Source organism: Chiloscyllium punctatum, chromosome 51 (genome assembly GCF_047496795.1).
Source record: "Chiloscyllium punctatum isolate Juve2018m chromosome 51, sChiPun1.3, whole genome shotgun sequence".
In the NCBI taxonomy this organism is placed as follows: domain Eukaryota; kingdom Metazoa; phylum Chordata; class Chondrichthyes; order Orectolobiformes; family Hemiscylliidae; genus Chiloscyllium; species Chiloscyllium punctatum.
In genome coordinates this window covers 25,158,074-25,230,162 of record NC_092789.1, presented here as the reverse complement: position 1 = coordinate 25,230,162, position 72,089 = coordinate 25,158,074, and positions in this window count along the sequence as shown.

Genomic DNA, 72,089 nt, shown 5'->3' with positions numbered 1-72,089 from the left:
AAAGAATGTTGATAATTCAGATTATGTGATCAGACTGTGTGAATGATAAAACAACTCTGTTTCCATGTGCCAAACTGGCAAGATTAGACCGTCCCATTGCTGTGGGAGTGATGGGAAAGACGGCGGGAGAGAAAGTAAAAAAAAAAGCGAAATGGAAATGAAGGCATGAACTCACAATTTAAAGGTGTTGAACTAAACATTAGTCCAGAAGTTTATGAATATACCTCGTTTGAAGATGAGATGTTGCTTCCCCAGCTTGTGCTGTGATTCACTGGACTATGTTAGTGTACTGAAGACACATGGGCTTGCAAGCAGTGTGCTGTGTTAAAATGACTGGGCTACGGGAAGGTTGGGTTCATGCTTGTACATGGACGAGAGGTGTTCTTCAAATGGGGATTACACTAAATGTTGAGCAGGGCCTCAGTGCAGAGTAGATGTCACTTTCATGCACGAAACTAGAGAGTCTGAAAAAAAAGCTGCAATTCACAATGACAGGCGGCAAGATTCAGAGATAGAATGAATCCCACTTTCAATGTATGACTCAAAACACAGTTCCACCGAGAGATTCGTAAATCTGACAGTGTGAAGTGGGGAGAAAATGAAAGGCTCTTGGTCATATACAGTACCAGGCACTGGTTAATGCAGAAGGTATTCAATATTCTCTAGCATCGTCGGAGATTGACACAATGTATCAAACACAAGATGCTTTGCACAAACATCAATCAACAATCCTTGAAGTACTGCCTGAATTAATGTTTTCTTGTATAAAACCGTTCATCAAGAAGGAAACCACCACCAAACGATATTCAAACAGGTATTTCATTGAACGACATGAACCTACAACTCGCCTTCAACTTTATCATTCCCTCAAGGACCTGTCCAAGATCATCGCAATTCATTTATCTGCATCGTTCTCTAATCTGTAACTGTCAATATTCATGAGTGTGAGGGCAATCATTGGCCAGAGTTAAGGACTATAACACAGTTGGTCCAATTTACATTACTCTCAGTATGATAGAAACAGGACAATGTGTCATTTGAGCATAGCTCCTGTCTTATGTTGAACAATTATTGATGAAAATTGCTTTGAGAAACAGCAGAAGATTCGAAAAATAATGCAAGATTTTCGTCACTCATTCAATAACTGGAAATTTCATACGTAGCTTTTAATAGCGATGAAGTAAGATTTCTGTCAGATTTGTCAGAACAGTTTTCTGAAATAACCCAATGACAAATAGCAATGAAAGCTGATGGCGAGTCCGCAGGTTTCACAGATTATGAAACTTGTACATGGCTGTGGAGTGCAGTAAAAGAAAAATGCAGTAGAATGAGAAAATGTCGAAATGATGAAGTGTCTAAGCAGAGTCTGTGTTATGTACGTGGAAAAGGGATCCTCACGGAAACAGCTGCATCTGACAATGGTGTTGTTTGAAGATACATCTTCAGAGCATCAGCATAGGATCTCTGAGTTCAAGGACGATTCGACAAGGACACGTGTTGTGACTTTCATTCAGAGACAAATACATTCGTATTATCTTTACTGTCTTTGTAGATTCCAAGTCGGTATGCATATCTCTCCCAGTCCAGTTGGTGCTTGAACACTGCCGAAACTCCGCACGCCCGAGTACAAGACCCAATGCACAAAAATCGAAAGCACCCCTGGTACGTTTTCGCATTTTGACAATTTCTCAAAATGCTTGTGTTATTTCTGAAACTTCCTCTGTCTGGTACTTCGGGGTGGGTTCGCGTGGTGCAGTTGGAATCCTGCACCGAACTCTCCGCTCAGCACGCTTTACCGTTTGGAAGAAATGTTAAGTGAATCATTTCCTCCCCCATTGTGCAGAATTCTCACGATCAAACAATTCCAAGATATCATTATTCAACCCAATGTAAGCAAGATTGCAATAAATCACTCTATGGATTAGTTTCCCTCAAACCACAACCTCCTCAGCAATCAAAAGACTGAAGACCATACTGAGGGCGGTATTCAGGTGAAGGATTTCCAGTGATATCTGGATAACTGCTTTATCAGGACCTGTATATTGAACTGCATTACTTATGTTTAGGTATCTCTGGGCAGAATCCTGCTCTGACGTGAAATTTAACTTGATTTTAAAAAAAAGGTTTACCAGTTGAATTCCTGCTGCATCAGTTGCGAATATCACGTATTGTTCGAGCTGCATAAATCCAGCAAAAAATGCGAATATCTCATTATATTTCAGACGTCTGCCTTCAAGATGGTGGATGCGCATTGAGGGTGGCGAGGAGTTCCTCACCAAATAAATCATTGCATCTAATCTGTTCCTGTATCAATGGCGATAATATGATGAATAAAGTTCAATGCCTGGTCGATCCTATCTTTCTTGAATTATTTTGCCCTGTCTGACAGAAAATATTTTTGCTGATTGCCATGTAAGGAATAGTATCCTGCAGCACACAAGCTTAACCCATCATTTTGTTTCCTCGTATACACATTACAACCGAGTTTGCAGGACTGGTGTTATCTATAGGCCTTATCTTCTTGTCACTGGGATGTGAGAATGTTACTGCTCTTTGCCATAAGCCATACAAGTTCATATAGGATTAGCCTTGCTGCTGTTGGGGATTTGGGTAATACCTGCTCATTTATTTCAGGCCTTCTGAAGGTTTCTGTTTGACCTGCCACTGCCGTTCTTTATTAGTTCCTCTGTTCCTCCATGAGGTTTGTTTACGACACCTTAATACATCTTGCTTGTCGATTTTCTTTCCCAACGATGTTCTGCTAAGACACTCTTTCCATTCGCATATCATCATTTCAGTAGCTCTCAGTTGGTTCCTTTTGGAGTTAGTTTCATAATTAATGTAACCGGATATTTCACCATGTTCTTCAACTGTTCTCTGAACTTGGACTTTGCTGCAACATAAATTAATGTGTTTGTGCTGCAAGTTAAATTTCACAACATATACGCGACTTTCTCAAATATATATTCAGAATTATCATCGAGGAGTTCAGGAACGTTAAAAATGAACAAAATATACGGAAACCACCGCAGTATGAAGCTGCACGATATGGTGAGGAGAAAAATCACAGAATTCAGCCTGCTCTCCATCTCTGGATCATTCTGTCCCATGCTATGACCCTTCAGTCCCTTACGGACTCGACTACCAACTGATATATGCCTGGCTATTAGAGTATTGAGGAACAGAATTAAATCAACTGTTAACATTGGCATTAAAACCTTATCAACCATTCTAAATCCAATCCATTTTGGGTCAGTAAAATAGCTTCGTTTGTTAGAACAATACAGTGGAACTTTATTAATTATTCACTTGGGCTGAAATCGAAAGTAAATGGGAATGTTTTTTAAACGAAAAAATATACCGACTTTTGCAAGAACTACTGCTGCAGTTTTAATGGTGCAATATTTAAATTTAAACCTCTCGCAATAAATTGCAATAAATCAATCAAACGTAAAGGCGACAGTGAACCAGACTGAACGAGCTAATCGAGCTAGGAGGTAGTTAACTTTGCACACAGTAGTGAATTCCAGGAGAGGCAACGGGCAATAATAACTATTGATTCGGATTAGCGTGAGCTCAGTGATAATCGTCATTCGATCCGTCAATGCTATGGCCACCATGTAACGAGTCGTGCAGCTGGAGATTCCACACTTTCCTTGGGGTTGGATGACAATTGCCACGAGATTTGCTGGAAGAAAAAGTAGGCAGAAGGATCTCAATTTTGTTTATATTCGTGAGGATATAGTAAGCACTGAGATTTGGTTGGCGACATGGCCACCAGGTGTTTTCACTGTTTAAGCCATAACTAAGCAAAGTCACGTAATTGCTGCTGCATTAATTTTCTTTCTAAACATGGAAATTGTGATTTCAACGAACATACTGATAGGAAGGACTGAATATTTTTATGTCCAAATAATCATTGATTAACTACGGAAGCTGCTCGGCTCCTCAAGACTGAACTAAACCTCGGAAGAACATGCCAGGGCCCCCATCCCTGGAAACCCACAAGAGGTTTCCACCTCTATCCGGTAATCTCGCATTTCCCATGGAAAATTCACCGAGTGGGCACATCCCTGAACCCGAAGGCTCAGTGGTTAGCACTGCTGCCTCACAGCGCCAGGTCAGTTCACACCAGGAAATCTTGAGCGCAGCAAATGATCCAATCATCTGAGCAGTTCCTACATTGCAGACCTTTTTTCTTTTCCAACTTCCTCATTCAAGTCTGTTCTCTGTGTTTAGCACTGCACCAGGGACCCGGGTTTGATTCCAACTTCGGGCGATTGTCTGTGTGGAGTTTGCACATTCTCCCTGTGTCTGTGTGGGGTTCCTCCAGGTCCTCCAGTGTCCTCCTATAGTCCAAAGATGCGCAGGTTAAGGTGAATTGGCCATGGTCAATTTCCTATAGTGGTCACGTATGTGTGCCTTAGGTACATTAGTCAGGTGCATTAACAAATGCTTCAGGGAAAGACAACGGAATGAGGACATGCCACAACGCAAAGGACTAGCCACACTGCCATACATCAAACACATTTCTGAACTGACAACCAGACTACTGCGACCGCTCGGACACATAACAGCACACAAACCAACAGCCACTCTCAGACAACAATACACCAGGGCGATGGACCCGATACCCAGCATGATCAAAACCAAGGTAGTCAACAAAACCCCATGCAAGGACTGCACAAAACACTGCATAGGACAAACAGGAAGACAGCTAACGATCCGCATCCATGAACACCAACTAGCCATGAAACGGCATGACCAGCTATCCGCAGTAGCAACATACTCAGATGACAAGCAACGTGAATTCGACTGGGACAACACTCCTATTATAGGACAAGCCAAACAGAGAATAGCAAGGGAATTCCCAGAGGCATGGCACTCATCCACAAATTCAATCAATAAGCACATCGATCTGGACCCAATATACCGTTCACTGCAGTGGACAGCTGGATCTGACATCGGAAGCAGCAGATAGAAATCATTATAAATGCCGGCGGAGCGCTTCACAGGAGGCTCCCAAGCACTGAGGATGTCACCTAGACAGTGGACGAAACGTCTGCAACACAAATTCCCAGCTCAGTGAACAGAACCACAGCAACGAGCACCCGAGCTACAAATCTTCTCCCAAACTTTGTTCCTCCAATTTTGGTGAAATCTACAAAATTTCCAACACACCTCCTATGTACATATCCAAATAATTTACATAAATGACTAAAAGTAGTGAACCCAGCACCGATCCTTGTGGCACTCCACTGATCACAGTCCTCTAGTCTGAAAAACAACCCTCCACCACCACTCTCTGTCTTCTACCTTTGAGCCAGCTCTGTATCCAAATGGCTAGTTCTCCCTGTATTACATGAGATGTAACGTTGCTAACCAGTCTCCCATGGGAACCTTGTCGAACGCCTTATTTAAGATATTGATCGCATTCACCGCTCTGCCGTTATCAATCTCCTTTGTTACTTTTTCAAAGAAACTCACTCAAGTTCGTGAGACACGATTTCCCTCGCACAAAACCATGTTGACTATCCTTAATAATTCCTTGTTTATTCAGATATGTGTAAATCCTGTCCGTCAGGATTTGCTCCAACAACTTGCTCCCCACCAATGTCAGGCTATAATTCCCTGGCTTGTTCTTACCATCTTTTTTTAATAGTCGTACCATGTTATCCATCCTCCAGTCTTATGGCACCACACTTGTGCCTATCGATGATACAAGTATCTCAGTAAGTGGACCAGCAATCACTACCCCTTCTTGTAACAGAGTTCTAGGGACCTGACCAAGTCGTGGGGATTTATACACTTTTATGCGTTTTAAGACATGCAATAATTCCTCCTCTGTAATATGAACATTTTTCGAGATGCTGCCATCTTTTTCCCCACATTTTATATCTTCTATGTTCTTCTCTACAGTAAACCCTGATTCCAAATACTCGTTTATATATCTCTATCGTCTATAGCTCCACACGAAGACCACCTTACCGATCATTGAGGGGCCCGAGTCTGTCCCGAGTTATCATTTGTCGTTAATGTATTTGTGAAAACACTTTGGATTCTCTATAACATTATTTCCCAAAGCTATCTCATGTCCTAATTTTGCCTTCCTGATTTCCCTCTTAGGTATACTCCTACAGCCTTTATACTCTTCTAATGATTCAGTCAATATCTCCTGTCTGTAAATGATATATACTTCCTCCTTGTTCTTAACCAAACCCTCAAAATCTTCCGTCATTCAGCCTACCAGCCTTTTAGTTCACGCTGGACTCTCGTTACCTCATTTCTGAAGTCGTCCCATTTTTCAGCCGTTCCTTTACATGCAAACATCTGCTCCAATCAGCTTTTGTAAGTTCTTGCCTAATCCCGTGAAAATGAACCTTCCTGAAATTGAGAGCTTCAACTGTTAGATCTGGTTTATCCTTTTCCATCAATATTTTAAAACTCATAGGATATCGGTCGCTGGTCCCAAATTACTTCCCCACTGACTCCTTAGTCACCTGCCCTGCTTCATTACCCAAGAACAGGTCAATCTTTGAACTTCTCTACAAGGTCCATTCACATACTGAATCAGTAAATTTTCTTGTACACTTATAACAACTCTTGTCCATCTAAACACTTCACGCTATCACAGTCCCAGTCTATGTTTGGAAATTAAAAGTCCCTTATCATAACCCCCATATTATTGTTATGCATAACTGAAATATTTTTACAAAAGTGTTTTTCAATTTCCCATTGACTACTAAGGGTTCTATAAAACAATCGAAACAAGGTGATCATCCCTTTCGTATTTCCCCGCTCCACGCATATAATTCCCTGGATGTATTTCCGGGAATACCATCCCTCAGCACAGCAGAAATGCTATCCCTTATCAAAATCGCTACTCCACTGAACTGAGAGACTATTTAAAGCGAATTCAGAGAGTATTAACAATCAATCAAATTGTTGAGGGTCTGTGGGCCAGAACAGGAAAGGATGACCTGAAGGCCATTAGCAAACCAGAGGCGTTATCAGGACAATCCAAGAGAGCTCCGGGGTCACGATCATGATTTGCTTTCAGTTCCAGATATATTAACTGAATTTAAATTCCGTCAGCTTCCGAGTTCCACCATGCACTACTGGACAGAAGAAAGATCATTGGGACAAAACGAAAATTACATGTGTAAAACACTGCAGTGAAATTTTCAATTAAGAAAGGACTGCCATTAGCGGAAATCCACACGTTCTTTGGGAATGCGCCATTGTATCACTAACGGAGTACCCTTGCACATGCCCCATGTCAAGGTACTCAGGTGGTTGGGAAGATGGAAAGGAAGTAACATGGGAATACATGAGATATAGTTAGTAAGATCGCAGATGACACCAAATTTAGAGTTGTAGTGGATAGCCAAGAAGGTAACTTGAGAATAAAATATGATGTTAATCAAATGGGCCAATGGGCTTAGGTGTGGCAGATGTTTAAGTTAGTTAATGTGCATTTTGCGAAAGCATATCAGATAGGTTGTATTAGGTCCTTGGGGGGGGGGGGGAGGAGGAGGAGAGGTGCTGTGCAAAGAAACCAAGGAGTGCGGGTTCATAGTTTCTTGAAAGTAGAGTCCCAGGTAGATAGGATGAAGGCGTTTGGTATGCTTTCCTTTATTGGTAAGAGTATTGTGTACAGGAGTTTGTAGGTCGTTTTGCGGCTGCACAGGACACTGTCCAGGCCTTTTGCAGAATATTGGAAGGATGTCGTGAAACTTGAAAGAATTCAGAAAAACATACAAGGATGTTGCCGCCGCTGGAGGATTTGAAGTGTAGGAAGACGCTGAATCGGCTGGGGCTGCTTTTTTCCCTGGAGCGTCGGAGGCTGAGGAGTGACCTTGTAGAAGTGTGTGACATCATGAGGGATGTATCCATGGCGAGGGAGGAAACTCTCGTTCTGAGTATAGATGTTATCATGTGGAGGGATCTGCATTTATGCAACATTGTTGGGGGGATGGTTGATTACTGGGGCTTAGAAACGATATTGAGAATTCAGATGAAGTGATCAGACTGTGCAAAAGGTAGAATAACTGTGTTTCGATCTGTCAAACCGGCAAGCGTAGATCGCCCACTGGTGTTGGCGTGAGGGGAGAGAGGGTGATAGAGAAAGTTAAAAAGCAAAGCTGAAATAAAATGAAGGAATGAGTTCGCAATTTGAAGGTGTTGAACTCAATACAAGTGCAGAAGTTTGGGAACATACCTGGTTTGAACATGAGATGCTGCTAAACCAGCTTGCGCTGTGATTCACTGGGGTATGGTAGCTTATCGAACACTGACACATGGGCTTGCGAGCAGGATGCTTTGTTAAAATAACTAGGCTAAGGGAAGGTCAGGGTCATGCTTGTGCACGGACGGGAGGTATTCTGCAAATGGGGTGGAAAGTCAACGTTGAGCAGGGATTGAGGGAGGGAGTGAGGTTTGAGAAAGAGTTTGGTTTATGAGATGGCAGGCTGCAGGAGCCCTGAGCATCGCCCCTCAGCCTCAGCAAGCTGGGCCATCCACAGAGGACAATTCCGCCCCCTGGAGAAGCCAGAGCCAGCAACAGGAACAGAACGTCAAGTTGTAAAAGAGGCAAGAGATGGAGAGCAAGTCCCAGAGTCAGAATATTCTCCAGCTCCACTCACCCATCCTTTCACACTATCTCCACCACACACACACATACACACCCACCACTCTCCAACTCAAACTTAATGCCCAAACAACCCTACACCTTCACATTTGTGTGTGTGTGTGTGTGTGTGTGTCTATGACAGTCTGTCTCTTTGTGTACAATTGGTTTCAGTGAGTGTTATTTTGCGTTTGTTTTCAATATGTGTGAATGTGCCTGTGTCTGTGTCTGTGTGGAGTTTGTATCCTCATATGTGAGTGTATGCATCTGTGGCCAAAAAGATGAAGAAAGAAGCATGTGCTGTCGCACTGAGGGACTGACTCACAACCCTCCTGGAATAATCCTAACGGCAGTCCGGAGTGATTCAGTCCAAATGCAGACTCAGCCATCATTTGCTATGTCTGAATCCCTTCCTCCCTCAGACTCCTCTGATCTAAGAAAAATAACCTCAGGTTTTTTAAATCTCTCCACATAACTGAAACTCTCTAGGTCAGGCAACATCCTGTCCAGTGTTATTACATCCCTTCCTTAATGTGGATTCCAGAAGTGCACACAATATTCCAGCTGTGACCTGAACTGCTTTTTCCCTGTTCCATCATCACCTCCCTACTCTTAAACACTCAGTCATGTATATTCCTGCATTGTTTGCCTTGCCCAAAACCATCAGCTCACAATTGCCTGGATTGAATTCAATTTGCCACTGAGAGTCCATCTGACCTGCTAGTCTCTAACATCCAGTAATCTAAGGTGACCTATCACAATATTTCCCTCTACGTCATAGATTTACTGACTATCTCTCCTACATTCAAGTCCAAATCATTGGTGTCACCCACAAACAGCAGAGATCCTGGGATCCCACTGGACGTAGACTTCCAGTCACAAAGACACCTCTTAACTTCCTATCCAACTGTGAATTGAATTCTCCAAATTTCTTTGGATATTTGGTCTCTTACCTTTCCTATCAGTCTCCAATGTGGGACCTTATCGAGAGCCAGGCTGACGCCCTGTAGATAACATCAAAAAAAAATTACCGTTGTTTACTCATCTGGTCACCTGTAAAAAAAAACAATGGTGTTGATTTGACGTGTCGTCCTTTTAATAAAACCATACTTACTGTTCTAGGTTCATTCCTGTATCTCCGAATGAAAATTAATTGTGTTCCTCAGAATTGTTTCCAATACTTTCTCCAACGCCAAGGTTAGATTTTCATTTTCTGCAGCTCTCGCTCTCTCTGTGTGCATCTCTCTCGCACACTCCCTACTTTATTCTCTGTTTCTGTCTTCATCTGTCTATTAACACTTCACTATCTACTCCTCCTTCTGTCATTCTTTCTCTCCCTTTCAAACTGTACCTTACTCTCTCTCTTTTTCTCTTTCTATGTCTCTCTCTCTTGCTCGCTCTGTCTTTATGGTAGTACCTCTGACTGCCGTCAGTATTTCTTTCTCTCTCTTTCCAGCTATATCTCTGTTTTTCTGTGTACACCACTCTGTCTCTCCTGTAAACAACAAATGCCGGAGATCACAGTGGGTCAGACAGCATTCACGTAAAGAGAGGCAGCTCATGCTTTGAGTCAAGAAATGCTTGAAACGGGAGCTGGCTCTCTCTTTATGGATGCTGTCTGACTTGCTGTGAACTCCAGCACCTCTTATTTCCAGTATAACTTCTATCGTCTGCAGTAATTTGTTCAACCCTCTCTATCTGGCTCTCTTTCTCTCTGTCTTCTTGGTCACTTCTCTATCTCTGTCTCTGTGATTTTGATCGTTAACCTGACCTTTCCGTCGCAGTGTCTGTTTGTCTGGCTGTCTGTCTCTCTCCCTCTCTCTCTACATCTCTCTATCTATTTAAACCTCTCTCTTTCCATTTCACACACTGTCTCTCTTTGTGTCTTTCTATTTCTCTGTCACCCTCTCAAAATCTGTCATTCTCACTCACACTCTCCCTGTATGTCTGCCTCTGTCTCTGTGACTCAAAGTCTTTCTCTCTCTCCATGCCTTTCTCGCTCTTTTACTCTATCCACAGTTCTGTTTCTCTCTGTCTGTCTGTCTCACTTTTTCTCTATATTCACCTCTCTCCACCCAACTCTTTCTCTTTCTCCTTCTCCCTATCTACCTGCACCTTCTCTCTTTTCTTTCTCTCTCTCTGTGTCTGTCTGTCTCGCTCTCGTTCTCGGTGTCTCTTTATTTATCTACCCCTTCTCTCTGTCTCTGTTTCAGACTACCCTTACCTCAGCAGTCTTCACTTCCCACACCCCGTTTTCCTCCTTTCAATAGCACTCCACGCCAGGCAGGAACCATAGTTTTGATCCCCCAAAACCCCTGTCCCCGGCCTCTCTCGGCCTGAGGCATGGCCAACACATCAAACCGTTCCTCAAATCCATCATCCACTAGGCCAAGAGCTGGGATGGGGGAGATCCAGCAACACTGGAGAAGTTCCAGGGCAAAGCAGCCTACCCCAGGATCTGTGACCACGGTGTGTTAGATACACGATCCTTCCCTACATCCCCCGCCCTCAGGACTAGATATCTCGATGCAGTCCTGCTTCACATTTGGGAATGCCTGCCTGGGGAAATGGGCCATTTTTCTGGATCGTGTGGAACTGGACGTGGATATATCTCATGTGACTCAGTGCCCGACGGAGAGAGAGTCCAAGTCAGTCACTTGCCACACATCAGCTCCCTCCCCAGCAACTCCTGCCATTGCAGCTGGTTTCCATTAGCTAGTTACAGATTGTCCATTGCCCTGGAGCTGAGGGTTGGCATTTTGATGGTTTTGTCGTGTGTCCAATGCTCAGGTTAACTCAATCATTGCTTCGTCCCTGGTCTGAGATTATTCATGAGTCAGAAAGCAACTCCCAGCAGAATTGGAGCTGTATAGAGACCGCATCAGTTTCCATTTCTGACGACCATTCCCACAATCCCTGACAACAATGCAGCACTCCCACAGCATTGACCCTCTGACAGTGCAGCACGCCCACAGAACTGACCCTCTAACAGTGCGGGACTCCCACAGTATTGACCCTGAAACAGTGTGGCACTTCCACAACATTGACCCTGCATCAGTGCGCCACACCCTCAGCTCTAACTCTCCAACCGTGCGACATTCCCAGAGCAATGCCCCTTTCAACAGTGACCCATTCAACAGGACATTTCCCTCGGACAGCGCCCCTCCAACAGGACTAACTCTCAGACAGTGCCCCTTCCAACAGCACTGAACACCAGCAGGTGCGGTGCTCCTTCAGCACTGAACCTACATGAGTGCCAACTATCTCAGCACTTATCCTCTAATATTGCCCATTCCCTAAGCACTGACCGTCCGACAGTGGCTTCTCCCTCAGTACTGATCCTTCAACAGTGCTGCACTCCCTCAGCACTGACCCGCTGACAGTGACCACTCCCTCAGTACTGAGCCTCCGACAGTTCAACGCTCCCTCAGCACTGACCGTCCAACGGTGAGGAACTCCCTGAGCACTGACCCTCCGACAGTGCAGAGCCCTGTCTGCTCTGACCATTTGATAATGTCCACTCATGCACTGAACTTTCAACAGTGCAGCACTCCCTCAGCTCTCATCCTCCAACAGTGCGGCACGTCCCTCAGCACTGACCTTCCGACAGTACGGAGGTCTGTCAGCACTGACCGTCTGATAATATCGATTCCCTCAGCACTGACCATCTGTAGTGCTCTCTGACAGAGTGGCACTCCCTCAATTTCTGTTTCACAACCGTGTAAGTATTCGAGAAAATTTGGAGCAGGAGGTGCTGGTTCAGTTGAGAATCGTATGTTTGTAGGGGACACGGCTCATATACTGTCCAGGGATATGCAGAAAATCTACCTCCCGCACTCACTCTCGGATCTGAATAGAAAGACTCTTTGCTCCCTGTTCCTGAATATACGGGAATGCTCGAGCTGCTGGGGAAGACCATTTCATAATTGCTCTCTGCATGTCGAAGTGGTGCCACTCACAGTGTGTTGATCCGAGTCGTCATGATGGAGTCTTAAGTAACTGGGACAGACGAAGCTCCATCACTGACACTGTCATCTCAGAGAGACCAGAGTGCAGAGTGAATCACACTTTCATGCAGACAACTAGAGATTCTGAAATTAATGCTGCAAATCATACAGACAGTCAGCAAGATTAAGAGACAGAATGAATCCCACTTACAATGTATGATTTGAAACAAAGTTACACAGTCCCAGAGATTCGTGGATCTGACAGTGAGAGGTGGGGACAAAATGAAAGTTTCTTGGTCACATACAGTACCAGGCAGTGGAAAATGCAGAAGGAATTCAGTATTCTCTTGCAATGTCGGCAATTGACAAAATGCGCTATGCACAAAAATCAACCAACAATCGTTGAAGTCCTGTCTGAATTATCTTTTTTTGTAGAAAACCATTTAATCAAGTAGGAAACCGCCATTAAATGATTTTAAATCCGGCACTTTATTGAACAAAATGTACCTAGAACTCGTCTTCATCCTTATCATTTCATGAAAGACCTATCCAAGGTCATCACAATTCATGTGCAGGTGTTGTTTTCTCATGTGTTAAATGTCATCATTCAAGAGTGTGAGGGCAATCATTAGTCAGAGATAAGGACTGTAACACAGTTTTTTCAAATTTACATTTACTTTCAGTATTATAGAAACGGGAAAATGTGTCATTTGAGCACAATTTATTTCTTATCATTTTTTGAAATTAATTGATGATAATTGCTCAGAGAAAGAGCAGAAGATTCGAAAAACAATACGAGGTTTTATCGTTCGTTCCATGATTGGAAATTTCATGCATAGTTTTTTAATGACGATGAGGCAAGATTTCTGTCAGATTTCTCTGAACAGGATAAACGTTTTCAGAAATAACCCATTAACAAATAGCAATGAAAGCTGATGGGGAGTCCGCAGGTTACACAGATACTAAAACTTGTACACGGCTCTGGAGTGCAATAAAAATAAACAACAGAATGAGAAAATGTCGAAATGACGGAGTGTCTAAGCAGACTCTGTGTTATATTCGTGGAAAAGCGATCCTCAGGGAAACAGCTGCATCAGATAATAGTGTTGTTTGAAAATACATCTCCAGAGCATCAGCATGGGATCTCTGAGTTCACTGACGTTTCCACAAGGACACCTGTCGCTACTTTCATTCAGAAACAAATACATTCGTATTATCTTTACTCTCTTTGCAGATTCCAATTCGGTATGCCTATCTCTCCCAGTCTGTTTGGTGCTTGCGCACTGCAGAGAACATGCATGCCCTAGGTGAAGACTCAATGCATAAAAATCGAAAAATACTCCGGGAACGTTTTCGCGTTTTGACCATTTCTGTAGCAAATTGTGCAATTGCTGAAACTTCCTCTGTCTGCAACTCACCAGAAAGGGGTGCTTCGATGTGGATTCGGGTTGGGGAGTTGGAATCCTGCAACGAACTCTCCACTCACGCTTTACAGTTTTGAAGAAATGCTAAGTGAATCACTTCCTCATCCATTGTGAATAATTCTCACGATCAAACAATTCCCAGATATCATTATTCAACCTTATTTAAATTAGATTGCAGTGAATCACTCTTTGAATTTGCTTTCCCCAAACACCACCCCCCCCCCCCCCCCACAATTAATCAAAAGACGTGAAGACAATACTGAGGACCGTATTCAGGTGAAGGGTTTCCAGTGATAGATGGATAACTGCTTTATCAGGAGCTGAATGTTTAACTAGACTACGTCAATTTACTTATCTCTGGGCAGAATCCGGCTCTGATGCGAAAATTTAACTTGGGAGCAAAAAGGTTTAACAGTTAATTTCCGGCCGCATCATTTGAGAAACTCACATACAGTTTGAGCTGCACCAATCCGAGCACATCTGCCAGTATTTTATTATATTTCAGAATTCCGCATTCAAGATGGTGGATGCGCATTTTCAAGAGTGGGGATGAGTTCCTCACCACGGAAACCATTGCGTCTAATCTGTACCAGTATCAATGGCAATAATATGATGAATAAAATACAACGGCAAATTGATCCTTTGTTTGTTGAATCATTGAGCCCTGTCTGATAGATAATGATTTTGTTGATGCCATCTAAGGAAAAGAATCCTGCAGCATACAAGGTTAACCATGCATTTTGTTTCCTCCTACACACATTACAACCAAGCTTGCAGGACGGTTGTTTTCTTTCAGCCTTGTCCTCTTCTCTCTGGGATGTGAGAATTTTCCTGCTCTTTTGGCATTAGTCATACAAGTTCATATAGGACGTGCTTTGCTGATTTTGCGGATTTGTGTTCTGCCTGTTCATTTCTTTCTGTCTGAACTGGTGCCACTGCTCTTTATTAGTTCTTCTGTTCTTCCACGTGGATTGGTAACGACACTTCAATACATCTTGCTTCTCTAATTTATTTCCCAGCGATGCTCTGCCAGTCCACTCTTTTCATTCGCGTATCATCTTTTTAACAGCTCTGAGTTGTTTCCTTTTAAAGTTAGCTTCTTAATTATTATAAATGGATATTTCACCTTGCTCTTCAACTCTTCTCTGAACTTGGACTGTGTCGCAATGTAAATTAATGTGCTTGTGCTGCAATTTAAATTCCGCAACATATGTGCAACTTCCTCAAATATATATTCACAGTTGTCATCGAGGAGTTCCTTAACATTAAAAATGAACAAAATATACAGTAACCACAACAGTACAACACTGCACGAAATGTTGAGGATTAGAATAACAGAATTCCGTCAGTTCTCCATCTCTGGATCATTCTGTCCCTTGCTATGAACCTTCCGTCCTTTACGGACTCGACTAGCCACTAATATATGCCTGACTATCAGAGCATTGAGCAACAGAATTAAACCAAATCGTAACAATGGCGTTAAAACCTTATCAAACATTCTAAATCCAATCCATCTCGGGTCAGTAAAATAGCTTCGTCTGTTAGAACAATACAGAAGAACATTGGTAATAATTTGCTTCGGCTACAATCGGAAGTAAATGGGTGTTTCTTAAACTAAAAAGTATATTGATTGTTGCAAGAACTCGTGTTGCAGTTTTCCTGGTGCAATGTTTAATTTTAAGTCTCTCATAGCAAATTGCCATATATCGATCAAACGTGAAAGTGACAGTGAAGCAGATTGAACAGCCAATTGCTAATCAAGCCAGGAGGTAGTTAACTTTACACACAGCATTGAGTTTCAGGAGAGGCATCGGGAAATAATACCAATTGATTCGGAGAACCATGACCTCAGTGATAGTCGTCAGTAGATCCGCCATTGCCATGGCCACCATGTAATGAGTGGTGCAGTTGGAGATTCCACACTTTCCCTGGGATAAGATGACAATTGCAACGAGATTTGTTGCAAGAGGAAATAGGCAGAAGGTTCTCAATTTCGTTTATATTCGTGTGGAGATAGGAAGCACTGAGATTTGGTTAAAAACATGGAAATCGACCCTTTTCACAATTTAAACCATCACTAACCTAAGGCAGGTGATTGTAGATACATTAATTTTCTTTCATGCGTGGAACTCGGGATTTCGACAAATCTACTGATATGAAGGTCTGAATATTTTTCTGTCCAAATAATCATTGAATAACTACGGAAGCTGGTTTGATCATGAGGACTGAACTGACCCTCAGATATACATGCCATCCAGAGACCCCATCCCTGTAAACTCACGAGAATTTTCCATGCCTATCCGGTAATATCACATTTCATATGGCAAATTCACTGACCGTGCTCATCTCTGGACATTAAGCGTCAGTGGTTAGCACTGCTGCCTGACAGTGCAAGGTCAGATCACACCAGAACATATTGAGCACAGACAATGAACCAATTATCTGAGCAGTTCCTACCTTGCAGAACGTTTTTCTTTTCCAACTTCCTCAATCAAGTCTGTTCTCTGGGGTTAGCACATCACCAGAGACCTGGGTTTCATTCCAACCTCAGGCAACTCTTTGTGTGGAGTTTGCACATTCTCCCCATACTTGTATGGGTTTTCTCCGGGTGCTTCGGTTTCGTCCCTCAGTCCAAGGATGTGCTTAAATGTACCCAATAACTCTGCGTCCACCACCACAACTCTCAACGCCTTCCATTCATTCACAACTCTCTGTGTAAAGAACCCACCTCTGATATCTCCTTTATACTTTCCTGCTAATATCTTCAAACTATGACTCCTCGTACCAGTCAATCCTGCCCTAGGGAAACGTTTCTGGCGACTGACTCTATCTGTTACTGTCATTATTTTGTACACCTCTCTCTGGTCTCCTCTCTTCCTTCTTCTCTCCAGAGATAAAGGTCCGAGCCGATTCAAATTTTCTTCATAAGGCAAGCCCTCCAGTCCAGGCCACATACTGGTAAACACCCTTTGCACCCTCTCCAAAGCCTCTGTGTCTTTCCTACATTAGGCCGACCAAAGGTGGACAGAAAGTTTCAAGTGTGGACTCATCAGGGACGTGCAGAGTTGAAGTAAACCAACGCAGCTCTTAAACTCGATCCCCCGTTAATGAAAGCCAAAACATCATATGCTTTATTATCAACACTATCCACTTGGGTAGAAACTTTGAGGAGTCTTTGTCCGTGCACACCCAAATCCATCTGTTCTTCCACATGGCCAAGAATTCTATCGTTAATCATCTGTGTTAATTTCTATTTATTGATAGAGAGAGAATGAGATATTGTGTGTGAGAGAAAGAGAATGTCAGTGTGTGTGTGCGTGACAAAAAAGAGAGAGAATGTGAGATTGTGAATGAGAGAGAGAGAATGCGAGATCGTGTGAGAGAGAGGGGTGTGAAAGTGTGTGTGAGAGAAAGAATGTGTGTGTGCATGTGAGACAGAGAGAGAATGGGAGAGTGTGTGTCTGAGGGAGAGAGCGAGAGAGAGACTGTGTGTGAGAGAGAGTGAGAATGAGTGTGTCTGTGGGAGCGTGAGAGAGAGAGTGAATGTGTTTGTGTTTGAGATAGAGAGTGTGTGTGTGAGTGACAGAGTGTGTGAGAGGCAGAGAGTGCGTGTGTGGGAGGGAGAGTATGTGTGTGATAGAGAGAGTGCAATTGTGTGTCTGTGTGAGACGGAAAGAGAGAGTGCGAAATAGAGAGACAATTAGATAGTGTGTGCGAGAGAGAGACTGAGAGTGTGTGTGAGAGAATGTGCGACAGAGTGTGTGTGTTTATGTGTGTGAGAGAGGGAGTGTGTGTGTGAGTTAGAGGCAAAAAATGTGTGTGAGGCCGAGAGAGAGTGTGTGTGTATGATAGAGAGATTGAGATTGTATGTCCGTGTCAGACAGAGTGTGAGATAGATAATGACATAGTGTGTGTATAGATTAGATTAGATTAGATTACTTACAGCGTGGAAACAGGCCCTTCGGCCCAACAAGTCCACACCGCCCCGCCGAAGCGTAACCCAACCATACCCCTACATCTACATCTACATCTACATCTACCCCTTACCTAACACTACGGACAATTTAGCATGGCCAATTCACCTGACCTGCACATCTTTGGACTGTGGGAGGAAACCGGAGCACCCGGAGGAAACCCACGCAGACACAGGGAGAATGTGCAAACTCCACACAGTCAGTCGCCTGAGGCGGGAATTGAACCCGGGTCTCCGGCGCTGCGAGGCAGCAGTGCTAACCACTGTGCCACCGTGCCGCCCACCGTGTGTGTGTGTGTGTGTGTGTGTGTGTGTGTGTGTGTGTGTGTGTGTGTGTGTGTGTGTGTGTGTGTGTGTGTGTGACAGAGAGAGAGTGAGAGTGTGTAAGAGAGAATGTGAGACAGAGAGATTGTGTATGTGTGTGCGTGAGAGAGAATGCGTGAGTGTGTGCGTGAGAGAGAGAGACTGAGTGTGTGAGTGAGAGAGTGTCCATGAGAGGCAGAAAGTGTGTATGTGAAGAAGAGAGAGAGTGTGTGATCGAGAGAGAGTGAGAGTGTGTGTCCGTTTCAGACAGAGAGTGCGAAATAGAGAGAGAATAAGATTGTGTGTGAGAGAGAGAGACAGAGTGAGTGTGTGTGCGTGAGATTGTGAGACAGTGCATGTGTGTTTGTGTGTGTGTGTGAGATAGATAGAGTGTGCGTGTGAGTGAGAGTGTGTGGGAGAGGCAGAGAATGTGTGTGTGTGGGAGAGAGAGATTTGTGTGTTTAATAGAGATAGTGAAAGTGTGTATCCGTGTCAGAGAGATAGTGTGAGATAGATAGATAATGAGATAGTGTGTGAGAGAGAGAGAGTGTGAGAGTGTGTAAGAGAGAATGTGAGACGGAGAGATTGTGTCTGTGACAGAGAGAGAGAATGAGAGTGTGCGTGTTTGAGAGAGAGAGAATGTCAGAGAGGATGTGTGAGAGAGAGAGAATGTGAGTGCGCGAGAAAGAGAGAACCAGAGAGAATGAGCGAGTGTGTGTGTGTAAGAGAGAGAATGTGAGCGTGTGTATGAGTGTGTGTGTGAGAGAGAGTGATAGAGAGAGGGTGGGAGAGAGTGTGAGTGAGTGAGTGATGAGATGAGAATGAGAAAGAGTGAGAGAGAAAGAGTGAATGTGTGTGAGAGAAAAACATGCGTATGTGTGATCGAGAGTGTGAGAGTGCGTGTCTGTGTAAGACAGCGATAGAGTGAGATATTGTGCATGTGAGAGGGAAAGAAAATGTGAGAATGTGAGAGAGAGAGAAAGTGAGATTGTGAGAGAGAGAATGGGATATTGCGTGTGAGAGAGAGAATGTGAGAGTGTGTGTGTCAGAACGAACGTATGTATGTGAGAGAGAGCGAGAATGTTAGAGCGTGTGTGTGAGAGAGAGTGAGAGGGAGAGAGAGTGCACGTGTGTGAAAGAGTGAGAATAAGTGTGTCTGTGTGTGCGTGTGAGAGAGAGAGAGAATTGTGTGGGTCTGTATGATTGCAAGTGAGTGTGTGTGAGAGAGAGCATGTGTGTGAGAGACAGAGTATGTGTAAGGGAGAGAGTGTGTGTGACAGTGAGGGTGTATCTGTGTGAGACAGAAAGAGAGATTGTGAAATAGAGAGAGAATAAGATAGTGGATGTGAGAGAGAGAGAGTTTTTGAGAGAGAATGTGAGGCAGATTATGTGTGTGCGTTTGAGAGAGAGTGTATGTGAATCACAGAGAATTCGTGTGTGTGAGAGGGAGAGTGTGTTTAATAGAGAGAGTGAGAGTGTGTCCGTGTCAGATGGAGAAAGAGAGTGTGAGATAGATAGAGAATGAGATAGTGTGTGAGTGAGAGACAGAGAGAGTCTGAGAGTGCATGAGAGAGAATGTGAGACAGAGACTGTGTATGTGACCGAGAGAGAGAATGTCAGTGTGTGTGTGAGAGAGAAAGAGAATGGCAGAGAGAATGTGTGAGGGAGAGAGAGAATGTGAGTATGCGAGAAAGAAAGAGCCAGACAGAATAAGTGAGTGTGTGTGTGAGAGAGAGAAAGAGTGAGAGACAGAATGTGAGCGTGTGTGTGAGTGTGTGTGAGAGAGAGTGATAGAGAGAGGGAGAGAGATAGTGTGAGTCAGTGAGTGATTAGTGCGAGTGAGAGTGAGAGAGATTGAGAGAGAGAGAGTGTCTGTGTGAGAGAGAGTAAATGTGTGCATTTGCGATAGAGTGAGAGTGTGCGTCTATGTGAGACAGAGAGAGGGAGAGCGTATGTGAATGCGATAGAGAGAAAATGAGATATTGTGTGTGAGAGAGAGAAAGATAACGTGAGAGTGTGTGCGTGAGAAAGAGAGAGAGAATGTTAGATTGTATGTATGAGAGAGAATGTGTATGTGTCTGTGTGTGAGAGAGAGAATGGGAGAGTGTGTATGAGAGAGAGGGAGAGATAAAGTGTGTGTGATAGAGTTTGAGAATGAGTGTACGTGCGAGAGAGAATGTGAGAGTGTGTCAGAGGGGGAGAGTGTGCGTGAGAGGCAGACAGTGTGTGTAAGGGTGAGAGAGTGTGTATGTGTGACAAAGAGAGTGAGAGTGTGTGTCTGTGTGAGACAGAAAAAGAGAGAGTGAAATAGAGAGAGAATGAGATAGTGTGTGTGTGTGAGAGAGTGAGGGTGTGTGAGAGAGAGCGTGAGACAGAGTGTGTGTGTTTGTGTGAGAAAGAGTGTGTGAGTGAGAGTGTGTGTGAGAGACAGAGAGTGCGTGTGTGTGTGAGGGAGACTGTGTGTGATAGAGAGAGTGAGAGTGTGTGCCCGTGTCAGACAGAGATTCTGTGTAAGATAGAGAGAGAATGAGATAGTGTGTGTGAGAGGAAGAGAGTGTTAGAGTGTGTGTGAGAGAATGTGAGACAGAGAGATTGTGTATGTGTGTGAGAGAGAGAATGTCAGTGTGCGTGAGAGAAAGAGAGAGCAAGAGAATGAGTGAGTGTGTGTGTGAGAGAGAGTGTATGTGTGAGGGAGAGAATGCGACAGTGTGTGCGTGAAAGAGAGAAAATGAGAAAGTATGTGTGAGAAAGAGATGGCGAGAGAGAATGAGTGTGTGAAAGAGGGAAAGAGAGGGCGAAAATGTAATAGTGTGTGTGTTTGAGAGAGAGAACATGAGCGTGTGTTTGTGTGAGAGAGACAGAGACAGAGTGCGTGAGAGGAAGAGGGAGTGAGAGTGTGTGTGTGTGTTTGAGAGAGACAGTATGAGAGTGTGTGCATGAGAGAGAGAATGTGAGTGCGTGAGAGGGTGGGAGAGAGAATGTGATAATGTGTGTCTGAGAGAATGTGAGTGTGTGTGCGAGAGAGAGGGAGTGAGTGAGAGAGAGTGTATATATGTGTATGAGAGAGAGAGAATGAGAGTGAGTGGCTGTGTGGGACAGAGAGAGATAGAGTATGAGTAAGTGAGTGTGTGTGTGTGAGGGAGAGGGAGAGAGAACGTGTGTGTGTCAGAGAGAGAGGGAAAGTGAAAGAGTGAGAATGTGAGTGTGTGTGAGGGAGGGAGAGAGTGAGTGTGTGTGTGAGAGAGAGTGTGTTTGTGTGTGTGCATGTGTGTGATAGAGAATGTGTGTCAGAGATCGACAGAGAGAATGTGGGTGAATATGCGTGTGTATGTCAGAGATCGAGATAGAGATAGAGAATGTGCGAGTGTGTGTGAGTGAGAGGGTGAGATAATGTGAGTGTGTGTGAGAGAGAGAGATGGAGAGAGAATGTGAGCGTGTGTGAGAGATAGTGTGCGTGTCAGAGATCGAGAGACGAAAGGCTAATGAATGTATGCATGCATGTCAGAGATCGAGAGAGAAAATGTGCGAGTGTGTGTGAGAGAGGGAGCGAGAATGTGAGAGTGTGCGTGAGAGATAGAGAGAGAATATGAGAGTTTGTGTGTGTGAGAGAGAGAGAGAATGTGAGAGAGGGAGTGTGTGTGTACGTGTGCGTGTGAGAGTGTGTGTTTGAGAGAGAAAGAGAGAATGTGAGTGTGTGGGTACTTTTGCGTGAGAGAGGGAGAGGGAAACTGTGAGAGAGTGGGTGAGTGTGTGGGAGAGAGAGAATGTGACAGTGGGTGTGTATGCGTGTGAGAGGGGAGGGAGAGTCAGAGTGTGTGTGAGAGTGAGTGTGTGTGTGTGCGCGTAAGAGAGAGAGAATGTATGTGTGTGTGAGACATAGAGAGTGAGACAGTGTTTGTGTAAGTGTGTGTGTGAGAGTGTGTATGAGTGACAGCGTGTATGAGAGACTGAAAGTGTGTGCGTGAGAGAGAGAGTATGTGTCTGATAGAGAGAGTGAGCGTGTGTATCTGTGTAAGAGAGAGAATCTATGCTTGTGAGAAAGATCAAGAGTGAGAGAACAGATGTGTGGGTGAGAGAGAAAGAGTGTGGTGTATGTCAGAGATCGACAAAGAGATTGTGAGTGAATGAGCAAGTGTGAGTCAGAGTTCGAGAGACAGAAAATGCGAGTGTGTGTGACAGAGAGGGAGAGAGAGTGTGAGTCTGTCTGTGTGTGAGAGAGAGGGAGACAGGATGTGAGCGTGTGTGTGATTGAGAGTGTGCGTGTGTCAGAGATCGCGAGAGAGAATGTGAGAGAATGTGCGGGAGTGTGTCAGAGATCGAGAGAGAATGTGAGTGTGTGCGAGAGGGAGAGAGAATATGAGAGTTTGCGTGTGTGTGTGAGAGAGAGAGAATGTAAGAGTGTTTGTGTTTGAGAGAGAGAATGTGAGAGAGAGATTGTGAACGTGTATGTGTGCTTCAGAGAAAGTGTGTGCGTGTACATGTGCGTGACAGAGGGGGGGAGAGAGTGTGTGAGTGAGTGTGTGAGGGAGAGACTGTGAGAGTGGGTATCTACGTGTGTGAAATATAGGTGGGGAGAGTGTGTGCGAGTGAGAGTGAGCGTGTCTATATGCAAGAGAGAAAGAGAATGTATGCATGTGTCTGATGAGAGTGGGAGAGAGTTTGTATAAGTGTGTGCATGAGAGAGAGAGTGTGCATAAATGAGGGTGTGTGAGAGAGACAGTGTGTGTGTGAGAGAGTGTGTGTGTGCCTGATAGAGAGAGTGAGATTGTGTGTCTGTGTGAGATGGAGAGAGAGATAGTGTGAGCGAGTTAAAATGTGAGAGAGAGTGAGTGATTGAGTGAGAGAGGGAATGTGAGAGTGTGAGAGAGAGAGTGTGTGAGTGTGAGAGAGTGAGAGTGAGTGTTTCTGTCTGGGACAGAGAAAATGTATGTGTGTGATAGAGATAGACAGACAGTGTGTGTGTGAGAGAGAATGTGAAAGTGTGTGTGTATTTGTGTGAGAGAGTCATAGAGTCAAAGAGATGTGCAGCATGGAAACAGACTCTTCAGTCCAACCTGTCTATGTCAACGAAATATCCCAACCCAATCTAGTCCCACCTGCCAGCACGCGGCCCATATCACTACAAACTCTTCCTATTTTTATAACCATCCAAATGCCTCTTAAATGTGACAATTGTATCAGCCTCCACCACTTCTTCTGGCAGCTCATTCCATACACGTAACACCCTGTACGTGAAGAATGCCCCTTAGGTCTGTGTTATATCTTTCACCTCTCACTCTAAAATTATGCCCTCGAGGTCTGGACTCCCCGACCCCAGGGAAGAGACTTTGTTCATTTATCCTATCCATGCCCCTTATAATTTTGTATACTTGAAAAAGGTCACCACTCAGCCTCCGACGCTCCAGGGAAAACAGTCCCAGCCCGTTCAGCCTCTCCCTATACCTCAAATCCTCCAACCCTGGCAACATCCCTGTAAATCCTTTCTGAACCCTTTCAAGTTTTGCAACATCTTTCCAATAGGAAGAAGGGTAGAATTGCACGCAACATTCCAATAGTGGCCAAATCAAGGTCCTGTACAGCCGCAAAATGAACTACCATCTCCTGTACTCAATACTCTGACCAATAATGGAAAGCATACCAAACGTCTTCTCCACTATCCTTTCGACCTGCGACTTCACTTTCAAGGAGCTATGAACCTGCACTCCAAGGTATCTTTGTTAGATAGAAGATAGAAAAATACAGCGCAGTACAGGCCCTTTGGGCCTCGATGTTGCACCGATCCAAGCCCACCTAACCTACAGTAGCCTACTATCCTCCATATGCCAATCCAATGCCTGTTTAAATGCCCGTAAAGAGGGAGAGTCCACCACTGCTACTTGCAGGGGATTCCATGAACTCACGAATCGCTGAGGAAAGAATCTACCCCTAACATCTGTCCTATACCTACCACTCCTTAATTTAAAGCTATGCCCCCTCGTAATAGCTGACTCCATACATGGAAAAAGGTTCTCATGGTCAACCCTATCAAACCCCCTAATCATCTTGTACACCTCTATCAAGTCACCCCTAAATCTTCTTTTCTCCAAGGAAAACAGCCCCAAGTGCCTCAGCCTTTCCTCATAGGATCTTCCTACCATACCAGCATCGTTCTGGTAAACCTCCTCTGCACCCGTTCCAGTGCCTCCACATTCTTCCTAAAGTACGGCGACCAAAACTGCAGACAATACTCAAGATGCGGCCGCACCAGAGTCTTAGACAACTGCAACATGACGTCAGAACTCCGGAACTCAATTCCTCTTCCAATAAAAGCCATGAGACCATATGCCTTCTTCACAGCACTATTTATCTGGGTGGTAACTTTCAGAGATCTGTGCACATGGACACCAAGATCCCTCTGCTAATCCACACTACCAAGTATCCGACCATTAGCCCAGGACCCCATCTTCTTGTTAATCTTACCAAAGTGAATCACTTCACACTTACCCACATTGAACTCCATTTGCCACCTTTCTGCCCAGCTCTGCAGCTCATCTATATCCCGCTGTCACCTGACACATCCTTCCTCACTGTCAACAACTCCAAAGACTTTCTTATCATCCGCTAACTTGCTCATCCAACCTTCTAGCTGCTCCTCCGGGTCATTTATAAAAATGACAAACAGTAATGGTCCCAAAAGAGCTCCTTGCGGACCATCGCTAGGAACTGCACTCCAAGATGAACCTTTACCATCAACTACTACCCTCTATCTTTTTCCAGCCAACCAATTCCTAATCCAAACCTCCAACTCATCATCAATGCCAGACCTCCGTATTTCTTTGCAGTAGCCTACCATGGGGAACCTTATCAAACGCCTTTCTAAAATCCATATACACCACATCTACCGCTTTACCCTCGTCCACCTCCTTAGTCACCTTCTCAACGAATTCAATAAGGTTTGTGAGGCACGACCTGCCCTTCACAAAGCCATGCTGACTATACTTGATCACATTATTCCTGTCCAGATATTCATAAATCCCATCCCTTACAATTCTCTCTAAGATTTTGCCCACAACAGAAGTGAGACTCACGGGCCTATAGTTACTATGGTTATCCCCTACTCACCTTCTTGAACAAGGGAACCACATTTGCTATCCTCCAGTCTTCTGGCACTGTTCCTGTAGACAACGAGGACATAAAAATCAAGGCCAATGGCTCTGCAATCTCCTCCCTTGCTTCCCAGAGAATCCTAGGATAAATGCCATCAGGCCCAGGGGACTTATGCATTTTCACCCTTTCCAGAATTTCCATTACCTCTTCCCTACATACCTCAAAGCCATCCATTCTAATTAATTGTGACTCAATATTCACATCAGCAACAATGTCATGTTCCTGAGTGAAAACTGCCGAAAAATATTCATTCAGTGTCTCCCAAACCTCTTCAGCCTCCACACGCAACTTCCCACTATTATCCTTGACTGGACCTCTTCCTACCCTTATCATTCTTTTATTCCTGGCATACCTATAGAAAACCTTTGGATTTTCCCTAATCCTACCAGCCAAGGACTTTTCACGTCCCCTCCTTGCTGCTCTTAGCTCCCTCTTCAGATCCTTATAACTCTCAATCGCCCCAATTGAACCTTCACGCCTCAACTTTACATAGGCCGCCCTCCTCCCTTTAACAAGGGGTTCTAATTCCTTATTAAACAACGGCTCCCTCACACGACCCTTTCCTCCCTGCCTGACAGATACATATTTATCAAGGACACTCAATTGTTGCTCCTTGAACAAGCTGCACATATCGATTGCACCCTTCCCTTGAAGCCTACTTTTCCAACCACGCATCCTAAGTCGTGCCTCACCGCATCATAATTTCCCTGCCCCCAGCTATAACTCTTACTCTGCAGTGCACACTAATCCCTCTCCATCGCTAGAGTAAAAGTCACCGAAGTGTGGTCACTGTCCCCAAAGTGCTCACCTACCTCCAATTCTAACACCTGGCCTGGTTCGTTACCTAGAACCAAAGCCAGTTTGGCCTCACCTCTTGTTGGCCTGTCTACATATTGTGTGAGGAAATCCTCCTGCACACATTGGACAAACATCGACCCATCTAACGTTCTCGAGCTATATCTTTCCCAGTCAACATCTGGAAAGTGAAAGTTCCCCATAACAACCACCCTATTACTTTCACATTTCTCCTGAATCATCCTCGCAAGCCTTTCTTCGACGTCTCTAGTACTACTGGAGGCCTGTAGAAAACTGCTAACAGGGTGACCTCACCTTTCCTATTTGTAATCTCAGCCTGAACTACCTCAGATGGCGAGTCTTCTTCCATCGTCCTTTCCACTGCTGCAATACTATCTTTGACAAGCAATGCATACCTCCCCGTCTTTTACCCCCGCCTCTGACACTACTAAAACGTGTAAACCCTGGAACCTGCAACAACCAATCCTGTCCCTGTTCTACGCATGTCTCCAAAATAACCACAACATCGAAATCCCAGCTATTAACCCACGCCGCAAGTTCACCTAAGTTATTTCATATACTTCTCGCATTGAAGTATACACACTTCAAGCCACCTTCCTGTTTACCGGCACCCTCTTTCGAGATTGATGCCATGTTCCTAACCTCCCTACAATCAAGGTCCTGTACCCTAAAGCTACAGTCCAGGTTCCCATGCCACTGTAGAGTTAGCTTCATTCCCCCCCTCCCAACGAGCACTTGCAAACCTCCCGCCCCCAAGGATACTGGTGCCCCTCAGGTTCATTTGTAAGCAAATCTGTTTATAGAGGTCCCACCTTCCCCAGAAAGAATGTCAGTTATCCAGATACTGGAATCAATCCCTCCTGCATCATCCCTGAAGCCATGCATTTAACAGCTCTCTCTCCCTATTCCTCGACTCTCTGTCACGTGACACAGGGAACAAACCAGAGACAACAACTCTGTTTGTTCTAACTCTGAGCTTCCATCCAAGCTCCCTGAAATCCTGCCTAACATCCTCATCCCTCTTCCTACCTATGTCGTTGACGCCAATGTGGAGCGTGACTTCGGGCTGCTCCCTCTCCCCCTTAACGACCCGGAAAACACGATCAGAGACATTACTTACCCTTGCACATGGGAGGCAACATACCAAACGTGAGTCTCTCTCGCCCCTAAAAACCGCCTATCTGTGCCCTGAACTATCGAGTCCCCAATAACTATTGCTCTGCTCTTCTCCACCCTTCCCTTCTGAGCCACAGGGAAAGGCTCCGTGCCAGAGGCCTGAACCCCATTGCTTCCCCCTTGTAAGTCGTCCCCTCCCACAAGTATCCAAAACGGGATACTTGTTCTTGAGGGGAACGGCCGCAGGGGGTCCCTGCACTGGATGCTTCCTCCCAGTCCCCCTCACTGTCATCCATTTGTCTGCAATCTTTGGATTTACTACTTCCCTAAAGCTCTGATCTATGACCCCCTCTGCCTCTCGAATGATCCTAAGTTCATCCAACTCCAGCTCCAGTTCCCTAACACGGTCTTGGAGGAGCTGGAGACGGGTGCACTTCCTGCAAGTGTAATCAGCAGGGACGACCATTGCATCCCACACCTTAAACATGTTCAGCAACACGCCCTAATACCTTACCACCAAATGTATAAGTCCTGCTAAGATTTGCTTCCTAAAATGCAGCGCCTCACAATTATCTGAATTAAACTCCATCTGCCACTCCTCAGCCATTGACCCATCTGGTCCAGATCATGTTGGAATTTGACATAACCCTCTTCGCTGTCCACTACACCTCAAATTTTGGTGTCAACTGCAAACATACTAACTGTACCTCTTACGCTCACATGAAATAAAGGACACAGCACCGATCCAGTGGCACTCCACTGGTCACAGGCCTCCAGTCTGAAAAACAACCCTCTTCCACTTCCCTCTGTATTCTACCTTTGTGCCAGTTCTGTATCCAAATGGCGAGTTCTCCCTGTATTCCATCAGATTTAATCTTAATAAACAGTCTCCCATGGGGAATCGTGTCGAACGCCCGACTGAAGTCCATATAGATCACATCTACTGCTCTGCCGTCATCAATCCCCTTTGTTACTTCTTCAAAAAACTCAATCATGATTGTGAGACATGAGTTCCCATGCACAAAGGCACGATGACAACCCCGAATCACTCCTTGCGTTTCCAAAGCCAACGAATATGGGATGTGAACCCACACATACAGAACGCAATATATTAACAGGTCATTGCTTTAACCACTTAGGCACCTCGCCCTACCTTAGAATGCATATTATGATGGTCACTTCCACAAAATTCTCACACACTGAACCTTCACTACCTGGCGTGGCTCAGTTCCTAAACTCAGATTTCTTTCCTGGTTGAACAGTTTCCCTATTGTGTCAATAATCCCTCCTGAACGGTCCTTACAAATTCTGCCCATCCAAGTTCCTACCGTGTCAGGGAAGTTAAAATCACCCACCACAACAACCTTGATATTACCTCTTTCAAAGATCTGTCTGCATGTTCACTCTTCTCTCGCCTACTGGTCGTTGTGAGGTCTATAGTATGCACCCAACATTGTCATTTCACATTTTTTATTCCTGAGTTTTTAGCAATTCATCTTTCACTGCCCTTGCTTCTTTGAACATGCTCTTGAGTGTTTATATTCCACCTGGAATTGTTTCTTCACCAGGAACTAAATCCTTCTCCTCTCCATACCTGATAATGCACTGCAGAGGCATGCTGTTTCTCGATCTAAGGCCAAGCACTGATTTTACCAATTTCGTCCCGTGTGGGGCGGTTCGAGCCCTATGCAGGAAAGAGTAGACCTCAGGCTCCATTTTCAGCCGAGCACAGAATTTAACAATTACAACCAATGTGGGACTTTTAAAGATCCAGACAGGGAGATTTAGATGCAGGCCCCGTCTCATGCTCGTGTTTGTTGATCTTTAATGGAATCCATGGGACTGATAGCCCCCACATGTGTGGACGTACACAGGATGAAAGTTTCAGGTTCCATCTTGGCCTAGTACTGCCGAGAATAGCAATCTCTTTCCTAACCAGAGACAGTTAAAACCCAGCAATTGATGTTAATGAAAACACTGGTCTTCTGTTTTGAAATAAGCCAGGTGACTCAGACCAGTATGCCTCATCTGCTAGTTTTCCTGACTTTTCTTTCTGGAACTGACCAAGAGACACAATGGAAGGAAACATAAGCCTGCGCATCATCTTGGGGAGCTGACCTTGCAGAAAACGGTGAAACTGAGGACCTTCACACTCACAGCTAGATACATGTGCACACAGAACAGGAGAGTTCCAGGTTCCATTCTCAGGCCCTTTCCAAAACCGATCTCACACTCGATGATATGGGAATAAATCGAGACCAAAGCGCGGGGAGGTTTAGGCCTGAGGTTCAGATTCCGGGGCTAGTACTTACATTTGATCTCGCATTAGCCCAACTCCAATAATCAGGGATAGAGAATGCTGATTGATTCTTGGGCCGAAATGATGGACATCCCACTCGCAGAATGGCCCTGAGGCAGGTCTCGGATGCATCTCAGACCTCGTGCTATGTTAGTCAATTAGCCAATATCTCCACAATGCAGTGAAATATCTGCTCAGGATGCATCGGGGACACGGAGCGAGGATAGCCAATTCACCAGTTTCACTCCCAGTAGTCGATTTAAAGCAGGGGCATATAGTAGTAGGCTGCATTTTGGTCCGAGTGCGAGCGAGCCAATCAGAGTGAAGGAACAAACTTGCTGCTCAGTGCAAGGAAATCTCGGCTCTGCCTCTGCTTCAGATTTGCTTCACCAATTGAATGCACATTTGACTGAGGCTTCAATGTGGCCCAATTGATATTGTGGGCCATTACTGCGCCACGGCTGACTGCAGCCTCGCCAGCCTCCAACTCCCAGTTTCCATGATTATCCTCCAAGGCTCTTGAATGCCCGGTTCAAGGAACTCACTCACTCCTGGCAACACTATTGAGGATTGCGAGTCCACCAGCCACCTCTGCCAGCAGGTTGCCTCCTGGACGATGTCGTGAGTGAGCAGCAGTAGCTGAATGAGATAATAGACAATAGACAATAGACAATAGATCTAGCACCACCTCCACCAGAAGCTGCAGCTCACCATCACCGTCCTCCAGGGCTTGATTGGCAACTCGGCTGTGTCTTGTCGTCTGTGGGCTTCAGCAAGAATGGGGCCAATGGGCAGCACCAAAGGGTCATCTGGCCCATAATCGGCATGATACACCGGGAGGCCATACCAGTGGCTACATCTCCAGCCAGTTGATTGGGCTTACGTGTTGAAGGTTGAAGTCTGGGGCAGAGCACTTAGGGCCAAGAATTGGTTGATGTCAAACATGGTCCAAAAGCATCAGGCCTAGCTTTTAAAGGGAACAAGATTTCAGAATTTCATCGAGACCTCTCTGACAAACCTTCCCTTCCAATCCAGCAATACAAAGGAGAGTGAATCACTTCTGTTACCTACCTGAAACCTTCCAACAAAACCCCATCACTAAACTCATAAGACTGAGAGAATGCGAACGACCTGGTCCTCGGGAGGGAAGGAGGAAAAATGAGATAATGGAGGGGGGAGTTTGGAAAAATGGTAGATTTGAATTTAGGCGCTGGGTGTTGTGGTAGGGACAGGTTTGGGGTGCATCAGGCATGGCATTATAGTTGGGGCAGGGTTTTTGGTGATCTGGACAGGGTAGAGTGTATGGGAGCGGTTTTTGGGAACAGCTGGGGCGGAGTTTGGGGTGTGCTGAGCGGGACACTGTGTTTGGGCGCATGGTTTGGGGCGTGCTGGGCAGGGCACAGTGTTCTGGGCAGAGTTTGCGGTGTGCTGGGCATGACGCTGTGATCGGGTGCGTGGTTTGGGGAATTCCTTCTGGAGAATGGGAAACTGAAAACAACAAAATGTTGGAGACCAGAGTAGGTCAAGGTCTGTATCCATGGACAGCGAGGAAACTGAAGTTTTGAGATTAGATGTTGATGTGTGGCGAGAGCAGCATTTATGAAACAATTCTTGGGCGATGGTTAGACTGCTGTGGCTTAGAAAGGATGTTGACAATTCAGTTTAAGTGTTCATACTGTGTGAAGTTTAGAACAACTGTGTTTCTGTCTCCAAAACCGGCAAGAGTCGACCGTCCCATTGGTGCGGGCGTGAGGGAAGCGAGGGTGATAGAGAAGGTAAAAAGCAAAGCTGAAAGAAAATGAAGGAATGAGCTCACAATTTGGAAGTGCTGATCTCAGAATTAGTCCCGAAATTTGTGAACTTGCCTAGTTTGATGATGAGACGTTGTTTCCTTGCCCCGTGATTCGCTGGAGTATGGGAGAATACAGAGGACAGGGAAATGGGCTGGCAAACAGCATGCTGTGTTATAATGACTAAGCTACGGGAAGTTTGGGGTCATGCTTGTACACAGACTGGAGGTGTTCTGCAAATGGGGCTGGACACTCCGTGTTGAGCAGGGCTTCAGTGCAGAGTGGATCTCATTTTCACGCACACAACCAGAGATTCTGAAATAAGCGTTGCAATTCACACTGACAGACAGCAAATTTCAGAGAAAAATAGATCCCACTTTCAATATATGGCCCGAAACAATGTTCCACAGTCCCAGAGATTCGTGAATCTGATAGTGAGAGGTGGGGAGCAAATGCAAGGTTCTTGGTCATATACAGTTCAGGCACGGGAGAATGTGGAAGTAATTCAACATTCCCTAACATCGCAAGAGATTGGCCCACTGTATCAAACGCAGGTCGCTTTGAACAAACGTCAATCAACAATCATTGAAGTGGAGACTGAATTGCTTTTTTTTGTATAAATCTGTTCAATCAAGTAGGAAACTACCATCAAACGATATTAAAACTGGCATTTCATTGAACATGTTCCGACAGCTCGCCTCCACTTTTATCATTCCCTGACGGACCTGTCCAAGATCCTCACAATTCATTTGCATGCATCGTTTTCTAATATGTAAATGTCACCATTCAAGATAGTGAGGGCAATCATTGCCCAGTGTTAAGGACTGTAACACAGTTGGTCAAATTTACATTTAGTCTCAGTATTAAAGAAGAAGGACAATGTGTAATTTGAGCATAGTTTCTAGGTTTTTTGATATTTATTGATGAGAATTGCTTCGAGAAAGAGCAGAAGATTGCAGAAGTAATACAGAATTTTCTTCACTCGTGCCATGACTGGAAATTTCAAGCATTGCTTTTAAAAAGACGATGAAGCAAGATTTCTGTCAGATTTCTCAGAACAGGCTTAACGTTATCCGAATTAACCCAATAACAAATAGAAATGAAAGCTAATGGCGACTCCACAGGTTTAACAGATACTAAAGCTTGTACATGGCTCTGGAGTGAAATAAAGAAAATTTGACTTGATTTAAAAAAAGTTTGCCAGGTAAATTGCTGCTGCATCAGTTAAGAATCCCACGTTCGAGCTGCACCAATCTGATCTAAGCTTCGAGTGTTTCATTATATTTCAGACGTTGCCTTCAAGATGGTGGATATGCATTTTCTCGAGTGGGGATGAGTTCCTCACCACAGAAACCATTGCCTCTAATCTGCTCTTGTATCAATGGCTATAACATGATGAATAAAGTTCAAAGCCGAGTTGATCCTTTCTTTGTTGAATCATTTAGCCCTGCCTGACAGAAAATGATTTTGTTGATTGCCATGTAAGGAAAAGTATCATGCAGCACACAAGCTTAATCCATCATTTTGTTTCTTCGAATGCACAAGACAAGAGGGTTTTCAGAACGGGTGTTATCTCTCGGCCGAATCCTCTTATTTCTCGGATGTGCGAATTTTCCTGCTCTTTTGCCATTAGCCATGCAAGTTCATATAGGATTCGCCTTGCTGTTTTTGTGGATTTGGGTTACGCCTGCTCATTTCCTTCAGGCCTTCGGAAGGTTTCTGTTTGACCTGGTGCCGCTGTTCTTTATTAGTTCCTCTGTTCCTCCATGTGGATTGGTCATGACACCTTAATACATTTTGCTTCTCGTTCTTTTTTCCCAGCGATGTTCTGCCAATCCAATCTTTCCATTCGCATATCATCATTTCAGCAACTCTGATTTTCTTTTTTCTTTTGAAGTTAGTTTCATAATTAATGTGACCGGATATTTCACCATGTTCTTCAACTGTTCTCTGAACTTGGACTGTGTTGCAAAATAAATTAATGTGTTTGTGCTGCAAGTAAATTCCTCAACATATAGCCAACTTCCTTAAATATATATTCAGAATTGTCATCCAGGAGTTTATTAACATTAAAAATGGACAAAATATACGGAAACCACAACAGGATAAAACTGCTCGATATGGTGAGGAGTAAAATCACACAATTCCGTCTGCTCTCCATCTCTGGATCATTCTGTCCCTTGTTATGACCCTTCAGTCCCTTACGGACTTGACTAGCCACTAATATATGCCTGACTATCAGAGCATTGAGCAACAGAATTAAAGCAAATGGTAGCAAAGGCGTTAAAACCTTATCAACCATTCTAAATCCAATCCATCTCGGGTCAGTGAAATAGCTTCGTTTGTTAGAACAAATCAGAGGAACATTGTTTATTATTCGTTTAGGTTTAAATCGAAAGTAAATGGGTATGTTTTTCAAAGTAAAAAATATACAGATCGTTGCAAGAACTCCTGTTGCCGTTTTCCTGGTGCAATATTTAATTTTAAGCCTCTTGGAACAAATTGCCACAAATCGATCAAACGTGAAAGCGACAGTGAACCAGACCGAACAGTCCATTGCTAATCGAGCCAGGAGGTAGTTAACTTTACACACAGCAGTGAGTTTCAGGAGAGGCATCGGGAAATAATACCAATTGATTCGGAGAAGCATGACCTCAGTGATAATCGTCAGTAGATCCGCCATTGCCATGGCCACCATGTAACGAGTGGTGCATTTGGAGATTCCACACTTTCCCTGGGATAAGATGACAATTGCAACGAGATTTGCTGTAAGAGGAAATAGGCAGAAGGGTCTCAATTTTGTTTATATTCGTGTGGAGATAGTAAGCACTGAGATTTGGTTAAAAACATGGAAATTGGCCCTTTTCACAATTTAAACCATAACTAAGCCAAGGCAGGTAATTGCGGCTGCATTCATTTTCTTTCATACGTGAAACTCGGGATTTCGACGAATATAGTGAAATGAAAACCTGAATATTTTTATGTCCAAAGATTCATTGAATAGCGACGGAGGCTGCTGAGCTCATCAAGGCTGAACTGACCCTCAGAAGAACATGCCATCCTGAGCACCCTTGCCTGTACACTCACGAAAATTTAAATGCCTATTCGGTAATCTCACATTTTCCATGGAAATTTCACCGACCGTGCACATCCCTGGACACTAAGGCTCAGCGGTTAGCACTGCTGCCTCACAGTGCCAGGCCAGTTCACAATAGAAGATCTTGAGCACATACAATGATACAATTATCTGAGCACTTCCTACCTGCAGAACATTTTTCTTTTACAACTCATTCATTCAAGACTGTTCTCTGGGGTTAGCACATCACCAGAGACCTGGGTTTGATTCCAACCTCGGGCGACTGTCTGTGTGAAGTTTGCTCATCCTCCCCGTGGCTGTATGGATTACCGTCGGGTGCTCCGGTTTCCTCCCAAAGCCCAAAGATGTGCATATTAGAGTGATTTGGCCATGATCAATTGCCTATATTGATCACGTATGTGTGCCTTAGGTGCATTCGTTAGGACTGAATATCGGGTAATGGGATTGGGAATGGGTCTGGGTGAGTTAACCTTCGAGGGTTGGTAACCCTTTGATAAGCCGATGGCCCTTTATGCCACACTGTAGCGAATGTAAGGTGCTCGTTACCATGGTCAATCCTCCTAATCAGCACATCTCTGGACCATGGGAAGAGTTTAGGGCACGCAGAAGAAACACATGCTGACAAGGGGAGAATGTGCAAACTGCATACAGACAGTCAGACAAAGCTGGAATCAAACCCGGGTCCTTGGCGCTGTACTACCCCCAGAGAACACAGTTGAATGAGGAAGCTGGAAAAGGAAAATGGTCTTCCAAGTAGGAACTGCTCCAATGATTGGATCATCGTCGTGAGCTACGGATTTTGTGGTGTGACCTGAGCCCATCCACCTCGGACGAGTCGCTGTTGTCTGGAAACAGATACATAATGATTTAAGTTGGGAAAAAAATGCGTTCGATGGGACAGTCCACTTGTAATCAAAACAGATTTCTCCAAAAGCCACACACTATGACCGTGGACTTTTTCATTCATCTAGTACACCCATAGTGGACTATGAGATAGATTTGTTTTGGATGTAAGTTTGCTCACTGAGCTGGAGGATTTGTGATCTTCAAAGCAGCAGAACCTACAATCACGATGCATTGTTGGGTGTACTTCTCCTGTACATGTATAATTCCATTTCAGGAAGGTAATATGTATTGGTGAACATTGAACAGTCGTTACGATTATTCTGTACTTTGGGAACTTTGTGCAATGTTCAAGAGAGACCTTGAAGCTATGACCTGGTTTGAACAGGAAAGGTGGAGAAATTGTGGGAGTGCCACACTCTGCCTTCATGCCGCAGTAAACACTAAACCCACAAAAAGAATAAAAAACACCCAAAAGAGAAAATAGATTGATTTACTCCTAAGTGATTAGAGTTCCCTTTGAAATTGCCGGAAGATTAAGAGATTAGCAACTATGAGAAAAGCGAGGGAGATGGCTGTGGAACCATATGGAAACATCGAGGTAAGTGATGTGAAATTGATTAAGGCTCAGAAAATGTCAATACCCAGTTTATATCCTGTTATGTTCCCTCGACGTGTATTAAAATGTTAATCATCTGTGTTAATCTCTGCGCCTTGATATCAATTCTTTGCTTAAGCAGGGCATGAGAAATCCGATTCTATTTAAATTGAACACCAGAAAGAAGAATAATCAAGAAGAGAAAGTGCTGTCAATAAATCACTGCATTTAATTAGATTAAAAAGAAAATGACGTGTGAAACTGAATGCAATGACCCACTCAAGAGCAAAGCTAGGGCATAATTTCTGTCAGTAACAAAAAGCAACATGTGGTTGTCTATTATTCATCGCGCACAGTACAATCTAACATTGATAATCTCCAACAATACCTTGTATCAGGAGTTTCCCCTTTCCTGGTGCATAACAGGAGAGATCTGTCTCTGTCTCTCTTTCTCTCTCTCACACACACACACACAGATACATACACACACACACACTTACACACACACATTCGTGGACACACATCCCTGTGCGGAAGAAAGTATTAAACAAACAGGGATTTTCAGCAAAAAAAAAATAACATTGTACAGATAAAAACGAAATTTTGGTACCAGTAATAATATTATGGTTTCAGTATTAGAATAACCTGAAGATGCTGTCTGAAGTCACCGTGCATATCAAAAGCCAAAGCATATACAGAATTAAAAATGTTCAAACCTTATAAACACTTACCAGGAATACCAATTATGGTAAGGATCGCATAAAACATTTTTCTGACAGCTCGTACAGTACTATGCATTTTCTCTGTGAAAGTGTTGTGTTGTTTTGTACTGCAGACAATTTCCCAATTTCAACTCCGAAATGTTCCAGACCAGTGCCTTCATTTTATACTTTCAGGAGGATCCATTGGGACAATGAAATGTTTTTCTTCATTTGGTAAATTTTGAGTAAACAGATTAAAACATGCGTGACTTCCCTTGTTGACGAAAAACACAGGGTGTTGAGATGTAGTTAGAGCATGAAACACTCGAAATGGCCAGGTCTGATCAGTTTACAGTCGAGAGTGTGGTGCTGGAAAAGCACAACAGGTCAGGTAGCAACCCAAGAGCTGGATAATCAACAGTTCGGACAAAAGCTCTTCATCAGATTTGAGATGAAGGGCGTTTGCCCGAAACGTCTAATTTCCTGCTCCTCTATCCTGCCTGACACGCTGTGCTTTTCCAGCACCACACTCTTGCCTCTAATCTCCAGCATCTGCAGTCCTCACCTTTTCGTTATCAGTTTTAAAATGTATTCACACTTGGAAACTGCTAACCTACAATATGAGTTCGAGATTAATCTGTTGTACTGTTGTAGTACTGGACCTAACGAATCCAGTTAAACAGATCAGAAACGAAGGTAAACCCTTTAAGATAGTCGTCACCCAGCAAATGACTAGTCAGCCTGGACTGTCATTCGCAGCTCTCTGTGGATTTCACTCAGCTGAGCTCACTCGCCCACATTCTTCTTTTTCTCCTGGACGTTATCCCATAGTTGATTATTCAACTCGATTTTGAAGAAATTTATTATAGCTGCATTTTCTCTGTGTTATGTTTCTGGATTCAATTGGGACAGGATGTAAACGGATGGTTCCCCACGACCACCTTTGCTTTAGTCATGTGTAAATTTATCTCCATGCATTTTTCACATGTACACGAGTGGGAGCAATGCCTCTTTGTTTGAAATGGGTGGACTCTACATTGCAGTTGTCACATCTGTCAATTTTCTTGTTCATGAATTGAACCCCTTCTTCAATGGTCCACCTGGTTTACAAAAGCAGCTGCTTCGAAAATTGAACGAGGGAGCACTGGATGACAAAGTGGAACTATCATATAATGGACTAGACATTTTAAAAGTAATAAACATATATGTGTATTTTTTAATGATTAAAGTGTCTGCACAAATTGTTTGCAGTGACTGCAGGGCCTAGGCAGTGGGTGGTAAAATAAAAGCTTTTATTCTCATGATCCTTTGGAGTCTTCAACCATAGGCACGGTTTGTGGTAATTTCTGAAATGAGGGGCCAGGGCATATGAAATTCACTGCAACCTCAATGTCTTCATGTGTTTCAAATCTCCATCTCCAGTCATTCAGACTATAGCGATTCCAAAGTACTCCCTCCTAGTTTTTGAAAGTATGAACGTACAGAAAATGAGTTGTTCAGACCACAGCATCAAGGAAACCTGCGTTCCATCCATTTACACCGTCTACATGGCTAGCTGACACGGAAATGCTGCCACCATCATCAGAGAGCAATTGCACCGAAGTAATGACCTCCTCCAATCTCTTCAGTTCGGCAGAAGATACAGAGACCTGAACACAAGCTCTCTCTCTCTCTCTCTCTCTCTCCCTCTCTTACACACACACACACATGTGCACACACTCGCACACGCACACATGCACACATTCACACACACTCACACATACACACACACCAGCAGTTTCCGGAACGACGTTTTCCTGGCTTTATTACACTGATGAAAGCACTCCCGAGCCTTAAATAATGATGATTATGTTAGCGTTGTGCTGGCCGAATGTGTGTGAAATATATAATGTAACCTATGTGTATCTCTGTAGGTCTACTTGAGCTGTACATCCTCGCTTATTGTCATCTGTCTGTACTGCTCATAAATAAAAAAAAACTTTCACTTAACTTCTGTCGACGTGACAATCAATCAATTAATCAAGACAGCGCCTGTTGCTGGATCTGAACTGGAGGACTAACCATGAGTCATAAAGGTACAAAGATATATAATTTTATGGCATGGAAACGGACACTTCTGTGTCCAACTTGCTCCTTCCCAGGTATTCTTAATTCATTCAGCCCCTTTGCCAACAACAGAAACAGAGACCGCTGGAAAGGCAAAGTTGTACGGCACGGTGTCACAGTGGTTAGCACTGCTGCCTCACAGCACCAGGGACTCGAATTCAAAGCACGCCCCAGGCAACTGTTTGTGTGGAGTTTGCACACTTTGCCCGTGCCTGCGTGGGTGTCCTCCGAATGCTCCGGTCTCCTCCTATATTCAAAAGAAAAAAATGCAGTTTAGATGAATTGGCCATGCTCAATTGCCTGTAGTGTTAGGTGCATTAGTCAGGGTAAATGCAGGTGAATGGGTCTGGGTTGGTTGGTCTTCAGGGGGTCGGTGTTGACTTGTTGGCCCGAAGGGCTTGTTTCCACACTGTAAGTAAGCTAATCTAATCTCACCAGGTCTGTCAGCACCTGTGGTGATAAATCAGGGTTAATATGGCAGTCCGCTTGTCTCAGGTCTCTAGTCTGAAATAGAACCTCCTACCACCACCCTATCTGCCACTGTCAAAGCAATATATATCCAAAACGTTCGCCTTCCTGGATTCCATGTGATCAAACCTTGCTATCCGGTTTACCATTCAGAACCTTATCGAAAACTTTGCTGTAGTCCATTTGCACCATATGCCTTGCTCCACCTTTATTAATCTTGTTTGCTACTTCTTTACTAATTCAATTAAGTCATGAGACATGATTTCGCATGCACAACACCATGTGGACTGTTCCTAATTAGTCCATCCCTATACAACACATGTAAATCCTGTCCCAAAGGATTCCTTCCAACACCTTACCTACCACTGACATCAGGCTCACTAATCTCTGTTTTCCTGCTTTTTCCTTACCACCTTAATCCCGCTTTATTCGTTTTAAGATGTCCAGCACTTATTTCTCGGTAAAATGGACCATTTTCGAGACATGACTATACTTTTGTCCAAGTTATTTTGCTTTCATTTCCTTCTTAACAATAAATACTGATGTGGAACACTTTTTAATATCTCGCCTGTCTCTCAATGTTCCACACATATCACGTGGCCTTGTTGACCTTTTGGGGGATTGTGGTGTGGGGGAGGCGGCTCTTGTTTCCCTCGTCACTCCGTTGTCCTTAACGTATTTGAGGAATCTCTTTTGATTCGCCTTAACCATACCCCCATTATGCCTCCTGATTTTCCACCTGAATTCCTATGATTCCCATTATACTCCTTTTGGATTCACTCACACCCAACTGTCTATAATTGACAAAAGCCTCCTTCTTTTTATTGAACACAGCCTCAATTTCTCTCGTCTTCCAGCATTCCTTCCACCTACCAGCTTTGCCATTCACTGTGTCAAGAATGCACTGTCTATGACATATTACTTCTTATTTTCAAAGGCATCCCACTTTCAAACTAACCCATTCACCTGCGAATAACCTCTTCCAGTCACTTTTTGAAAGGCGGAAGTGATGAGAGGACAAGCAGCACTGACAGGTACAGAACCCTGGGGAGAGTCAGAACACCACCCTGCGGCCAAGAGGATTACCAGCACAAACACATTCAGTGGACAAGCCCAGCCCAGTCTCACAGAAACATTTTGCTTATGAATTCGATCTTTCTAGACCTGTATAAGAATGTTTGACCTTGACATTATTATAATCTTTCTCATATTTTTCTGGTCCTTTAAACCTTGATTTCTTGGTAGATCTGCTCCAATCATCGAGATATATGACATGGAAAAACACCCTTCATGCATGCCGACAAGATATCCTAAATGAATCTCCGTCCAATTGTCAGCATTTGGCACATATCCCTTAAGCTCTTCCTATTAATGTCCCCATCCAGATGCCTTTTAAGTGCAGTAATTGTACCAGCCTCCACCACTTCCTCTGGCAGCTCATTATATATACGCTCCACCCTCTGTCTCCACAAATGACTGGCCGCTCGACAGAATTCAGAATACTCCTCTCAATGAGCAGTCCAAAACCTAAGCAGCAGATCGCACATCACCACATAAACATAATTTTCGACCTCAAGACAATAAGACTTGGGGCAAGAAGACGATTCAGCCAAACAATTCTGCTCTGTCAAAAGAAACAAACAAAATCGTGACTTAGCTAATAATCCTCAGCTTCACTTTCGCACCTTTTTCCTGTGACTCTTGAATCACTTGCTGATTTAGGAGAAAGCTCTACGAAGGCATGTAATAGCCAAACTTCGACATCCACTGAAGTGAAGAATCTAGATCCACCCTCTAATAGAAGAAAATCATCCATATTTCTCAGCTAAATGTTAATCGTTCGCTACAGTTCGGCTGCTGCTGATGGCCCACAGCTACCTCATAGATGTTCAGTTTTGAGTTGCTGTATTCTTGCGACGTATGTCAAACTTTGCCAGTTGTACTGCCACATAACACAATAGAAGGCATCTTTATGATGTGTGGGAAATCACCTCTGTCACGCCTGTGCGCTGGACTCTCCTAGAAATACCATTGCGGACAGAACCATTTGTGACAAGTCGGGTGGCTCAGATTCAGTTCATTTAAGATGTTTCCATTTGATGATCCACTAATCACTTCCCGTACTCTAACTCTTCTGCCTTTTATCTCTCAGCCTGCTCAGTCAGCGATTTTCCTGTGGAGATTTTTTATGTGATGAACGTTGAAGTGTTACACCCAGAGCATGCTCTGTGCCCCTGTGATCTCAGTATATTCCTCAATTTGTTTTCATCATTGAAGAGGACTGGTGTACCACTGATCGCAACCAATCCTTCAGAGCCGCTGAGTCAAAATCCTGGAATTCCCTGCTTCATAGATGATTGTGGGCCTGCCTACACGACCCAGTCTGTAGAGGGTCAAGGAACAGCTCACCACTACCTCCACCCAACCTTGTCAAGAGGGGCAACGAGAGACGGGAGACTGGCTGTCACCAATCAAGTCCCATGAATGAACAAAAATGAGATTTGGGGAATACGTTGGAACTGTGCCTTCAGAGGAATGTCCTTTCTCTCTTCCCCCGCACCGGAGCCCACCCTATTGGAGGTTTTTTCCATCCTTCTGCCCTGTTGCTCCTTACGTCCATTTTGCACCATTCTCCTTTCAACCTAAAACTATGCCTATGCCCTCTAGTTCTGGACTCTCCTACCCCAGGGAAAAGAGTTTGTCTATTTATCCTATCCATGCCCCTCATTATTTTTTGAAACATCTATGACATTACCCCCCAGCCTCCGATGCCCGGGGGAATCCAGCCCCAGCCTATTCAACCTCCCCCTATAGCTCAAATCCTCCAACCTTTGCAACATCTGAACTCTTCCAAGTTTCACAACATCCGTCCGATAGGAAGGAGACCAGAGTTGCATGCAATATTCCAAAAGTGGCCACTTTGTTTCTCTACAGCCGCAAAATGACCTCCCGACTCCTGTACTGAATTCTCTGATCAATAAAGGAAAGCATAGTAAATGCAACCTTCACTATCCTAACTACCTGCAAACCCACTTTCAAGGAACTACGAACTTGCACTCCAGGGTCTCATTGTTCATCAATTCTCTCAAGCACCGTACTATTTAGTGTATAAGTCCCATTCAAAGATTTTTTCCCCAAAATCCAGCACCTCATATTTATCTAAATTAAACTCAATTTGCCACTCCTCAGCCCATTGATTCATATCATCAAGACCCCGTTGTAGTCTGAGGTAAGCATCTTCGCTGTCCACAAATCCTACAATTTTCGTGTCATCAACAAAAAATTACCAATATACCTTTTATGTTCATATCCAAGTCATTTATGCAAATGACGAAAAGGAGTGGACGCAGCACCGATCCTTGTGGCACTTCAATGGTCATAGACGTTCAGTCAGAGAAACAACCCTCCATCTCTTCTTCCTACGAGAAAGTTCTGTATCCAAATGGCTAGTTCTCCCTGTATTCCATGAGACGAAACCTTGCCAACCATTCTCCCATGGGGACCTTGTCGAACGCCTTATTGGTCACGTTCACCGCTCTGCCCTCATCGAATCTCTTTGTTACATTTTCAAAATAACCTCAATCAAGTCCGTGAGACATGATTTTCCTTGCTCAAAGCCATGTTGACTATCGTTAATCAGTCCTTGTCGATCCAAACATATGTAAATATAGCCGACATGATTCGCACCAACGACGTGCTCACCACCAATGACAGGGTTACTGGTCTATAATTCCCTGGCTTGCTCTTACCAAATTTCTTAAATAATAGTACCACGTAAGCCAACCTCCAGTCTTGTGGCACCTCACTTGTGACTATCGATGATACAGGTCTCTCAGTAAGAGGTCCAGCAATCACTTCACTAGCTTCCCAAAGATTCTGAGGCATTTGACCAGGTCGTGGGGATGTATACACTTTTATGCGTTATAAGACATGCAGCAATTCTTCCTCTGTAATGTGGACATTATTGAGATGTCATTATCCATTTCCCCACATTCTATATCTTCCATTTTCTTCTCTACAGTAAACACTGATGCCAAATATTCGTTTAGTATCTTCCCCACCTCCTGTGGCTCCACACGAAGACCGCCTTACTGATATTGAGGGACCCTATTCTCTCCATCGTTACCGTTTTGTCCTTAATGTATTTGTGAAAACACTTTGGATTCTCTATAACCGTTTTTAGCCAAAGGTATCTCATGTTCCCTTTTTGCCTTCCTGATTTCCCTCTTTAGGATACTCCTACTGAATTTATACACTTCTAATAATTCACTCAATTTCTCCTGTCTGTAAATGAGATATGCTTCCATCTTGTTTTTAACTAAACCCTCAAAGTCTTTAGTCATCCAAAATTCTCTACACCGACCAGAGTTTCCGATCATTTCTGAAATCTTGCCATTTATCAGCCGTCCCATTAACTGCGAACATCTGCTACCAATCAGCTTTTGGAAGTTGTAATCTAATACCCCCAAAATTAGCCTTCCTGAAATTGAGGGCTTCACCTGTTAGATCTAGTCTATCCTTTTCCATCACTATTTTTAAAACTAATAGGATTACGGTCTCTGGCCCCAAATTATTCCGCTACTGACTCCTCAGTCACCTACCCTGCTTTACTCCCCAAGAGCAGGTCAATTTTTGCACTTCTCTACGAGGTGCATTCACATGCCATTAGCGGAATCCACACGTGCAATGGGAATGCGCCATTGTGACGCCGAGGGTCTACACTCGCACATGCCCCATGTGAAGCTCCTCAGATGGTATGGGAACATGGAAAGGACGTAATATGGAATATTCGAGATGTATTTGTAAGTTCGCAGATGACACCAAATTTAGAAGTGTTGTGAACAGCGAAAAAGGCAACCTGAGAATACAATGGGATCTTAATCAAATGGGCCATTGGGCTGAGGAGTGGCAGATAGAATTTAATTGAGATAAATGCGTGGTGCTGCATTTTGCAAAAGAAAATCAAGCAGGATTTATACACTTCATGCCTGGGGAGTGTTGCTGAGCAAAGGGACCTTGGAGTGCTTGTTCACAGTTACTTGAGAGTAAAGTTGCAGGTGAATAGGATAGCGAAGAAGGCGTTTGGTATGCTTTCCTTCATTGGTAAGATCATTGAATATAGGAGTTGGGAGATCATGTTGCAGCTATACAGGACACTGGTCAGGCCACTTTTAGAATATTGCATGCAATTCTCGTCTCCTTCCTAAGGAAGGATGTTGTGAAAGATGAAAGAGTTCAGAAAAGGTTTACAAGGGTGGTGCCAGTTTTGGAGGATTTGAGATGCAGGAAGATGCTGAATCGACTGGGACCGCTTTCCCCTGGAGCGTCAGAGGCTGAGGGGTGACCTTTTAGAGGTTTGCAACATCACGAGGGGCATTGATAGGATATATAGACAAGGTATTTTATTTCAGATTGGAGGTGGTGGTGTTGTGGGTTCAGAACTAGATGGCGTTGGTTTTGGGTGAAAGGGGAACGTTATTAATGGAACCTAAGGGATAACGTTTTCGCACAGAGGGTGGAACATATATGGAATGAGCTGCCTGGGGAATTTATGGAGGCTGGTACAATTGCAACATTTAAAATGCATCTGGATGGGCATATGAGAAGGAAATGGATGAAGTAAGAAGAAGGATGTGGGCCCAGTGCTGGCAAATGAGATTAGAATAGGTTAGGATATCTGGTTGGTGAGGGCAAGTTGGAAAGTAGAGACTGTTTCCTTGCTGCACATCTTTATGACTCGAGGACTCCAACAGCCTTCCAATTGGAAGGAGACAAGAATTTCACGGAGTATTCCAAAAGTGGCCGAACCAATCTTCTGCACACTCTTAGCATGGTCTCCCAATTGTTCCGCCTCTGGGACTGGGAGTCACGGTGTGTTAGATGCACTATCCTTTTTAAGCTCTGGGACTGGGGACAATTGTGCAGGAATGAATAGTGAATTAGAAACAGAGCCAGATGGCGCATACAGTTCCATTTACTCAGTGAGGGCCCATTGAAATGCCATTGGTGTATTTCGCAATGAATGACCAATCATGGAGAAAAGATGGGAAACAATTTGTGTAAGTTTGCCATTGAGGAGAGCTCATGGTATGAAAAATATTACACGGTTGTTGCTCGAGATATAGAGACTGTGATATAGCGATGGGGCGACGCATGGACAGAAGGTGTGAGAGACAGGAAAAGATCGAGAGGCACTGAGTTCGAGGCAGGGAGATGGCAGTGACAAATGATGAGACATAAAGGCAACTATTGGGATAGAACTACAGAAGGTCAATGAGACAAAGGAAGAGGGACTGTCGCAGAGATCAAGACAGACAAAGAGAAGGAGGAATAGAAATGGTGAACACAAGAGACACTTGGTGATTGAGACAGTTCAGGGGCGGGCAGAGAGATATCACGGACCTGTGTGCTTTGCTGCTGCCTGTTCGATGTGTCTTTAGATACTGATGCTCCATGTGTGATGAGCTGTATGATGTTATTGTCAGGAATTAGCTGCAGTTTACACCTCATTGCACCTCGTACCCCCTCACCCTGGCCTAGCACATCTTTGCCAATGGAAAATGGGTACTGACGTAGTCCAGGGCACCGGGACTCCAGCGCTTGTCAGCAAAGCTCAGAACGCGGCTGTTGGGGGTATCTGGACAGTTCAGGTCCTTGTCAGAACTGCACTACCACTATGGTTCTCTGCAGCGGGGGGAGAGAGAGACATGAGACAGAAGACAGCTATTGAACGAGAAATGGACACAGAAAAACATAGCGACACACAGGACTGACACAGACCCATTTGCTCTAGGCCGAACATTATCCCACATTAAACTAGTCTCACCTGCCTGCTCCTTCCCACATCCCTCCAAATCTTTTCTATTCATAGATCCATCCAGGTGTCTTTTAAACGGTGTAATTTTACCAGAATCCACCACCTCATCAGGAAGCTGATTCCACATGTGAACCACTCACTGTGTACAAAGTTTGCCTCTGATGTCATTTTTTTAAAAAAATCTCTTGCCTCTCACTTTAAGCATGTACCCCCGACTCTGGAAATTCCCATCTTAGGAAATGACAGCTAGCATCAACTCTATCTCTGTCTCTCATTACTTTATAGACTTCTAACATCCTCCTGTGCTCTTCTGTAAATATCTTCTGTATCCTGTCCAGCTTGTTATTATCCTTCCGAGAACAGGAAATGTTTTTTCCAAAAGAAGCCTCATCAATATCCTGTACAATCTCAACATATCATCCCAAGTCTTAACCCCAAAGGACTGAGCAATGAAGATAAACGTGCCAAAAACCTTTTCAACCATCGTGTCCATCAGTGACACAAACTTTAAAGAATAATGAACGTACACCCATTGGTCCTTCTGTTCTACATCACTACACAAGGCCGTATTAGCCCTCTCCTTGCTTGTTGTACCAAAATACAATAGCTCACATTTATCAAGATATAGAGTCATAGGGTCATAGAGTTGTACAACATGGAAACAGACCATTCAGTCCAACCCGTCCATGCCGACCAGATATCCCAACGCAATCTAATCCCACCTGCCAGCACCCGGCTGATATCCCTCCAAACCCTTCCTATTCATATACCCATCCAGATGCCTCTTAAATGTTGCAATTGTACCAACCTCCACCCCATCCTCTGCCAGCTCCTTCCATACAAGTACCACCCTCTGTGTGAAACAGTTGCCCATTAGGTCTCTTTTATATCTCTCACCTCTCACCCTAAACCTATGCCCTCGAGTTTTGGACTTCTCGACCCCAGGGAAAAGACTTTGTCTATTTGTCCTATCCATGCCCCTCATAAATATTGAAGTTAGCTTAAAAGTGGTGAGTCCCCATGTATATGCTACCCTTATCCTCTCAGTTGGAAGAGGTCACGACTTTGGAAAGTGCTGTCTGAGGATCCTTCGTGACTTTATGCACGACATCTTTTAGTTAGTCTCCACGACTGCTTCAGAATGTGAGTGGTGGAGGGAGTGGATGTGGTGCTAAGTAAGCAGGCCTGATTGTTGACAAGCTTCTTGAATGCTGTTGGTGCCGCACCCATGCAGATAATTAGGGAATTACACGCCTGAGAGGCAACAGCAAGACACAAGTATCTGCAATCTGTTTTTGTCTGTATCCATCTGGGTCTTTCTTTTTCCCCTGTCTGTCTCACAATCGTCAAATATCTTGACTCGCTCTCTTCTATTTCCATCCGTCGCTCCCTGCTGGCTTGATCTCTCTCACAGATCCGTTGTGCGTGGGAAATCATGTCTCACAAACCTGATTGAATTTTATGAACAAGTAACAAAGAAGATTGATAAGGGCAGAGCAGTAGATGCGATCTATATGGATTTCAGTAAGATGTTCGACAAGGTACCCCATGGGAGAATGATTAGCAAGGTGAGATCTCACGGAATGCAGAGAGAACTCGCCATTTCGATACAGAACTGGCTCAAAGGTGGAAGACAGAGAGTGGCAGTGGAGGGTTGTTTCTTAGGCCGCAGACCTGTGAGCAGTGGAGTGCCACAGGAATCGGTGCTGGGCCCTCTATTTTTTGTCATTTACAAAAATGATTTAGATGCGAGCATAAGAGATACAGTTAGTAAGTTTGCAGATGACACCAAAATTGGCGGTGTAGTGGAAGCGAAGAGGGTTACCTCAGATTACAACAGGATCTTGACCAGATGGGCCAATGGGCTTAGAAGTGGCAGATGGAGTTTACTTCAGATAAATGCGAGGTGCTGCATTTTTGGAATGCAAATTTTAGCAGGACTTGTACACTTAACGGTAAGGTCCTAGAGAGTATTGATGAACAAAAAGGCCTTGGTGTGCAGGTTCATAGCAACTTGAAAGTGGAGTCGCAGGTAGATAGGATAGTGAAGAAGGCGTTTTGTGTGCTTTCCTTTATTGGTCAGAGTATTGAGTACAGGAGTTGGTAGGTCATGTTCTGGCTGTACAGGTCATTGGTGAGGCCACTTGTGGAATAATGTTCGCAATTCTGGTCTCCTTCCTATTGGAAATTTGTTGTGCAACTTGAAAGGGTTCAGTAAAGACTTACAAGGATGTTGCCAGTGTAACAAGGAATAGGGAGAGGGTGGAGCTGTACACGTGGCTACAGGGATGGTGCACGAGGAAGGGTTTTGGATTTTGGATAACTGGAGCTCTTTCCGGGCAAATGGGATCTCTCCAAACAGGATGGTCTTCAACTGTACTAGACGGGTACCAATATCCCATGGGGTGAGCGGGGTGGAATTTGCTAATACTCTTTGTGGAGAAAAGTTAAATTAATGCAGCAGGGAAATGGGAATCTGAATTGGTGGTCCAATGTACAGGAAGATGAGCGTAGTGATGTCGGGAATAGGTTTACAAGGTCGCTTGAAGGCACTGTCAATCACGATGCTGGTTTGAAATGTGTGTACTTCAATGCCAGGAGCATCTGGAATTAGATGGTCGAACTTGCAACATGGGTTGTTCCCTGGGATTTCGAAGCTGTGATTTTTTCGCAAACATAGCTAGAAGAGGGACAGGATTGATTGTTGCAGATTTTGGGATTTAGATATTTTAGCAAGATCAGTGATAATGGCAAAAGAGGAGGTGCGTGTGGCATTGTTAATCAAGGGTAGTATTACAGCAGGACTCATCCACTTGAGGTAGTTTGCGCCGACGTTAGAAACAGGCAAGGAGAGATCTCCCTGTTGGGAGTTATCCATAGGCCTCAGAAGTGTCCCAGGAATATAGAGGATAAGATAGCAAAGACGGTAGTCGAAAGGAGCGAGGGTGACAAATTAGTTGTTGTGATGGACTTTAAATTCCTAACCATTGACTGGGAATACTATAGATCAAGTAGATCAGATGGGTCAATTTTTGGACAACGTGTGTAGGAAGATTTTCTGACACAGCATGTAGACAAGCGAACTAGGGACGATACTCTTTCGGATTTGATACTTAGGAATAAACCCTCCCAAGTGTTAGATTAGGAGGTAGGTGAGCACCTTGGCTATAGTGACCATAATTCTGTTATGTTTGCAATATCATTGGGCAGAGATAGGTTATACCGCAGGGAAAAAGCTGTAGCTGGGGGAAAAGCAATTATGATGCGATTAAGAAAGATTTAGGATGCATAGAATGGGAAAGAAACTGCAGGCAATGGACACTCTTGATAAGGCGTGAAGGTTCAGTTCGGGGGCTTAGGAGTTATATGTTATGCAAAAACGATCTAAAGTTCGGACTAAGAAGATCCAGGAGGGGACATGAGAAGTTGTTCACAGATAGTGTCAACGAAAACGCGAAGGCATTCTATCGGTATATCAGGAATAAAAGAATGATGAGAGTAAGATTCAGGCCAATCAAAGATAGCAGGGAAACGGTGTGCGTAGAATCTGAGGACATAGGAGAAGCGCCTAGTTGGAAAAAGGCAATGTTAGTGAGAATACGGAGATACAGGCAACAAGTTTAGATGAGATTGAGGTTTTAAAAGAGGAGAGCTTCTAGCAATTTTGCAAGATCTGAAGTTAGGTCGTGCCTCACTCACCTTATTGAGTTATTCGAGAATTTGACAACACAGGTGTGTAAAAATAAAGCTGTTGAGGTGATGTATATGGAATTCAATAAGGCGTTTGACATGGTTCCATGTCAGCTATTGAACAAAATACGGAGTTTCAGGATTGAAGGTGATTTAGCAGTTTGGATCAGAAATTGGCGATCTGAAAGAAGACAGAGTGTAGTGGCTGATGAGAGACGTTCATCCTGGAGCTCAGTTCCAGTGGTTTGCTGTAAGGATCTTTTTCGGGACAACTGCTGTTTGTCATTTTTATAAATGATCTGAAGTTGGTTGTTTATGGATGGATTAGTAAATTTGCGAATGACACTAATGTAGGCAGAGTTGTGGGTAGTGCAGAAGGATGATGTGCGTTGCAGAGAGACATAGATAAGATGCAGAGCTGTGCTGAGAAGTGGCAAATGGAGTTTAATGGGGAAAATTGTGAGGTAGTTTAGTTTGTAATAAGTAACAGGATTGCAGAGTACTGGGCTCATGGCAAAATTCTTGACAATGCAGATAAACAGAGATATCGGTGTCCAGGTGCATAAATCCGTGAAAGTTGCCACCAAGTTGATAGGTTTATTAAGAAAGCACGTGATATCTTGGCGTTTATTGGTAGGGGGATTGAATTTCGGAGCCACGAGGTCATGCTTCAGCTGAACAAGACACTGTTAAGGCCACACCTGGAATACTGTGTGCAGTTCTGTTCACCATTATAGGAAGGATGTGAAAGCTTTGGAAAGGCTTCAGAGGGTTTACGAGGATGTTTCCTGGAACGAATGAAGGTCCTACCAGCAAAGATTGAGGGAACTGAGGAAGTTTTCATTGGAGAGATAAAAGTTGAGAGGTGACTTAATTGAGGCGTATCAGATAATCAGAGTGGTAAATAGGTTGGACATTGAGAGCCTTTTCCCTCGGATAGGGAAGGCTCACACGAGGGGACGTAGCTTTCAATTGAGTAGTAATAGCTTCAGGACAGATTTTGGAGTGGTTTCTTTACACAGATTAATAGGGGTGTACCTGCAATACTACTGCCTGCACAGTAATCGGACTCGCCGACGTTAACTGCATACATTGGACACACATATTGATAATAATGGGATGGAGTAGGTTCGGTGGGCTGCAGATTAATTTCACAGGCTGGCGCAACATCGAGGGCCGAAGTGATTGTAATGTGCTGTGACGTTGTTTGTTCTGAATCAAACATTCAGGGCAAGAGGCAATAAAGCAGAGAACTAATACAAGAGTTCGTCAGGGAAAGCAGATGAACTCAGGGCATGGTGACTAACATGGGACTGGGATACGTTGCAATTACAAAATGTGGCTCAGGGACGGACAGAACTGGCAGCTTAATGCTCCAGGATGCAAATGTTTCAGGAAGCATGGGGGGTGGGGCGTGGTGCAGAATGCTACAGAGGAGGAGAAGTGGTGATTTGATAAGGGAGAGTTGTTCTGCTGTACTTCGGAATAATATTGCTGGGAATTCATCCAGGTTCGATTTGGGTGAAACTGAGAAATACGAAAGGGATGATTACCTTATCGCAGTTGTGTTGTCCACCCTGTAATAGACAGCAGGAAATTGAGAAACAAATGTAAAATGAGATTTCCGTTATATGTAAGAATAATAGGGTGGTTACGGTAGGGGATTTTAACTTTCCAAACGTAGACTGGGATTGCAATCGGGTTTACTTGGACAGGAATTTAAATGTGTACAAGGAAGCTTTCTGACTCAGCATCTAAATGTTCCTACTGGAGATGGTGTAAAAATTGACCAACAATTGGGAAATAAGGGAGGAGCGTGACCGAGGTGTCAGTGGAGGAGCCCTTTGATGCCAGCAACCGCAACACTATTAATTATAAAATAGTGACGGAAAAGAATAGACTGGTTCTGAAAGTTGAAGTTAAACATCAGAGGAAGGCTACTTTTGATGATATTGGGCTAAAACGTACAAAAGCCGATTTGTAGGTTGGGGGATTGGAGGGGAGTTGCCACTAGATAAAGGGACGGCAGGAAAATGGGAAGTTTTCAGAAATGAGATAACGAGAGACCAGAAGCAGTGTAATCCATTCGAATGAAAGCAAAGACTAGTAGATACAGGGAATCCTGGATGACGAGAGAAATTAAGGTTTAGTTAAGAGAAAGGAGAAAGCATATGTCAGATATAGACAGGTGAAATCGAGAGAATCCTTAGAAGAGTATAAACTCAATAGGAGAAAACTTAAGAATGAAACCAGGGGGCAAAATGGGGGCATGAAATAGCTTTGACAAATAGGATTAAGGAGAATCCAAAGGGTTTTGAAAAACGTTGAACACAAAAGGATAACTATGGACAGAACAGGGCCCCTCAATTATCAGCAAGGCACCCTATGAGTGGAGACACTGGAGATGGGGAGATACTAAATGAGTATTTTGCAGCATTGTTTACTGTGGAGAAAAGCAGGAAGATACAGAGCGTGAGGAAATAGATGGTGACATCTAGAAAAATGTCCATATTGCAGAGCAGGAAGTGCGGGATGTCTGGAAACACAAAAGTGGACAAATCCCCAGGACCTAATCAGGTATACACTCGACATCTGTGGGAAGATTGTTGGGCCCTTTGCTGAGATAGTTGTGTCATCAATAGTCACAAGTGAGGTGCCAGAATATTGGAAGTTGGCTAACGTGGTGCCACTATTAAGAAAGGTGGGAAGGAAAAGCGAGGGAACTGTGGACCAGGGAGCATGCCGTCGGTGGTGGGCAAGTTACTGGAGGAAATCCTGAAGGACAGGATTTACATGTATTTGGAAAGGCAAAGACTGATTAGGGATAGTCAACATGGTTTTGTGCGTGAGAAAACATGTCTCTCAAACTTGGTTGTGTTTTTTGAAGAAGTAACGAAGAGGATTCATGAAGGCAGTCACGTGGATATGACCTATACGGACTTCAGTTTGACAAGATCCCCCATGGGAGACTGGTTTGTAGGTTAGAGCTTATGGAATATAGGGAGAACTATATTTGGATGGAGAACTGTCTAGAAGGTACAAAACAAATGGTGGTGGTGGAGGTTGCTTCCCTTACTGGAGGCCTGTAACCAGTGGTGTGCCACAGGAATCGGTGTGGTTCCACTACGTTTCTTCATTTATGAGAATTCGTTGAATGTAAATATAAGTATAATTAGCAGATAACACCAAAATTGGAGGCATAGTGGACAGCGAAGAAGGTTATGTCAGAGTCCAATGGAATCTTGATGAGCTGGGCCAATGAGCTGAGGAGTAGCAAATGGGCTTTACTTTAGTTAAATGCGAGGTGGTGTATTTTGGAAAAGAAAATCACAGCAGGACTTATGCACTTCACGGTAAGGTGCTACGGACTGTTGCTGAACAAAGAGGCGTTGGAGTGCAAGTTCATAGTTCCTTGAAAGTAGAGTCGTAAATAGATAGAATAGTGAAGAAGTCATTTGGTATGCTTTCCTTTATTGGTCAGAGCACTGAGCACAGGAGTTGAGAGGTCATGTTTCGGCTTTACAGTACATTAGTTAGGCCACTTTTGGAATACTGAATGCAATTCTGTTCTTCCTATCGGAAGGATATCGTGAAACTTGAAAGGGTTCAGAAAAGATTTACAAGGATGTTGCCAGCGTTGGAGGCTTTGAACAATAGACAGAGGTTAAATCGGCAGGGGGTGTTTTCCCTGGAACGTCGGAGGCTGAGGGGTGACCTTATAGAAATTTATAAAATCATGGGTGTGCATCGATAGGATACACAGACAAAATGTGTTCTCTCGGGTGGGCAAGTGCAGAACTAGAGTTTTAGGGTGAGAGGGAAAGATATAAAGGGAACCTGACGGGCAACGTTTTCACACAGAGGATGGAGCGTATTTGGAATAAGTTGGCTGACGAAGTAGTGGAGGCTGGTACAGTTACAGCATTTGAAAGACAACTGGATGGGAGCATGAATAGGAAGGGTTACAGGGATATGTACCAAGTGCTGGCAAATGGGACGAGATGAGGTGAGGAGATCTGCTCGGCATAGATGAGTTGGATCGAAAGGTTTGTTTTCATGCTGTACATCTGACCGACTCTATAACAATCATTTTACCATTCAGTATAATAATGGCTGCTCGGCCTATCGAATCTGCATCAACAGTAAACATAAATCTATCAAATAGTCTGATTTTGCATCAACTTTAGAATATTTTCTTTTGAAATTTCATCTTGCACTGAGATACTTTTAAACTACTTTCAGAGGATAATATAAGGGAAGGATTTGACGAAAGAAATTGGCAATTAACATCATGTCAAAATATGAAAGCACTCGATTTTGTCAGGGTGTGAACATCATGAAACTTTCAATGTGGAGGGAGAAATGTTTCTCTGTTCTGTCTGCTTCAAACTATTAACAAAAAACATTATGACACACACACATCCTTGTGAGAGTGTTTCAGTGCACGGATAGAGAGAAAAACTTAAAACAGCCTTAAAAGAAAATTGCACAATTCACACCAGAGAGAGACCATTCATATGCTATATGTTTGTACGAGGCTTCAACTGATTGTTAAACCTAGAGAGAGAATGCGAACAGTTTCAGCATGGATAAACCCTGGAAATGTGTGCATTGTGGTAAGCGATTCTTTTACCCATCCGCTCGTGTGATTCATGAGTGCAGACACACTGGGGAGAGGCCTTTCACCTGTGTTGTGTGGGAGAAAGGATTCAGTGCTATCTCCAATCTGCTGACACACCAGAAGGTTCATGCTGTGGACAGGCCATGCAACTCTGACAATGCCAAGGGACTCGCTGATGCATCCGCTCCGCTGACACACAAGCAAGAGGAGGGCATTCCCGGATCTGATTTTGGGAAGGAATTCACCACTACAGATAACGTGATGAGAGACAAGCGAGTTCACCCTGAGAAAAGGCCCTTCACTAGCTGTAATTGTTGGAAAGAATTTGCTCAGTCATCTGGCTTGTTTATTCGCCAGCGGATTCACAATGGGGAGAAGCTGTTCACCTGCTCTCATTGTGGGAAGGGATTCACAAATTTATCCCCCTTCAGAGACACCAGTGAGTTCGCACTGCGGGGAGTCTGATCCCCTGCTTTCAGTGACAATAGACAATAGACAATAGGTGCAAGAGTAGGCCATGCTGCCCTTCGAGCCTGCACCATCACTCAATATGATCATGGCTGATCATCCTTAATCTGTATCCTGTTCCTGCCTTATCTCTATCACCCTTGTTTCCACTATCCTTGAGAGGTCTATCCAACTCTTTCTTAAATGAATCTCGAGGCTGGTCCTCCACTGCCCTCTGCGGCAGAGCATTTCACACAGTCACCACTCTCCGGGTGAAGTCGTTTATCCTCATCTCTGTCCTAAATGCTCTACCCCGTATTTTAAGCTGTCTCCTGTGGTTCAGCACTCACCCATCAGCGGAAACATTTTTCCTGCCTCCAGAGTGTCCAATGATTTAATAATCGTATCGTCTCAATCAGATCCCCTCTCCGTCATCTAAACACAAGGGTATACAAGCCCAGTCTCTCCGGTCTTTCATCGTAAGGAAATCCCGCCATTCCAGGAATTGGCCTCGTGAACCTACACTGCACTCCCTCAATAGCCTGAATAAATAGACAGTGAGGGGAATGATTCACTGCATTACCCAACCTGCACACATAACAGCGTGTTCACACGAGGGAGACGCTGTTTGTCCGCAAGCTGTGTCCCCACAAGGTGGTCAAAAAGATTGGTGCTGAAGATATAACTGTCAGTGACAATGATATGTTCTCACTGTCAAAGGGTGGAACTTTTCAAGCAAATTGCTGGTGATCCAGGAGTAAATCATTATTGGTAAAAGTGGCTGGTGTTTCTCCAGGGAAATGTTCTATCAAAAAGGGAAGTTTCTGAGGAGCCAATTCTTTACAACGCAATTTACACGAGTTAAATCTGTGCAATCAATTCTGAAGCATTTATATTTTCAGCAAAGTCACTCCAAATGACAAAGGAAAACTTTTATCCTGAGTTGCGGGCTTAGCTGAAACGTTTATTTGAAAAACATTTTCCAAATGTTCATTGCTTTAATCAGAAATATATATATATAAACAAATTTAGAAATCAAATTTGTCCCTCAAACATAAAAATGCATCAGAAAACATAACCATGGAAGATTGTCGCCAGCCATGAACGAATTGCCGGGCTTTTGACAGGCGGCTGTGTCAACACAGACAGTGGAACATTTTCAGACAGAAAGCTCAAAAATAACAGGGAGAAGAATGAAAATCTCGGGAGGAGTCTAAGTAACTTCCAGTAAGCTATGGCATGTGTTTTGGTTGATCCCTTCAGAAAGTGAAAGATTCTTCAAGAGTTCATGTGTTAAAAGTCTTCGGCTGTAAAAGTGAAATTGAATTCAAAACATTATACAGATAATTTGGATTGTGTTACATAAAGATGCTTTCTTTCGCTTCGTATTTGTGCAATAAAGTTTGTTTCTGATAAACAAAGTGACCTGTGGTGCCATGAATCTTCAACTTACTTGCTGAATGTTTCAAATTACCTTTAAACGCTGATCGTCCTGACAAAGATTGCAGGATTCTTGACACCTGTGGACAAAGGAGACCAGCGTCAGTCAGTGAGAAGCCCCACACACAGTGAGACAGCAGAAGCCAGTCAGGCTCAGAAAGTGATGGCCAGATAAAGAACCTCATGAAGGAACAGCGCTCCGAAAGACAATGCTTCCAAATAAATATGTTTGACTATAATCTGGTATTGTAGAAGTTTTAGCTTCGGCCAGATAATATATATATATTTAAATTACCAAGCCCGCAGTGTGATGAATTTGTTTTTGGTTGACACCGGGAGCATTTCAGCAGAACAACTTTTGAAAATATTTGAATGGGATTGTCACTGGCAAGGCCAGCAGTGGGTGCCCAACTCTAATTGTCTCTAAAGAGTGATGGGTATCCATCAGCTTCTGGAAGTGCTGCAGACCCAGTCCCTGTGTCTGCCTTATGACCACTGGACCACGTTTCTTCTGCAGAGCAAATGTCAGCTTACTACTTAAGTTGGTATTCTTGTAAATAGTCCCGTCGAATGCATTGAATTGGGAGGATGGGTGGTGTTATCTGGTCAGAGAGAAAACAACAGCACAGCACTTGAATCCAGACTGCATCACCTGTCCCTCCCTTCACTCCTCGCCTGACACACACTCAGACACTGGCCCCATATCGGAAATCCATACAGAGGTTGCTCACTTCCTTGTGGATGATGGGCGCAGAAGGCAATCTCAGCTCCTGAAGCTCATCCATAGAATCCTAGAGCCCTACAGCACGGAGACAGGCCCTTTGGCCCAAACTGATACATGCTTACCAAAACGTCTGTTCCCGCTAACTCCATTTCCCTACAACTGGCCCTTACGCTTCTAATCCTTTCGTATCTATGTATTTGTTCAAATTCCATTTGCATGTTGTTAATGTAACCGTCTCAACCAGTTCCACTGGCAGCTCATGCCATTTGCATAGCATCCTCTATTACGAAAAATGTTGACGCTCAGGTTCCCCTTTTCTTTCCACTATGATATTAAAACGATGAGCTCTCGTCCTCTGTAAAATTCCCCGATTCCCTCACCCTTAGAAAAAGACTGAGTACATTCACCCTTACCATATCTCTCATGATCTTATACAACCCATTAATGTATGCTTCAGTCTCCTGTGCTCCAAAGAAAATGTCCTATCTTGAACAACATTTCATGATAACAAAGCCCTTTGAGGCCAGTCAGCATCCTTGTAAATTTCGATTGCACTTTTCTTCCAGTTTAATGACATCCTTCCTGTAAAAAGGTCATCAGTACTGTACACATTACTCAGTGTGGCCTGACCAATGTCTGGTATAACTGCAACATGATTTCCCAACTTCGATACTGAATGCTCCAACTATTGAAGGGCAATGTGTCAAAAGCCTTCTTCACTGCTCTGCCCATCTGTTGTTCCGCTTTCAGAGAACTGTGAATCTGAACTCCAAGATCCCTCTGTTCCACAACACGTCTTAAGGACCAATCATCACATAACATTTCTACCTTGATTTGACTTTCCAAAAAGCAAGACCTCACACTTATCTGTATCAAACTACATTTGCCGTTTCTTGGTTCACTTCTCCAGTTAACCAAGCTCCTGCTGCGATCACTGTTCAACTTCCACACTGTCCATGATACCGGATATTTCTGCTTCATCAGCAAACTTACTAACTATGCTTTGACATTCAGTCACAAGACATTGATGCAGAAAATAAACAGCAATGGGCCCAGCACCAACCCCTGAGGCATGCCACGAACGACAGGCCTCCAGTCCGACAAGCATTCTTCCACTCATACTCTCTGCTTTCTGCCATCAATCCAATTGTATATCCAATTTCCCAACTTGCCCTGGATTCCATACAACTTAACCATCCAAATCTACCTACCATTTGGAACATTACCAAGGCCTTACTGAAATTCATGAGGCTACATCTATGGCTCTGTCCTTGGCAACCTTCCTGTCACTTCATCAAAGCAGTTTAACAAGTCTGTGAGATATGATCTCCCATTCATAAAGACATGTTGACTACTCTTTATCAAATCCTGACTTTCCAAATGTATATATATCTTATCCCACAGAAAATTCTCAAGTATCTTGGGCGGCAGGGTGGCACAGTGGTTAGCACTGCTGTTTCACAGCGCCACAGATCCGCGTTCAATTCCCGTCTCAGGCAACTGCCTGCGTGGAATTTGCACATTCTCCCCTTGTCTGCGTGGGTGTCGTTCGGGTGCTCCAATTTCCTCTCACAGTCCAAGAACTTGCAGGTTAGGTACATTGACAATGCTAAATTGCCCGTAGTGTTAGGTGAATGGGTAAATGTAGTGGAATGGGTCTGGGTGGGTTGCTCTTTGGAGCGTCGGTGAGGGCTAATTGATCCAAAGGGACTGTTTCCATACTGTAAGTAATCTAATCTAATTTACCCACCACAGATGTTAGAGTTTCTGGTCTGTTGTGCACAGGCTTTTCTTTGAAGCCCTTTTTGAATGTGCAACATAATTTGCTCTCCTCAAGTCTTCTGGCTGTGGCGAATTCTGTTGTGAAACTAACAGCCTGTGTCCCCGCAATTTCTTCTCTGAACTCTTGCAGTATTCTTGGATCCATCTGGTCAGGGACAGGACAAATGTCCACCATCATAGTTTCTAATACATCCAACACCGCATCTACCTTGGTATGGATTGCCCCCAAGATATCACCACTTCCCAAATTCCCAAGACTTCATGCCTTTCTCCACGGTAAACACAGAGGAGCAATATTCATTGAGAAACTCGCCCATGTCCTGTGGTTCGACACATACGTGGTCATTGAGGGTCTCTAATATTTCTGTATTTATCATTTTTACTTTAATGCAGTTAAAGTACCTCTTTGGATTCGCGCTAACATTCTCAGCCAAGGCTATGTCTTACACTCTTTTCAGCCTCATGATTTCTTTCCAAAGTAAATTCCTGTATTCCCTGTATACCTCCAGGGACGCCCTTGATCCCGACTTCCTGCAGCTAAGCCACACCTACTTGTTTCTGCACAAATCCTCAACAATACGTATCATACAAGGTGCCTTATTCCTGCCATTCTAGCCCTTCGCTCACACAGGAATACATAGTGCCGGAACTGCAGCAATCTCAATTTCAAAGGCCTCCCAATTGCCATTTGTCCTTTTACCTGCAAACAACTTATTCCAATCAAAACCTGCAAACTCCTGCCTAATTCCATCATATTTGGCCTTTCCACAATTTTGGCACTTCAACCTGTGGACCAGTTTTGTCCCTCTCTATGTGTATTTTAAAATAAACAGAGCTATGTTTACTGGTCACAATGTGCTCCCCAGGGTCACCTCAGTCACCTGTCTTGCTGCATTTCCCAAGAGTAGCTCGAGATTTGCCCAGTCTGGAATAGGACTCTCTATATACTGCTTGAGGAAACTTTCCTGAACGCACTTCACAAATTCTAACCCATCGAATTCTCTCCCCTCTGGCAATCCTCGTCTTTGTTAGAAAAAATTAAATCCACTATTGTAACAACCCTATTGCTCCTTCAAGTCTCCTCGATCTCCCTGCATATTTGTTCTCGTAATTCCAATTGACTATTTAGTGGATTATAGTATAGCATTACCATTACATGCTTGGTTCTCAGCTCCATTCATAAAACCTTAGTGGGTGAGCCTTGAGTTATTACATCTGGCCATTGCTTGAATATGCGCCTTCTTCAAAATCCTGCAGCTCCCCCTCTCCCCTTTCACGACCTAATCCTGCCAGAAGTACCTGTACATGGTCACCTTGTGGATGGTGGATGGGCAAGGGGATGCGACAGTTACTATTGCTCACTCCCTTGTGGATGATGGGGGGAATCGGGCAGTCCTACCTTCTATTGCACAATCCGTTGAGGGTGATGGGGGATGGACTGGATGGAGAAACATGACCTCCCACTTCTCACTCCATTGTGCATGTGTTTGAAGTGTTTGGGGAGTCATTGAGATTCAGTCCCAAGGAGAAATGTCCAATTAGGATAAAGAGGACCCTGGCAGAGTGTGACGCCAATGATCAGTGAGGAGGAGTTTGGCACCAACAATCGGGGGAAGGGTGGAAACCCAGCTTTCATTTGATAGGCCAATGTAAAGCCAGCGAGTTGTTGAGACTCAGTTGTGAAGGTTCACTGATTGGGCAAAGGGAAAAGGCGGGCAGCGAGAAGGACATCGAATCAAATGAGCTGTGGGCGGGTGATTGAAAGCCTGCCTACAGCAAATACACTGAGTGTTCCTTGGTAAGCCATTGGAAGAGCGTGAGGGTGTTGAGGGATTATTGAATTGTCCAATCGCAGTATGTTATTCAGGACCAATGGGCAATAACGAGAGGGAAATATTCGCATAGCCAACAATAGACAATAGCCAATAGCCAAGAGACAATAGGTGCAGGAGTAGGCCATTCTGCCTTCCAGCCTGCACAAGCATTCAATATGATCTTGGCTGATCTTCCTTAATTAGTATCCTATTCCAATCAGAATACGGATAGTGGAGAGATGTTCCGTGGGGATTGGGCAGTACAAAACATTGGAACTTTGGGAGGATGGGCAAATGGACGGCGGGGTACTGAGCCAATCGTAATGGGTCTTTTTCTTCATGTGACACTTCGCAGGGACATATAATTAACTGTAAAAGTCCTGCCTGGGGTTGCCTTACCAAAATGCAGCATCTCACCATTTACAATATTGATGTCCATCTACAACTCATTGGCCCATCTGATTAAGTTCCTGTTAGACTCTGATTTTTTTTCAGCGTTGACCCTGTTGTTGTTATCACCTTGGCTCCAGCTGGAGCTCTGTAGATAATGGGCTCGAGCTGATCAACTGCCCTCCCCATGCCCGCCGGCCCTCAATCAAACATCGTCGGATCCTTGCCGGCACAAATGTACTCACTGTCTCCACATTAGTTCTCCCTCAGCCTCCTCTCACCCACTCCGCTTCCTTTACACTTCCACAGCCTTTCTGCTTTTCTGTCCACCTATGTCCTCCTACTCGAGGTTCACTTCCGCCTCCTGCTCCATATGGGCACCTGCAGCCACCATTCTACCGGTTAGCATTGTTGTCTTTCTGTGTCAGGTATCTGGCTTCGCTTCCAGCCTCGGGCGACTGTCTGTGTGGAGTTTGCACATTCTTCCTATGTCTGCGTGGGTTTCCTCCAGGTGCTCCGATTTCCTCCCACAGTCCAGGTTTTGGAAACTGGCCATGCTAAATTGCCCAGATGTCCTGGCATGTGTCAGCTGGATGCATGAGTGAGGGGTTCGTGTAGAGCAATCGGGGACAGGGATTGGTCTGGATACACTTTGGAAGGTCGGTGAGGACTTGTTGGGCCGAATGGCCGGTTTCCACACTGCAGTGTGCTAATTTTTAAAGAACCCACAAAGATCGGAAGCTGCAGTCCCGTTGCTCCCTTCCTCAACTGCCTTCCCCTTTTCGATTGACCCCTCCCCGCCATTCCTCATCTTCATCACTCCCATCCACCAACTGATCCTATGAACCTGCTCTGACATTGATTGTTCTCTCTTTGTGTCCCTCCCTCTCTCCCTCAACCTCTGTTTGTCTATGACCACATTTCTCTCTCTACCTTCGCCCACCCTGAATTCCTCGCCGCTATTCGGCCCACTTGATTTGTTCTGGCTCATCTCCCCGATAGTTCATTGGGACTTGACACCAGAACCCGAAAGATGGGCACCGGGCGTCGCCGGCGGCTAGTGCCTGAGTCCAGTGAGTTATGTCAGGGAGCAGCTGGAACATATTTACCCCGAATTCACTCCACGTACTGGTTTAACATAACCCCCTGCCCAAAAACCTTTTACCTCGTTAGCCTTGGTGAGCTTTTGAACTGCAGGAGGCTTTGCAGTCCTCTTATCGTTAGTGTCTATCACGGGGTTGTGACATCACCTGAGGATACCTTTCGGCCCATCACAGCCGGGTTGGGCTCTTCGTGTGTCAATTCAATTGTTCTCCAGTCTCCACAACCGTATTACCCCATCCGAACCCTGCCTGGTCCTCTGCTGGTGTGCCAATGGTGTGGCTGTCAGAGGGCATTTTTTCATGGATTGTCTTTTAGAGAGGTTGAACGGGAGGAGCCGAGGTCTCTGTAAGGAAGGAAACATCTTGTGACGCATTGCACTTGTATATATTATTGTTTGGTTTTCCAGTGGCGTAACGTATTCTAAATTCATCTGTTTGTTTTTTAACTGTAGTTTTCTTCTCACTTAAAATAGTTTGACCAGTCGAGAACCGTAACCAGGAAAGGCCCAGTCAGTTTATTGAGAGTTTTCGACAGCGTCCCACAACCCCCAAGAGCAACAGAGGCACGGAGGAGCAGATCGGGAGGCAACTGTTGGAACGGTGAAGAAATAACCTGGTTGTTTTTTAATGGGTGATTTTAACTTCCCGAATATTGATTGGAACCAACATTTGCGACCTGTCAGAGAGCCTCTCAGCTAATTAAACCAAACACACAGAAAAGCCCACCTGGCTTCGAAATCTGTTACTGAATAAGCGATAGGTAACTGCACAAATTCCACTATTTAATGGAAAAAAATAACAAGTTTATTATTTAGCTTCAAAAAAGAATTTTAAACAACAACTATTTTCAATCCTCATCCACCTTTCAATTAAAAACTTGTCATTTAACTCCCACTCGATAACAATGTACTGATTTGTTAAAGCCCCTATTCAATTTGCAACAAATCAATTTTCAAAACCAGACAGTAATGTCGATCCTCCTCTGTTGATAACCGTGGGTAGTGTTTGGTTTTTTGATGAACTTATTCTTGAAATGAATGAGGTATCTTTCAGAGAGAGAGAGTTTACAGCATTTTGTGTGACAATGGCAGGTGGTGCTGTCTCTCTCTGGATAATTGTCCAAATTATTTGTTGCTTTTACCCCAGACGTCGGATTGTCTTTTTGGTTTGATACTGTCAAAATAATAAAATTTAAATTTGTTTGTGATTTAGTTTCTTGGGGTATAATTTAAGCCGATTGTTTAAATTCGAATTGCTGTGAAAACAGAGCAACCAACACGTCTCACAGCCAAAGATTACATTTATACCTTTTAACAGCAGACGCTGAGACTGCTGTCAATCCCACCACAGCTTTCTGTATTCATTGTCTCTGAAAGGTACAGTACATGCTCTCAACTTCATAACACTACTCAATTCAATTCCTTTGGTTGGAGGCCGTTTTCTTGCAGGTGTGTTCAGGATAGGCTCCTGACAAAATACAGACATGCCGACAGAAGGAGAGGATGTATTGGGTTTGCTGCTTGGCAACAAACCATAACAGCTGTTAGATCTCACAGTGAGAGAACATTTCAGTGGTAGTGATCACAAATCCCTGACCTTTGTGATACTTGTGGAGAGGGATAGGAGCAGATGGGACAGGAAATGATTTAATTGAAGGAGGGGGAATTACAATGCTATTAGGCAGGAATTGGGACACCTAGATTGGAACACATGTTCTCTGGGAAATGCATGACAGAAGTGTGGAGATTTTTTCGGAAGCACTTGCTCGTATAGATCGACAGGTTGAGACAAGGACGGGATGGTAGATTGAAAGAACCATGAATTCCAAGCGATGTGGCCCATCTCGTCAAGACGGAAAGGAAACTTCCGGAAAGTTGATGAGGTAAGGATCAGACAGGGCTTTGGGTGGTTACAAATGTAACGAGGAAGGAACTGAAGAATGGATTAAGAGAGGCATAAACTGACATGAAAATGAAGAAGTGGGTAGGATTAAGGAAAACCCTAAGGCATTCTACACTTCCGTGAGGATCAAGAGGATGGCCAGAGTGACGGTTGGGCTTGGGGAGGTCCTGAGTGAATACTTTGCTTCAGCATTGACTACTGAAAGAGACATTGATGTTTTGGAGGACAGCGTGAAATAGAATGACATGCTAGAACAGGTTAGTGTTTAGTAGGATAATGTGCTGATAATTTTTATAAACACAAGGACAAATAAATACACTGGGCGAGATGAGATATGCCCTAGGGTACTACAGGAAGTGAGCGAAGAGATTTACCAACTTTGGCGATGATCTTTGCCGCCTCCCTATTCACTGGAGTAGTGTTAGATGATTGGAAGGTGGCAAATGTTATTTCCGCGTTCAAGAAAGATAATACGGTTAATCCTGGCAATTACAGACCTGTCAGTTTCACGTCAGTAGAGAGCAAAGAACAAGAGTGGATTCTGAGAGACATAATTACTTGGAAAACCGTAGTTTGATTCGAGATAGTCAGGATGACTTTGTGAGGGGCAGGTCATGCATCGCAAACCGTACTGAATTGTTTGAGGATGTAACAAATCACATTGATGGAGGTAGAGAGGTATATGGATTTTTGCAAGTAATTTGATAAGAGCCCCCTGACATTTGATATTGTATGGTCATTCAGAAAGTAAGGAGGCATGGGATACAGGCACATCTGGCTGGCTGGAAATAAAATTGTCTGCTCGATTTAAGGCTGGAAATCAAATACTGGGTTAGTGGTGCTGGAACAGCACAGCAGTTCAGGCAGCATCCAACGAGCAGCGAAATCGACGTTTCGGGCAAAACCCTTCATCAGGAATAAAGGCAGTGAGATCCTGAAGCGTGGAGAGATAAGCTAGAGGAGGGTGGGGGTGGGGAGAGAGTAGCATAGAGTACAGTGGGTGAGTGGGGGAGGAGATGATGGTGATAGGTCAAGGAGGAGACGGTCGGGTGGATAGGTGGAAAAGAAGGTAGGCAGGTCAGACAAGTCCGGACAAGTCAAGGAGACAGTGCTGAGCTGGAAGTTTGAAACTAAGATGATGAAACTAGGAACTGGAAATGAGGAAGCTGTTGAAGTCCACATTGATGCCCTGGGATTGAAGTGTTCCGAGGCGGAAGATGAGGCGTTCTTCCTCCAGGCGTCCTGCGGTAAGGGAGCGGCGGTGAAGGAGGCCCAGGACCTCCATGTCCTCGGCAGAGTGGGAGTGGGAATTGAAATGTTGGGCCACGGGGCGGTGTGGTTGATTGGTGCTGGTCTCTCGGAGATGTTCGCTAAAGCGCTCTGCAAGGAGGCGCCTCGTCTCCCCAATGTAGATGAGACCACATCGGGAGCAACGGATACAACAAATGATATTAGTGGATGTGCAGGTAAAACTTTGATGGATGTGGAAGGCTCCTTTATGGCCTTGGATAGAGGTGAGTGAGGAGGTGTGGGCACAGGTTTTACAGTTCCTGTGGTGGCAGGGGAAAGTGCCAGGGTGGGAGGGTGGGTTGTAGGGGGGCGTGGACCTGACCAGGTACTCCTGGAGGGAACGGTCTTTGCAGAAGGCGGAAAGGCGTGGGGAGGGAAATATATCCCTGGTGGTGGGGTCTTTTTGGAGGTGGCGGAAATGTCGGCGGATGATTTGCTTTATGCGAAGGTTTGCAGGGTGGAAGGTGAGCACCAGGGGCGTTCTGTCCTTGTTACGGTTGGAGGGGTGGTGTTTGAGGGCAGAGGTGCGGGATGTGGACGAGATGCTTTGGAGGGCATCTTTAACCACGTGGGAAGGGAAATTGCAGTCCCTAAAGAAAGAGTCCATCGGGTGTGTTCTATGGTGGAACTGGTCCTCCTGGGAGAAGATACGGCGGAGGCGGAGAAATTGGGAATACGGGATGACATTTTTGCAAGAGATAGGGTGGGAAGAGGTGTAATGCAGGTAGCTGTGGGAGTCGGTGGGATTGTAAAAAATGTCAGTGTCAAGTCGGTTGTCACTAATGGATATGGAGAGGTCCAGGAAGGGGAGCGAGGTGTCAGAGATGGTCCAGGTAAATTTAATGTCAGAGTGGAATGTGTTGGTGAAGTTGATGAAATTTGCTCAAACTTCTCGCGGGAGCACGAGGTTGTGCCAATGCAGTCATCAATGTAGCAGAGGAAGAGGTGGGGAGTGGTGCCCGTGTCATTACGGAAGATCAACTGTTCTATATAGCCAACAAAGAGACAGGAATAGCTGGGCCCGTACGTGTGCCCATGGCTACACCATTGGTCTGGAGGAAGTGGGAGGATTCAAAGGAGAAATTGTTAAGGGTGAGGACCAGTTCGGCCAACCGAATGAGAGTGTCAGTGGAAGGGTACTGTTGGGGACGTCTGGAGAGGAAAAAAAAGGAGGGTTTGGAGCCCCTGGTAATGGCGGATGGAGGTGTAGAGGGATTGGATATCCATGGTGAAGATGAGGCGTTAGGGGCCGGGGAAACGGAAGTCTTGGAGGAGATGTAGGGCGTGGGTGGTGTCTCGAACGTTTGTGGAGAGTTTCTGGACTAGGGGGGATAGGACAGTGTCGAGGTAGGTAGAGATGAGTTCAGTGGGGCAGGAGCATGCTGAGACAATGGGTCGGCCAGGCTGGTCTGGCTTGTGGATCTTGGGAAGGAGGTAGAACCGGGCAGTGCGGGGTTCCCAGACTATGAGGTTGGAAGCTGTGGGTGGGAGATCTCCTGAGGTGATCAGTTTCTGTATGGTCTGGGAGATGATTGTTTGGTGATGGGTGGTGGGGTCATGGTCGAGGGGGCAGTAGGAAGAGGTGTCCTCGAGTTCGCGTTTGGCTGCAGGGTGTAGAGGTCAGTGCACCAGACTACCACTGTGCCCCGCAGGCTTAATAGTGAGGTTGGGATTAGAGCAGAGGGATTGGAGGGCTGCGCGTTGTGAGGGTGAGAGGTTGGAGTGGGGGAGGTGCGTCGACAGGTTGAGGCGGTTAATTTCCCGGCGGCAGTTGGAAATGATGAGGTCGAGGGCAGGTAATAGGCCAGCGTGGGGTGTCCAGGTGGATGCAGTGTGTTGGAGGTGGGTGAAGGGGTCCTCGGAAGGTGGGCGGGAGTCCTGATTGTGCCCATGCCCAAGCTCGGAGGCGGAGGCGACGGAAGAATTGTTCGATGTCACGGCATGTATTAAATTCATTGATGCGTGGATGGAGGGGGATGAAGGTGAGTCCTTTGCTGAGAACTGATCGTTCGTCCTCAGTGAGTGGGAGGTCAGGGGGTTGGTGAAAATTCGGCAGGGCCGGGAGCTGGGATCTGGTGTTGGTGTGGAGCTGGGAGTGGGGTCGGAACCAGTACTTGGAGTGGGTTTGATGGTGGGGGGAATGGGGGTGGAGGCATGAACAGGACTGTGGGGGTTGTGTCAGCAGAATGCAGGTGAGTGGCACTGGTGGGGGCGGAAGTGGTGGTGATCATGGCAGTCGGGGTGGCGGAAGTCAGTGAGCGTGTGGTATCAGCGATGATGTGAGGGCCGGAAGTGGCTGTGGGAGTGGCCATGATGGGGGCGGAAGTGATATCATCACTCAGCGTGGGGGTGTTCGCTGCATCTGCCGCATGGCTCTAGCTAGTTGACTGCGATTGAGTGGTATTCTGCAGGGATCGGTTCTGCGACCCCTGCTCTTTGTAATTTTTATAAATGACTAGGATGAGGAAGTGGAAGGACTGGTTGGTGGACGTTGATGGAGTTGTAGATAGTGTGAAGACCTGTAATATTTTACAACAGGGCAATGAAAGGCTGTAAAACTGGACTGATAAGTGGCAGAAGGAGTTCAACTGGGAAAGTGTGAAGCGATTCACTTTTGGAAGGTCAAATTTGAATGCAGAATGCAGGGTTAATGACAGGATTCTTGTCAGTATGGAGGAACAGAGGGATCTTTGGCTCCACGTCCACAGATCCATCAGTGTTGCCACCCAATTTGATTGGGTTGTTCAGAAGGCGTATGGTATGATGTCTTTCCTTAGCAGGGGAAAGAGTGTAAGAGCCGAGAGGCTGCATTGTAGATCTACAGAGCCCTAGTTTCAACACACTTGGAATATTGTTGTCAGTTATTGGTGCCTCATTATAGAAAAGATTTGGAAGCTTTAGAGAGGGTGCAGAGGCGGTTTGCAAGGATGCTGCAAAGACTGGAGTACATTTTCTTAGGAAGAAAGGTTGAGGGAGGTAGGGCTTTTCTCATTGGAGTGAAGAAGAGTGAAAGATGGTTTGATAGAGGTGTACAAGATGTTGAGAGTCATACAACGAATGGATAGCCATAGACTTTTTAACATGTTGGAAAATTCTATGACGAAGTAACATAATTTGTACGTAATTGAAAGAAAGTTTAGGAAGAGGTAGGTCCTTTATACAGAGAGTGTTAAGTGTGTGGAATGTCCTGCCTCAGTGGCATTCGAGTCAGATACATTTAAGTAACTCTTGGATAGGCAGATGGAAGATAATATAATGAAGGGTATGTAAGTTAGTCTGAATCTAGAGTTGAACAAAAGGCAAACACGACATCGAAGGACAGAGGATCTGTACTCGCTGTACTGTTCTGTGTTCTCGATGCTTCAGGCGAGATAGAAATGGAGGTAATGCAATGGGGTGGGGGAAGACGGAACTTTACTGATGGAGGAATATGTCCCAGCTGATATAAGAAAGAGCATCTTGGAGGGTTCCATTCAGCGAGGTCATATGCAGAGATCTGACGACGAGGAAAGGTGCAGCCACTGTGATGGAGTTACACGCTAGGCTTCCTAAAAGCCAATGGGAGACACTGTGTAAGCAAATAAACAACAGAGTTGTTCTATTGGGTAATTTTAATTCCCCCAATAATGACTGGGACTCCATTAGTGGCAGTTGCTGAAATGGATTATGTGTATCCAGGAAGATTTCTTAAAACTGTATGCAGGTGACCAAGGAAGTGGACGAGGATAAGGAAGTGGACGAGGATAAAGCAGTAGATGTGGTGTATATGGATTTTAGCAAGGCGTTCGATAAGGTAATCCCATGGCAGGCTAATGCAAAAACTACGGAGGTATGGCATTGAGGGTGCATTAGAGGTTTGGATTAGGAATTGGCTGGCTGGAAGGAGACAGAGGGTAGTACTTGATGGTATAGGTTCATCTTGGAGCGCAGTTACAAGCGGTGTTCCACAAGGATCTGTTTTGGGACCATTGCTGTTTGTCATTTTTATAAATGACCTGGAGGAGGGGCTTGAAGGTTGGGTGAGCAAGTTTGGGGATGACACGAAAGTCGGTGGAGTTGTGGATAGTGAAGACGGATGTGGCATGTTACAGCGTGATATAGATAAGTTGCATTAAGGTAGCAAATGGAATTCAATGTAGCTAAGTGTGAAGTCATTCACTTTGGTAGGAGTAACAAGAAGATGGATTACTGGGCTAATGGTAGGCTACTTGGTAGTGTGGATGAGCAGAGAGATCTTGGTGTCCATGTGCACAGATCTTTGAAAGTTGCCACCCAGGTAAGTAGTGCTGTGAAGAAGGCATATGGTGTACTGGGCTTTATTGGTAGAGGAATTGAGTTCCGGAGTTCTGAGGTCATGTTGCAGTTGTATAAGACACTGGTGCGACCTTATCTGGGGTATTGTGTGCAGTTTTGGTCGCCATATTATAGGAAGGATGTGGAGGCATTGGAACGAGTGCAGAGGAGGTTTACCAGGATGTTGCCTGGAATGGTAGGAAGATCGTATGAGGAAAGGCTGAGGCACTTGGGACTTTTCTTATTGGAGAAAAGAAGGTTTAGGGGAGATTTGATAGAGGTGTACAAGATGATTAGCGGTTTAGATAGGGTTGACAGTGAGAACCTTTTTTCCGCGTATGGAGTCAGCTGTTACTAGGGGACACAGCTTTAAATTAAGGGGTAGTAGGTATAGCACAGATGTTAGGCGTAGATTTTTTACTCAGCGGGTTGTGAGTTCATGGAATGCCCTGCCCGTAGCAGTGGTAGACTCTTCCTCTTTATGGTCATTTAAGCGGGCATTGGACAAGCATATGGAGGTTATTGGGCTAGTGTAGGTTAGGTAGGCTTCGGTCGGCGCAACATCAAGGGCCGAAGGGCCTGTACTGCACTGTATTTTTCTATGTTCTATGTCGGTCGCTCAGTGAAGGGGCTGTCCTAGATTTTACATTGGGGAATCAGCCTGAACAGGTGATCAAAGTATATGTGAGGCAGCATTTTGGGAACATGATGATATTTCTGCAAGTTTTAAGGTTGTTATGGATAAGGATAAGATGGCTTCTCCGTCAAAGTGCTAAAGTTGGGGAAGGCGAAATACAACAGCATGAGGCAAGACGTGGAGAAACTTCTCCAAGTGGTTGTTTGAAGGTAAATCCACATCTGACATGTGGGAATCTTTTAAAATACAGTTGATAAAATTTAACGACTCGCATGTTGCTATGAAGATAAAAGATAAGGATGGTAAGATTTGGCAACCTTGAACGAAGTGACATATTGAAACGTTAGCCAAATACAAAAGAAAGCATAGTTAGGAGTTTGAGCTTTATGGAACGGAAATCCAGGTTGGCCTGAGAAGTTGTGTAAAAGAGCTGAAACAAGTTATTGGAAGTAATCATGAAAATGCCTTTGCAAGTAGAATTCAAGAGAATCTCCAAGGCATGTTATACACAGATTCGCAGCAAGATGGTAACTCGGGAAGGGATGTTCCACTCAAGGACAAAGGAGGGCAATTTTGGAGATGTCGTTGATGAGAATTTTGTATTGGTATTCACTTAGGAGAAAGACATGGATTCTGGTAAGATTATAGAGGCACAAGTTGATATTCTGGGACATGTCAATATTGTTGTGATGTCAGTATTGAGTGTTTTGAAACACATTAAGGTAGCTAAGTCCCGAAGACCTGATAGGGTCTAACTCAGAACACTGAAGGTAACAATGGAGGAGATTGCTGGGGCCTTGACAGACATATTTTATATCCCCTTTAGTAAAAGACAAAGGTCCAGAAAACTGGCGAAAAACCTACGCTGTTCCTATGTTGAGTAAGCGAAACCCAGTACATGATATGTTGGTAAATCTTTAATCAGTCGGAGGGAAATTAATTGCGAAGATTCTTGGACAGCCGATCCAATCAGATATGGGAAGAATGGACATTAGAGTTAATCAGCATGGCTTTATGCAGGGGAGGCCCTGCCTCACAAATTTTAATTTTTTGAGGAAGTGACAAAGTTGATTAATTAGGGTAGAGCAGTTGATATTGTCTGCATGGAATTTACGACAGAATGTGACAAGGCCCCTGATGATAAGCCGAACCAGATGATTGTGTTGAATTGAATCGACTGCAAGTTGGAAAATTGGAAACAAAATTAACATGATTACAAAAGATCGGGCAGTTGTGGAGGACTGGTTTTCGCCCTGGTGGTCTGTGACCTAGTGTTCTGTGAGACTGAGTTCTGGGACATTGGTTGGTTGTTCCTCATTATGAATGAAAATTGCAGGAACTCTGATTAGTAGGTCTGCAAGGTCTGTGGACAGTAAGGAAGGTTACCAAAGGATACAGCAGTACACAGACCAATTGGAACATAGAGGAGCGAAATGGCAGGTGGAGTTCAATCTGGATAAGTGTGAGGTGGTGCATTTTGTGAAATCAAATGCAAGAGGAAATACAGTAAATGGCAGGACTCTGAATTGCATTGATATCCAGAGGGATCTTGTGGTGCAGGGCCACAGCTCCATGAAAGTGGCAAACGCAAGTGATAAGGGTTATAAAGACGGCCTATGGCATGCTGTCTTTCATCAGTCAGTGTTTTGAGTTCGCATGTTACAGCTGTATAAAACTTTAACTTGTCCACCTTTGGATTACTGCATGCAGTTCTGATCGTCATACTGTAGGGAGGTTGTGCGGGCTTTGGACAGAGGGAAAGAAATGTTCACCAAGGTATTGTCGGAATGAGAGTGGATTAGCTAAAAGCAAAGTCGGCAAATGGTCTCTCCAGCCCGGAGGCTCCCTGTCTCATTCCTGATGAAGGGCTTTTGACCGAAACA